General features: G+C 42.7%; 2 protein-coding genes and 1 pseudogene across 3 annotated transcripts; all 3 read right to left on the reverse strand.

Moving 5' to 3' along the window:
- Positions 1-10796: 10796 nt before the first annotated feature.
- On the reverse strand, positions 10797-13398 carry PHLDA1 (pleckstrin homology like domain family A member 1). Its single transcript, XM_060244562.1, has 2 exons — positions 12703-13398; positions 10797-11590 (listed from the first exon to the last, which is right to left on the reverse strand). The coding sequence occupies exon 1, from the start codon at positions 13191-13193 to the stop codon at positions 12720-12722; it is 474 nt and encodes a 157-aa protein (XP_060100545.1). The 5' UTR covers positions 13194-13398; the 3' UTR covers positions 10797-11590; positions 12703-12719.
- Positions 13399-19038: 5640 nt separating this feature from the next.
- NAP1L1 (nucleosome assembly protein 1 like 1) lies at positions 19039-59130 on the reverse strand. 2 transcript variants are annotated; one of them, XM_060245107.1, is made up of 15 exons: positions 58865-59130; positions 44961-44999; positions 42763-42848; positions 33721-33823; positions 29951-30092; positions 29655-29735; positions 29048-29173; positions 28341-28412; positions 27312-27451; positions 26906-27051; positions 26800-26819; positions 25638-25760; positions 22030-22062; positions 20823-20873; positions 19039-20707 (listed from the first exon to the last, which is right to left on the reverse strand). In XM_060245107.1, the coding sequence occupies exons 2-15, from the start codon at positions 44975-44977 to the stop codon at positions 20672-20674; spliced, it is 1176 nt and encodes a 391-aa protein (XP_060101090.1). In that variant the 5' UTR covers positions 44978-44999; positions 58865-59130; the 3' UTR covers positions 19039-20671. The 2 variants fall into 2 exon arrangements, with proteins under 2 accessions (XP_060101090.1, XP_060101089.1); XM_060245106.1 differs by having other exon boundaries at positions 29048-29176; positions 58865-59121.
- Positions 35743-35884, reverse strand: LOC132576716 (U2 spliceosomal RNA; annotated as a pseudogene).
- Positions 59131-72089: the final 12959 nt, after the last annotated feature.

A 72089-nucleotide genomic window follows, 5' to 3' on the forward strand; every position in this document is an offset into this window, starting at 1 on the left:
CTTCCTTATTATCCAAGTGTCGTATTCATTTGGTCTACATTTGGATTGCAAGTGGGAGATGACATTTTAATGTCTCCCACTGTAAGATCTCCCTGAAATATTATTTAAAAATCAACAGCAAGAGAGAGGAGCCTGGTTTCTGCTGTGCAAATTTTCTTTTCGGAGGCAGGGTGGTTGTCGTTTTGCATAGAGAAGATTAAAAAAACATTACTCCAGCCAGGCTTTTTTTTTCTGCTGCAGCCCACAGGAGCAGAGCTCCACCTGGGCTGGCCAGGGCTCTGGCTGGCCCAACCTGCCATGTGGCAACCACACATTCCCATGACAGGAAGTGAGACCTAATATGAAAATGAGCTCCTGCTGGGCTTTTTCTACACAAAAAAAAAAGCAATGACTCCACCCATTGTCTGAATTGGTACTATCCATAAGACTACTATCTCAGCCATCTCATTCCACTGCATACAGATTTATTCAGTGAGCACAAACATCAGAATATACTGTGATCAACATCTTGGGCAAGACCACTGATTATGGGTATGAAGGTAATGATGAAATGTGTCCTGTATTGCATAAAATGTATTGCTTTAACTGTCTTACTAGAGCTGTAAATCCGTGCATTTAATTTTAGATTGTTTAAAATCATTTTATGGTTTTATTATTTTCTTCTGAGTGATTGTTGTAGCATCTATATATACTGGCTGTATGCCATTAATAAAAATCTGATCTGATACTGCTACATGCCCCATTTCCCTGAGTGGTGAAAGTTTTCAGGAGCAGCATTTATCTAGTTTGGTTCTCTTTAGAAGTGTGGGCATTTAAGATCTGTGGCATTTTTGGAGTATCTACTTTTATTTAGAAATGGTCAGGTACAGTACAGGTGGAGGTACTTCTCCAGACCTATCTACTATCACTGTCATATCCTCAAAGAGACAGAGAGAGAGAGATCTTGCATCTCCAAGGTACTTAACCCACTCCAAGCAAAGTCTATCTGACTCTTGCTCTCTCTTGACCGGTATCAGAACTGTGCTTCCTTTTCACACTCCCACATATAGCTTCTGCCTCCCTCCAGCTAGCCATGAGGCTCTCTTCTTCCAGCCAGGATGGACTCTTGAACAAACTCATTTCCTGACACTTCAGCCACATGAAGGAGGAGGCATCAGTGGTAGCAGAATCTACTGATATTAAGCCACATTATCATTACTTTTGTTGTGGGCTCTGATTTCCCTCAAGTATGCCACTTTAGGCCAAGCCAATAGAACAGACCCATGACAAATTACCAGTTTGTTACACTAGGGAACTAGCTAAGCAATCATAGCTCACATGAATGGCAGACCTTTCAGTAATTGCTTTCTGTCAAGCTATCTTGGCATGATTTCCCTTTTGTTCCAGTTGCTCAAGGCCATTGCTACTTAAAGCACACACACACACATGAACTCAAGAATATGACAGCTGTGAATGCAAACCAGATTACACCTTAATTAATACCATTCGGGAAGCAATGCTTGCAACTGTGAAAGGAGCTGACTAATCCAGACTCTCTTCATTCCTCTAACTGCTTTTAAGAGCTATCGAAAGGATGTCATTCCTCAAGACCATGTAGCATATTTGTCATTGAAAGACAAAGGTCCAATGTCATTTTCTGCACAATTTTTTATTATTCTTTTTTAAACAACAACAAAACCCCTGAAGCTATATATGGTATTATTTTCCTTGGAGGAGCTGCAAACAGACAATTCAAAATCCACCTCTTCCCATCCACACGCAAAATAATGCTCAACACATTTCATTTATAAATTGTAATACAGGAGTTTAGGACAGAAACACAAACTTTAATGGTATTGTCAATTCATTTCCAAAGTTAAGCCTAATTCTGTCTGTTCATTTACTCAAGCTGTCCCTTCTAATTTTGCTATACTCCTTTACAAATCTAGCACCAAACACTGTGGTTCAGAGACCTTGCATGCAGATGTAGCAGTTAACACACCAGTATTAAAAAAGGGATGAGGGCATGTCTGATGTTTTCTATAACTATGCACAGAAAAACATAATTAAAAGAGAACAGTCATTCTTCTTGTGCTCCATTCTTCCAGACAACACAGAGGAAGCATGATGTAAAATAATTGCAGGCTAGAATGTACTACATTCACTGCAGAGATATTATTGAAAGGACTGGAAACTGATCCACTGTTGTTCATCATAGTAGGGTTGATAATACTGCCTCAGCAAATGCTGTAAGATTTTGAGGATGGTACCAGGGGATGGTGGGATTTGGGGAAGATGTTATATCAATTTTGGGGAATGCTTTAGGAATTTCCCCTAATCTTTATGGTAAAGCCTATAGAGACATTGTGACTATCACTATGGAGGTCATTTTTCACCCATTTCCTCAAGGACGGGGGATTGAGACCAAGGTTGGGCATATACGCATTACAGTCAGGCAAATAGCAAGCCCACCTCTCAGTCATAATCAGTGTTCCCTCTAAGATGAGTTAGTGTGAGCTAGCTCGCAGTTTTTTAGCCTCTGGCTCACACATTTTTGTCTTAGCTCAGGAAAAATGACCCCAGAGCAAACTAATTTATGCAGTAGCTCACAACTTTAATGCCAGTAGCTCACAAAGTAGAATTTTTGCTCACAAGGCTCCGCAGCTTAGAGGGAGTATTGGTCATAATTCATAGCTATACCATAGCTATACCATAGTTTGGTGCACGGCTGCCAGACTAGGGTTGCCAGGTCTGACTCATGAAATATCTGGAGACTTGCCTGCAGCAAACCCAGATGCCAGCTTTCCAGGCCAGCCCCAAACAACATTGTAATAGTCATAGGCACCCAATTTTATGAATGCTACTGTTGGTTTTGTTCTGTTTTTGATGCAAAAGTTTTATGTGATTCGATTGTACAAGCTGGTCACTGACTGTAACAATAAACTTGACTTGACACTTGTGTGAAAAATGCCTGAAGAAACAAGTAATGATATCAAAGTAAACACTAGACAATTAGTTGAAGCAAATAAGTGTGGAGTAAATCATTAGTAAACATTCATCAAATCTCTGAATATCTGTACTGGAAGCGAGTTTATTTGTGATTTGGGAGTACTGCACAATTACTGAGCTTTAAAGTGCCTGTGATTAGTTTTCATTGAAAGGACTGCTTCTGCTTACGCTTGACTTCCCCCCCTAAAATTATTACAAGTGGAGCATTATCTTCCTGGCTATTGTTACTGAGGCATATAATGATAACTGGGAAATGGCAATCAAATAGCTCCATGAGTGCTTCACGAGTTACATTTGGCAGAAATGACCTCACTGCCTTCAAGTTTGCTATGAGATTCTGTCGGTCTGACTCACAGTCATGCCAGTTCTATTGACTATGGGAAATGCAAAATTAGGGTAATCTTATTAGGTGAAATCACTTAGCCCTCTACCTTAGAGCTACCGTATGAAATGGCTATATAGGGTATGATAAAAAAATAAATCACAACTTTTCTTAAAAAATGGGAATGGCTGTACTTTAAATACAAATGTGCTATGGTTTATTGAAAAGAAATGTAGTAAGATACTGAGCTTATTAGCACCCACCATATAAATCCAAACAGCCATGCTATGGAGATTCAATTGCTCTCCCATTTTAAATCGTAATATCTTTATGATACACCAAACTTGGTCTATAACTTTTAGATGTAACAATTCAAGCAACCCTCTATCAATCAACTACGTTCAATTAATACAGGTGTATGTGCTGAAACTTATCTTCTACAATGTTTTCTTTGCATCTTAGGGAACCAAGCTGGTTTCAAAACAAACTTAGCAGCCAATTTTTTGGGGCGATCCACAGATGACCCCAGTTTTGTGTCAAACAGCAGAGACCCAAGCTACAGCAATTTCCCTAACTGCTGTAAAACTAACAAAGGGGTTTAGAATGACCCCAAACAGGAAGGGTGTTTTTTCAACACAACTTTGCAAGTAAGAAGACGTATTTGAAGCTTCACACCATGCTAGGATTGTTACTCATGATATGGCTACAGCTAGAGTATCTACTTGCATGTAAAGTATCCAAGGTTCAGTTCTGGAATTTCCAGGTACAAGGATCATCAACAAGTGCAGTGAAAAACCTCCACCTGAGACCTTGGAGAGTAGTTGCTAGTCAGAATAGACATCATGGACCAATGATGTCACTAGGTAAACAGTATCTTCGTGTGCTATGTGTATGACCTAAATATTTTGTAAAAAAATTTTGATCCCCAATATACTTCTAAAATTGTACGTGTATTTAGAAAATGTCATGTTAAGACAAAATTCTGCAGTGTGTTTGGGGGTTTGTTCTGGCTTCCCATATTTTCATTCATTTCAATGTGTTAGTTATACCCCAACAGTATTTTTATTTCATTTTTCTAAAAACAAAACTTGTGGCACCCCATTATTCTTAAAAAGTGCATAAAATATGAAGTGGCACCGAGTTGCTATAAAAAAAATATTTCTCTGAACATTGTCCTGGGCACCATGCAACCTTATTAGGGGAAGAGTAAGCTAAGTGAAAAATTGCTCTTAAAGCCAGCAGGATGGCCCAAGAGAATTGGCAATCATCTTGTATGTGTTAGAATGTAGACTGAAGTCAGATCATTGTTTGTACTGGTCATACATCTGTGGTGAGCCACAAATATAATTTTTTAGTGATGTTAATCAGTGTTGATTTATTATTTATTTAGCATATTTCTATTACAACTCCAGAAACCCTGACGGAGGGGGCAAGAAGTCAATTGCTTTTGATCATGATTTAGGACATTTGTGTTTATGTACAGTATTTGTAATTCCATCTAGACATATCCAAATAATAAAGAAGGATGACATGAATAGGACACTACTGGCACATAAACTTTACATCAATATACCTTTGACACACTAAAACAGTTGTGTATATCTGCCCTTCTAATTCACTTCTCTGGTTTGTATATGTATTTCTACAATTTTCCCAGTAAACAGTTGGACAGGTTATGGGGCCTATAGCCAGCCATGTCCAGAAAACTGAAGGGCATTTCAGAGGGTGCAGTGATTGCTGCCTGCTTGCTCCTCCCACTGCGGACCTCCACTATGCTGTTCTTAATGGTCCACTAGCCCCTCCTAGGGCCAACATTTTGATGGTAGTAGGAATCGGCAGGAATTGGCGCTCTCTTGAGAAAAAAATCAGGGCATGTTTGGATTCAGCACATTAACTAAACTTTCACTGAGATGGATCCAAGCAGGCAACCGTGTTGGTCTGAAGCAGTAGAACAAAACAGGAGTCAAGTTGTACCTTTAAGATCAACAAATAAATTAATTAATTAAACTTTGTTGGTCTTACAGGTGAAACTTGACTCCTACTTTGTTCTTCCTCTGAAATGGTTCGTTTGAAAGTCATTTCTTGAAAACAATCACAATTTTCAGTATTTCTTCTAGTCTTAGAAACTGCTCTTGGAAATCACAGTATTTCACTAAGTTCCTTTAAAACTCAATGCCACTAACTCCTATGGCATGACCTCCATGTTGAGTGAAATCAAAAACAACAATCTTCCCTGGATGAGAATGAGACTTACAACAGTCTATTAAAGATTCCCAAGCCTACAAAAATGCTTTCAGAATGCCTCAAGGAATAATACTTTTACTCCATGTCAGCAAAACATTTCAATAGACACTTCTTTATTTGAAATGGAATGCATATTGAAAAATAAATCACATCTCTCAGAAATCATTTGAATCATATTTACACACATTTGTTTGATAACACTCATTTCAGCTCACAACCGAATTTGCCAAAAAACATTTGGTACAGCACTGCAGCTAATTTGCAAAACCCATTATTTGCATACCATAAACTACAGAACAGGGGCTCCTTCTACAATGTAACAGAAAAAAACACTGGGATGATTCCCCCTCCCTTCTGAATACTAAAGGCTTCTTTCTTACTTGCACTCTTGGGTTTCTTTCCTCCTCACAGAATAATCCTTACCATACAGAGGCAAAGTTACTTTTCACCAATACCCATTCATTTCTAGTGCCAATATAAAGCTGATCTTTCACTTGTGGCAAATCATGTAGGAACCTGTTGGAAAACAGCCAATGCTTCTTTTATGTTCCATTCTTCATCATGGTGAGCACCACAAAGGGTAAATGAATAATCCCTCCAATAATTAACAAGCCACCATAGTCTGAATTTTTTTGGTGAATTTTGGCCCTTCTTTATGAGCAGGTCTGTGTACATGGCACAAATTTTTCATGGTGATAGAGAATGTAATCTTGTAAACCAATTTGTTGACTACATCTTGTGCAATTAAGTATTTCCCTAATAGCCACAATCAAACAGGAGCTTTTCCTGGACAGCTGTAATTGTTATTTGATTTCCAAGATACCTTTCTCTGCCCTAAGTATTTTATGTCAGTATTCCCTTGTGAGGCTTTGGTTTCAAATCTCAAGTGGCATTTATAGTGTTAGACATATTTGCTTGGAAGTAAATCACCTGGGTTCCTAGTAAGTGGGAATGAGAGTTGGAAGCTAAATCTGTTACTCTATCAGTCCAGGACTGACCTCTGCTTTATTATCCAGAATGTACTTTGTTTAGCAGCAAAGGCTCAGCAACATATTCAGTTAATTCCACTGGGAACTGAGTTTAAATTCTATAGGCAAAATGAAACAAAGCCCAATGAAAACTCTGTAGAAAAGGAAAATAGCTACAGGCTATTTCACTCACACAAGACAAATATGACAGGAACAAAAATCATTTTAGATGGCAGGAAAGCTTGGCCTTTAGACAGCGACCAGCCAGAGACAACTCACAGAAAGGAGAGCCAGTTTGGTGTAGTGGTTAAGTGTGCGGACTCTTATCTGGGAGAACCGGGTTTGATTCCCCACTCCTCCACTTGCACCTGCTAGAATGGCCTTGGGTCAGCCATAGCTCTGGCAGAGGTTGTCCTTGAAAGGGCAGCTGCTGTGAGAGCCCTCTCCAGCCCCACCCACCTCACAGGGTGTCTGTTGTGGGGGAGGAAGGTAAAGGAGATTGTGAGCCGCTCTGAGACTCTTCGGAGTGGAGGGCGGGATATAAATCCAATATCTTCATCTTCATCTTCATCTTCAGAAAGGATGGTTATCCCAGAGGTCACAGCCAAAGCATGATTCCCTCATACAATCCACAATTTCCCTACATCTCATTCCAGGGTTGCCTGCATAAAGTCAGATCTTTCTCTGTAGGTGTTCCCTGTAACCAGTTATACACATATGCAAATAACTCTTCAACAGATAACATGGCTTGAATTTACAAGAAGATCTGAGCAGGCATCAAAAGTTCTCTTGAAACATGAAGGCAGCCAGTATGACTGCAGACTCTCCTTCCCCCTCCCTTAACATTTTTCATTACAGCATGTGTTGTAATACCAAGAAACTCAGAATAGATTTGAATATTTTGGTCCAAATCCCACTTTTGGAACAATACATTTCAGCACAGAGGTGGAGGTGCTAGTCGATTTGGGCAGAGAAATAAGTGAGAACAAAAATTATCATATAAAGATTATTTCCATCTCCACCTGTGTTTTGGGGCAATTATAAAAGAGAGCCAGTTTGGTGTAGTGGTTAAGTATGTGGACTCTTATCTGGTTTGATTCCCCACTCCTTCACTTGCACCTGCTGGAATGGCCTTGGGTCAGCCATAGCTTTCACAGAGCTTGTCCTTGAAAGGGCAGCCTCTGAGAGAGCCTCTCAGCCCCACCTACCTCACAGGATGTTTGTTGTGGGGGAGGAAGATAAAGGAGATTGTGAGCTGCTCTGAGACTCTGAGTGGAGTGCGGAATATAAATCCAATGTCTTCTTCTTCATTACATTATAGATAAAACCACATAAGGAAACATGGAACACTTACATTCTTCATCCATAGTCTATACTTGTGATCACTAAGAGCTACACCTGGAATCTTAAAAAGGTTATTAATCACCAGCCAGGATTAGGACTCAGAAGCCTGCATTCAAATACATAATATTTCAAGGTACACCAGGACTATCACTAATCTGAAGTTAATAGGGGCAAAACGAGTCTGCTTTTCACAGAATCAGACACGGAAAAAGAAAAGGGAAATCACATGGTATCCTTCAAAAGAGAACAGCTCAACCAGTGATCAAGTTTGCAAATCTTTTTTCCTCTTATTCGCTTAAAACCCATTAGAAACCTTGTATCTGAATCAACTCCTTGACATTTTTTTAAAGAAAAGGAGCTATTAGAAGCCATACTTGTTTAATATTAAGACTTAAAACAGTGCAGTTCTGTGCAAACTTACTCTAGTCTAAACTCACTGATATGAAAGAGCTTAGACTTAAGTAACTTTGCATAAAATTATACTGTAAACCAGTGCTTTTTTGTAGAAAAAACCCAGCAGGAGCTTATTTGCATATTAGGCCACACTGCCTAGCCTGGGAGCACAAGGTAGCTGCATGGTGGATTGGTTCAGCTGCATTGGTTCAGCTGCAGCCCTGACCAGCCTAGGCAGAGCTCCACTCCTGTGGGCTCCGGCAGAAAATAAGCCCTGCTGTAAACAACAACATAAAATATGCCATGCAATTATGTTTTGTGTTTTAAATAGTCATTTCCAATAGATTTTTTTTTATTTCAGTGGATTTAAAATGATTCACTCTGCTTAGGAAGGCACTACAATAAGGCTGTCAGCCCCACTCCAGCAGAGGTGGCAATACTCCATCAAAAGGCCCTACCTCCTGCGGATGATCAGCTAGCTAGTGGGGGGACTTACCAGGAGAAAAAGGAAGGCCCACATGACATCAATGGTGACATCACTTCTGGGGAACACAGGAAGTGATGCAATCACACTGATAACATCCAAGTGATGTTATGATATTTGGGCAAAAACTCTATGGTAGAAGCCATTTTTGCTATAGAGTTTTTGCCCAAATACCAGAGTATTTCTTTGATGGCACAGTGTGATGACATCACCTCCTATGTGTGTGCTGGAAGCAACATCACTGGTCATGTCACCTGGGCCTCCCTTTCCTCCAGATAAATCCCCCCATCCTGCACTGGTTTCCACAAGGGACCTGGCAACCCTACACTGCAAACCGTTTACCAAGTTAATGGTGACCTAAGCCAAATCAAATACAACAGGGGTGGCCAATGATAGCTCTCCAGATGTTTTTTGCCTACAACTCCCATCAGCCCCAGCCATTGGCCATGCTGGCTGGGGCTGATGGGAGTTGTAGGCAAAAAAAAATCTGGAAAGCTACTGTTGGCCACCCCGAAATACAGTGTTGGGAGCAAGCTTAAGCAGGTCCACTAAGAAGCATCTGCCAAACAGCAGCAACTTGAGGAGGAGGTCCACCTGTGCAAGGAGTATGAGCACTTGAGAGAAATGGTCCAAGTGCTGGAAAGAGGTGGCTCCCACTCAAGAAACCTCAGAGGGGACTGTGAGTCTCCCACCTACCCTGGGAGTTGCAGAACTGAAGGAACAGTTGGAGAGAGATTGAGAAACTGATGAACTGGTGCCTCAAGGTGGCTTTCCAGACCAAGATCCAGGAGTTCTGCAAAGCGTGTTACAACCTGAAGGGATACTGGTTTGACACAATAAGTGAGAATCAGTACCAGCTCACCCTTCTGTACACTGACTGCAGAAAAGACTGCTTGATCTTAAAGGCCATCAAGATCCTCCAGCTCCATGATGCAGCTGCTGGGAACAGGGTTTTCCCAGACTGTCCACAAGATTGATCTGTAGTGCAGATAGAGCATCCCAGTTTCCCTCAGCACCCTCTCCCTGAACCTCATCAGCCACCAGACCATGGTTTAGCCCAGTTTTGGCTGCCTTTGCCATCCTTCTGCCCAGGAATCACCAATGGACTGATTCACCTGGCCTGTCAAGGGAATGGGACCCATTTCTCAAGTCTGGTCACCTTTTTAAAGTGTCCAGATTCTGTGGCCATCCTTTGCATGAAGCTGTTGGGTTTGGACTGAAGAAGTAATCAAAGAAATATGGCATCAGAGTGAGCTGGTTTTGTTGGTTCTTGTGAGGTCCAGGCAGTTTTGCGCTGGCTGTATTCTTCAAACTCAGAATAGATTCAAACGTTAAAAATGAAAGAACTTCAGGTGTTTGTTAAACAATACCAAAACTTTCTATGACAAACAGAAGGGCTTTCCAGATGTTTGATGATAATTGGAATCCCAGTATCTTATAAGAGCAACTTGCAAAGAAAGAATTGGGAGGTTGCTAACCATCTTGAGCGAATGAAAATTTAAACTGGGTTATCGCAAGTCCACATGGTGGGTTCTTAGTTCTGGCCCAACTTGTTAGCAAAGAAAAAAAATTAAGTGGATTATATATCAGTCTTCAGGCCTTCCTTTTTCGATCTAGGCATTTCCTATTTATCTTTCCCTTTTCTACTGCTCAGCAGTCACCGTAGGGCTTTCTTCTTTTTGCCTATGGCTTCTCAGGAAATGGAGACTCTGTCTGAAACCCAAGGAACAAAGGTAGTGGTGATGTTTCTGCTGTTTGACTGGACTGGATTTTCTCTTGCTTTTTTGCCACTGATTGATTGGTTCTCTCTCTTTTTTTTAATTACTCTTCCTTACTTAGATGTTATAGGCTTTCTTCCAAAATTGTGTCCCATGTTTAAATCATTCAGGAGAGCCACCATATAAAGCACTGTTGCTGCTTTTTTTTTAAGGTTTACTAAGAAACAAGACGTTTTATTGAATGGGGCTTATCACCAAGGAAGTATTCTTAGGATTGTAACCTGTCAGAAACTTTGGAAGTAGGGTCTCAAATTTCAATAACAGTTCTGTTTCTGTACTATTAAAATGTATTTTTAATTCAAATCTAATCTCCTTGATAGCCAATTAAGCTGAATTTCTTTAGCATGTGCATGAAACAGGAACCCAAGTAAAGTGGCATACCCAAGTGTACTGACTATTAAATACAAAATATAATACTCTCCAGATGGATATGTAATAAAAATTAAAATAACCTAGAAATCAAGCTCCAAGTTATTGCTCTCCTTGGGAAAGAGACTCTCCTTCTGCATTATGATTGTGATAAAGATGCTTGATGTGCAGGAATATACTTCATACATTGATTTCATGAGTCTTTCACTTGTAGAAATTAAAACCAGGGTAGTGTATGTGAAAAATGAACTATGAAGTTCACCTTTGGGTAAATCTCTTCATTTCACCTGTATTCTGTCTTCAATATTCTGCTTCTAAGGGTAGCAATATATACAACCAATGCAGTTATGCTCTGTATCTGATTAATTTCTAGATGGCATACATTCAGAAATATTCTGCAAACAATTTTTTTTAAAAAAACTAATAAATAAACATAAAAAACAATACACATTAGAATAAAAATGACAGTGCAGTGTGCATCCTTTGGGGCCCAACAAGTCAAATAATCCTCGTGAGTAGCAGTAATACCCTAAAGGAGTTGAAATACTTTCCCAGAGCAGTGATGAACTGTACCAAAAATGGGAAGACTCCGCTGATTGAACTGATGCTCTCCCATGTCACTGTGCTCCTTTCATTTGTCAAGTCTGTGATCAACTGCTAAAAGGATCCATCTTGCTTGTAAGTGCCTTTTGAATTCAACCTGTAAGAACACAATACATTGACTTGAGTAACCTAACAGTTTTCTACTTCAACAAGAGATATCTTACTACTTGCACTTTTACACCCAACAGTGACAGCGCAAAGCGCATGGACTCTTGCAAAGTACCTTCACAAGTGGAAGCAACCTAAAAAAAGCTTCTTGCAACAAACGTCACAGTTGGTTTAGCTCCCTTTATCCAACACTACCCCAGGACTGATTTGCCCTTTTTCCTCCGGACTGTCCTTGGATACATGCTTGCAAGGACAATCATAACATAATAACCAGATGATCTCAGATACAACTAGAAACAATTTCTGAAATTACAGTCAGTGTTTTTCCAGTCCTTGTAAAAATGGGACTGCTACATATGTGCTGGTTTACCCATTCAGGTTCCCCTCCTGACAACACAGTTGGGAAGTATTCAGGATCACTGTGTGAGCCAGAATCTAGTCTGCGCTGCTGATTTATAAACTCTAAGACTGTTGGATGGAACTGGGAGGTTTGGAGGATAAAAATTAAAGGAAGACTGGAAGCGGCAAGCATTGAAAGATGCACAAGTGCTGAAAAGGCAGCAAAGTGGGTTAATGCTTGGAGTGCTCTGGAGACTTGGCAAGTTAGGACACTGAGTTCCTGAATTAAGAGAGTCAAACAGCTCACTGCCCAACCTGCCTATCTACCTACACAGAACACATCCCACATAAAAAGAGCAGACACTGTGCAGACAGCAAATAGTTCAATCTTATTTGTGCAATGTATAAGGAAAACTTCATGGTACAGCACAAAGGGTGGAAGAGATTCTTCATGGGTTACCCTTAGCGACGCAGAAACAGTTCCGTATTGGAAAAGCCATGAGTTCCCCAAGATCAAGTGTATCCATCACACACAGAGCTATGTACGCTTTGTGTGCACTGAAACACATGTGCAACGATCTCCACTTGCCTCTCAAGCCTTGCTCCTCTGAGCAAAAAGCATAGCTTAGTAGGAAAAATATAACCAGTGAAGTGCCCACGAAGTAGGTTGTGGAGCTGAAAGCCCGGCTTTCCCACGGCGGGCAACAGGGCTAGCGAAAGCACCTGGCCCGGACTGAGGGCTTGCGGGGGGGGGGGCAGTACCTGAGAGCGGGGCCCATCTAGGCGGAGTTGGAGGCGCTGCGGAGGCGGGGCCCGTGCTGCTGGACCAGGTGCTGCTGCTTCTGGCGGGTGGACTTGACGGCCAGGATGGCCTGGCGGTTCTTGTACTGCACCAGCTGCAGCGTGATCTCGGCGTTCCAGCCCTGCTCCTGCGAGCAGCGAAAGTCGATCTCCTTGCCCTCGGCCATCACCACCGTGAAGTAGACGTACTTGCCCTTCCGCTCCACGCAGTCCACCGTCTTCATGGTGGAGAAGGGCAGCTCCTTGATCTTGGCCGCCTCCACGCCCGCGGGAGCCGCCGCCGCCGCCGCCAGCACCACCGGGGGCGGCTCCTGCTGGGGCTGCTTGGGCGGGATGAGCAGCAGCCCCTGCTCGGTGAGGATGCAGCGCTTCTTCTTCCACAGCTGCAGCAAGCCGTCGCTACGCTTCTCCAGCACGCCTTCCTTCACCGGCGTGCAGCCGCCCTCCAGCATCGTCCCCCCCACCCCCAGCGCCGCTCTCCCGGCGGCAAAGTTCCCGCAAGAGCGGCGGCGTCGAGGCGGAGGAGGAAGGCGCCCGGCAAGCAGCAGCCCAAGGGCGCAGCGTTCGCGGAGTCTCCGCTTCGCCTGGGGCGGCAGGCAGGCAGCGCTCGCTCCGAGTCCTCCCGGCTGCCCCGCCGAGCTCCACTGAAAGACGCCGCTTCCCTCGCGCGACTTTTGAACGCGGCTTTCCCAGCCCAGAGGGGCGGGGGCGGAGAAGGCTGGCCTTGCTTGCTTCCTTCCTTCCCCAAAGAGGCTGTCCCAAGGAAGCCCCGCGCTCGCCTCTAGCCTCAGGCGGGGAGGGAGGGAGGGACAGGGGGCGGGGACTCGGAGCCTGCCCCGCCCCGGGTCATGTCGCGCAAACCGCAGGAGTAACAAAAGAACAAAGCGCTTCTCCAGCATTTCCCGCTTGCCAGCCAAAAGTCAAAGGGAACTTGCCCCTCCGCCGACGGCTTGGGACTCACTTTCTAAGCGGCAAGGGGGGGGGGATACTTGTTGCCCCCTCTGGGGTCCGCCACCCTCAGATATTCCCCAGAAAAGCAATGCTGTTCTTCCCACGCCTTGCCGCAGGTATGTGGAAGGAAGGAAGGGGACCTAGTATGCAAGAAGAAAAATGTCACCCACTCAGGCACTATACACAATGTGAATGTTGTCCAGGTGAGTTACACTCACGAATCAAGCCAATTTTTAATGTATTGTTTTGTTTCACTTTGTGAGTTACCTGAAGATCTCCAAGTGACAGTATGGATGTGCTGTAATTTTTTAAAAACCCTGTAGCTTTGGAAGCCTTCAAGGCGCTGAGAGCCCTCTGACAAAGATTACATTTACCACTTACCCATCATGTCCCTGATCCAACCAAATATAACAAAATGAACAAAGCACTTCACTTGCTGTTACCATGAATCTCTTGGAATAAAATTGGCCTGTTTACTTTCTTTATATCCCACCTTTTCCCCCAATGTGGATCCAGAACAACTTACATCATTCTCCTTACCATTTTATCCTCACAACCCTGTAAGGCAGGATAGGAGGAGAGTGTGTGACTGCCCTAAGGTCTTCCAGCAAGCTTCCATGGCAGAGTGGGGATCTGAACTTGGGTTTCCTACATGCTACCTAATAGGACACTTTAACTACTACACTGTATATTGGCAGGCATAACTCATCAGAAAATAAAGCTAAGAGACTCAAAATTGGCCACCAGCTTCAGGATGATTGTGGGAGTTCCAGGCCAAAAATGGGAGGCAAGACCATGACAGTGTTGTTTGCAGCTGAAACTTAAGGATCTCTGTGGCAGGCATCTCAGCAAAGAATGCTATGTATTTGAAAACTGGCCACTAACCTCAGAATGATGATGGAAGTTGCAGTGCCAAAAATGAAGGGAATTAGAACACCCTGAATCAGGTTATGACATCCTGGAAGAAGAGAGCTTTTAGGCAACCTGTCATGTGTCTCTTAATACTCAGATCCCCATCGCACCATAGAAGGTTGCTGGGCGATACACTCTCAGCCAGACCTACCTCACAAGGCTGTTGAGATAAAATGGAGGACAGAAAAACAATGTAGCTTTGGGTCTCCATTGAGGATAGGAATGTGAAGGTCTTGAGACAAAGAGGGCGAGACAAGGAAAAATAGGTGGAAAGCATAAAACAGGAGAAAATTAAGGAAGAGGGGATCGTTTTATACCACTGAAACACTTAACTACCACTTTGCAAGATCTGGCTGCAAGAAAAGGGAGAAAGGCTAGACCATTATATAAAATGATCTTGAGAGGCCAACAGTTAGTGTAGCAGCCATCAGCTGGCACTGCTTGCCTTGCTCCATTGCTGGATTAGTTTACGTGTTTACCATTATTTGTTAGCTGTTTGTTTAGTCTCGGGAGAAAAGGAAATCTAGCGGATAGTAGAATGCCTTTTACTGTGCTCAGACTTCTGTGGCCCTAGTGACTGTAGCCAGAACTGCATTAAAAATAAATGAAGACAGGATGAAGCATGAGACTGGCTTCAAGAGCCCTCCAGCTGACTTGGGCCCCTGATTTTCGTCCCTACAGTCCCTGCCTGTCAGCAGCCCTGGAAGCATTTTCCTAATAAAACTCTGCAAATGAAAAACTAGAGCAGCACGTAGGAAGGTTCTATTCATTTTTGCTGTGCTTTTTTTTTTTTGAGGGGGGGGGGTCAATACACAGGGGAGCATTCCAAATTGTGATAGTCTATTCTGACAGGTCATTCTCCTATATGCTAACCAGGCCATCAGGATCTGCTACAAAGCTCATTGTTCAAAGGATCTGAACTATGTTCACCCACCTTTGCTTGGAGTGCTAAGAGTTGGCAAGAAATAGTTTCTGCTTCCTCTCCATCAACAGCTGGTTTGGATTGTAGAGGACTGGACTGTCCTTACTCTTACTTCATCACTCCTGTTTATACCACATCAATTAGCACTTACTGTAGGTAGGTTATTAAAAAGGCACTTTAAACCAACATATCCCTGTGTTCAAAAGCTGATGCCTCTGCAGGAGCTGTCACCCAAGGCTTCCTTCTACTACTCGAACATAAAACCAGTATTTACAGAAACATGAAAAGCCCAGTCATTACAGAAACTGGTATACAAGATACACCCATTCTGGTTACCACATACCTCCAGTTTGTGAAGTGATTCAGCAAAGAAACCAGTGATTAGGACATCTTTGCACTATGAGGAAAAATAGTCCTAGTGATACATTAGTCCTTTTGAAAAACATAGGTATCGGAAGCCAACTATGTGGAGGTGGTGTGGATCACCATTCCAGCACCCAGCTAACCATTTTTATCCTCCTCTTGCTCCATAAAGCTCAACAGAAGCTAATTAGAAGGCAGCAAGGTTAAAGAAGCAAATCATACACTTTGATAGAATTCGTTGGAGGAAAGGTGGGATGTACATGTGAAAGACAATACGAAAGCTCCATTAATGGGTTGTTTTAAAACTAAGTTCCAATACTTGCATGTGACTGTTTTTCACAGTATCACATCTAGTATCTTTAGATAGGTCCAGTCCAAGCCTTAGGAGTTTACAATCTGAAATTCAACAAGGGAGAGGGATGAGGAAAACTGCAAGGGTAAGGGGAAGAAAAAGCATTCAGCTCACTTACATGCACTTAAGCCAAGGGATAAACATACATATAAAACAAGATAGATCAATTAATGGTCTCCCAAGGGGGTAGCCATCCCGGTCTGCAGAGGAGCAAGATTCAAGCCCAGTGGTTCCTTAGAGATGAAGAGTATCTGAGAAAGAGAATTCTGACTCTCAAAAACTTATACCTTGGAAATCTTGTTGGTCTTTAAAGATGCTGCTGGTCTTATATATTTGCTGGGGGAGGAGTCACTAACAAGTTTGATTGTAGTCTGACTGATTTAACCCATTTTGTAATCACACTTCAAAGGAAAACAAGGAAAGGATTTAAGACCTACTACCATAGTGCTATGGGTGCAATTTAATTTGTATGAGCTCACCCCCCACCCCTTCCAGTACAAATCATAGATCCCCATCATGGGTAGTCCATACCTTCACTGCAGTAAAGGGTAGTGCAGAAGTATGGAAGCATTCTGGGATTACTTCAGGAGTTAAGGGGCTGGGCGAAGCAGCATGGCTTGATGGCCCACAACCTCAAAAAATCACTTCATGCTGTACCTGCAAATTCAAACTAGGAGGAATGATACCAGCATTTCATCCCAAACCCTACTTCTGATGGATTTGTGAGGGCCTTGGATCATCAAACAGAGATAGGGGAAGAGTGCCAAACACTCTGCCTTGGGAACTTGGCCAGAGTTGCAGTGGACCTAGTTGCTTCAAGTTGTATAGGAATAATGTGTTTCCTTCTTGTAGTTCCTTGACCAAGTAGAAAAGTGGAATATAAATGTTTTAATTGTTGTAGATGCTCTTGCACCCCAAAAAAGTTAATCGACTTTTGAAGCACTCCTAGAGGTGCCCAAATCCTGAGCAAGTCTTACTAACACAACTACATGAAGCTTTGTTGTAATGAGAGGTGCAGAGCAATCTTGCATTCACAACAGTCTCTTATGCCACTTAAATGTGTGTACCCAAGATGCAGCATACAATGAATCAGCTCTGTATATTCCCTTAATATGTGAAAGAATGGACTTATCGAAAGACTAGTTATACAGTTAACAAATTCATTTCTGTGTAAACATCTACACCCTGCAGTAGATCCTTCTGACACAATTAGGTTTGTTCTTTTGCAACATCTGAGTAGTGCAGAAAACTAGTTTTAGTAATTCTAGCTGCACCTTTAAAGTCACATGTGGACACACCATGCAGTTAAATTTGCTACTAGAAACTGTGGCACATGGATGCCCTCTAGTGTCAAGCCTAAGCTCCAGCTCCGTTTGTGCTTTGCATAATAATGTAGCACACTACTCTCACACACACACACACTGCTTGGTCATTTGGCCTCACAAACACTTCCCCCAACTCCTCTCCCCTCTATTTTAGTATATACACATGTAGATAAATATTTCATAATCTGATAAACTGCAGTATAGCCCACAAAAACTTGTGTCAGAAGCAAATTTGTTAAGAGGAAAAATCTAACAAAAGACCAAAGAATGTTAAATTTTTTTTAAATAAAGCTCTACATAGGAAAGAGATGGAATGGGAAAATGAAAGGTGTCCATATATACTGCATTTATAGTGCAAGAAAATTTCACAGCACCTTTAGTAATAGGACATGTCTTCATGCATACGTAGTTATGAATCAAGGAGTCTGCATTCACACAATGGAGAATCTATTGCACTTCCTGCTTCCTCTACTTGTCATGCATCCTCCCCCCATGTAGCTAATATGTAAAACACATTTTAAAAAGTCCACAAGTTACATGGTTGTTATAGTATTTATTGTACAGTAATCACATTTAAAGGTTTGAGAATTCATATTAACCTGACATATGAAACACATTGGAATTGTCCTGGTTCAAACAGAATTCAGAGTGGATAAAATTACCAAACTAGAAGTTAAGAAATGCTGATGAACCTGAATGAAATTCCAATTTGTAATAGTTTGAGTTCCTGCTTTGTTCATCTTTATCTACATCTTGCCCAGGCTCTTCCTGAAAAAAGGTTATAAAGACTGTGCTACTTGTTCACATTAGTTGGAATACAGTATTTACTGACCTCAGGCAAAGTCACAAGGAATGTGTTTTTGCATGTAGGAAATCTTGAAGAAACAACCTAATTGCTGCTTTAGGGAGGAATTATTGGTGAGCTAGAAGGAGCTTGTACCTAGAATGGTACCTTAATTTCTTGCTTACCTCACCTCTTCTCTCTAAAACCATTAAAACCTTTCCAACTAGTCTGTCTGGTTCAACTGAAACAGTTTCTGCACCCACTTCTTCTCTTTTATGTCATTAATTCTGGAAGCTTTGCTCTTGCTGTACATAGTTCAGATAATAGCCCTGAGTACATCCACAAACATGGAAAATTCCAGGAGGAAAGATTCTTGGTCACAGCAAGATCCAAAAACCTAAAGACCACTTCCTGAATGTTTACAAAGACTATTTATTTAAAGACAAGACAAATTACCTGCTAAAATTATGTTTGCTGCTGCTTTAGTGCTTTCAGTATAAAAACATTTGCCTCAATGTTCAAGAAAGAATGACAATTCTAGAGGCTGTGTAAAAACAGCCAGGGCCTAAAGACTCCACTGCACACGCCCAAACAACTGTGTACAACTTCCTGGGACTTCTATGAGGCTTCTCTACATGCCTTTGGCTCATAACCAACATACTTTAAAAAGAATTCTCTGAAGAAGCAGTTGATTGTTGTATTTATTTCAACAAAACTATATAACAAAAAATCATTTTCCATGGCATTAAAATGGGTAAATCTCCAGTCATTACAATAAGTTAAACTCATTTTGAAACTGTGGCCATATTTTTTAAAAAGTAGTACGTCTAATTTTGAATATATCAATGCCTCTTCCACATCTGCCTAGATTAGTGAGCCCAAGGTAACTAGGACACTTCTGAAGTTGTCCAGCACCAAAATGGATATTCTAATAAAGGTGCGTCAAGCACATCAGCTACATTTTTTTCTTGTTGCATCGTCTAAAGCTGAACAGTTCTAAAAAAGTTCAAAACTCACCATGCCAAAATTGGAAGATAAAAATAAGTTCTGTTTTTGCCTGTATTTGTCACTTTATTGCTGGCTGAGGCACTTCTGGGGAGTTGGCTGAAATGGCCCTTAAGCGTTATACACACAACACCTCTGTGTAAAGTAAAAAGACTACTAGCAACTTCTTTTAAGGAGTTACTCTAGATCCTTACCATCTGTTCAACATGACAGAGAGCAGAACCCTGCCCGTATTAAGTCTCATTATAGTAACAAAACTAGAGACTCTGAAAAAGACAAGTAATGAACTTCAAAGAAAACTTGTTTGATAAGTTTCTCAGCAGCACATAGCTGTGTTTCTATAAGGTTATAAAGATGTCAAGAATTATTTTAATCAAACTATAAGAGGCTGACAATGAACTTAAAAACCAGGAGCAGAGAAGAAAAATTGAAGGCAGCAACACAAGAATAATTTATGCAAGGCTTACAAATATCAACATGAATGGTACAAGGACCAGTCACTGCAGCCATTTCCATTGTACTCTTGGGTGCCTGTTTAGCAAATGCTTCCCACAGTTCTTAAACTTGTTTTTGCTGCTGTTGTTAAAACCAGAAAAATACATTCACCCAGGGACACAACTAATTTCTGAAAATACTAGGTTTATTCACACCCCAGTGATAAACAACCTTATTTATGATGTCTCTATTGTGTTTTGTTTTTCATTTTTTTGTTTTTGTTTTGTAGGTCACTGTCACAAAATACAAAAACCTAGAGCATAAACAAGCAGACAGTTATAAATGTTCATTGTGGTCTTGATGGAAATTAACAGATTATATGGATATAATCAAATTCAAAAAAATGCATCCATCTCCTAATTAGTACAAGTCACTGCCATTACTATAACAAAGTAATGAAGGCACAGCTAGTGCAAGCAGACTTACACCCATGTCATCTATTGGGTTGAAAAATACTTTGGTTGGTTCTTCAGGAAAGGATCTTCTCTAAACAAATATTGGTCTCCGTCAACAGTTCTGGTATCTTCACAGCTGCAGTCTAATAGCTACATGACAACAGACTTCACAAGAACCAAACTATATATAGCAATGAATTAACTATTCATGCTTTAGGGATTTACTGCATTCTACATATTGGCAGAAAAATACTATTAAAATGCTAGGTACAAGGAACCTACATTTTAAACTGGTTCTGTCAGTTTGTTTTAACAAAATGTTCACTTAATTCTACCAAGATACAAAACATAAGGCTGTTAAGTAACTAATAGTTGTGTTTAGGCTATTACAGTGCAGATAATCCTCAAGGCCACATACACACTGTTTCACTGCTGCTTGCATTCTGCTGGGTTTTGATCCTTCTGTTGGAAGAAAAAGTACATATCAGTGTCAACACAGCAGGTGTGCTAACAGCAGCCTCTATATTTCAAAGTTTCTGAATGCTACTGTCAAGGCATGTACTCAGTGATCACTTACTTTAGGGTCATAATCGGGATCGTTTTCTTCATCTGCTTCCTCTTCTCCTTCCTGAAAAATAGAAGTGATATATGCAGCAACAGGACTTTTACTTGAGCTTTGTGGTATGGAGGAAGTTTAGAGGATACTCCCATTATTAATGAGCGTATTTGTGCCTCATTTGGCCAAGAAGCATATGAATGCTATACTTAAACTAACTAACAACAAATTGAAATTCAAGTGTTTACAATTAGTCATGACTACCTGGCTTGGAATATGGATTTGTCCAACTCATAATGCTTGAAAGGATGCCTTTGAAAATTTCTGAACTGACTCAAAATGTAGCATTAACATGCTGCATGTGCACAGAACAGTTAGGTGAAGTTTACTTTTGTCTCAGACACCAGTTACAGCTCAAACAGTACTAAACATCCCCCCCCCCCAAAAAAAAACCCCAAAGGTTTTTTTCAAGGCTCCAAACTGCCTAGCCAAGGGAATTCTGCAGCCTTAAAGTAAAAAAATATGCAATCCTTGACCTGGTCTGATAAAGAATTTTGAATAAATTATTTTCATCATTGCATTTATTGAACTTTAAATTTATTTATTTAGTTTATACCCCACCCTCCCCACCGAAGCAGGCTCAGGGCAGTTTACAAGGCTAACTGTAGAATACATTAATAACTAGCTAACAACAATAAACAATGCAGTGTTATTCATACATTAATAATGGCACATACAATATGGTTAACAAATAAGTGGTTCCTGGAAGTCTTAAGTGCAAATGCATTTCATGCTGGCCTTTGGGAACATTTTATTTCTTAGATAAAATAATGGGGGGTTAGATTGAAAATCTTTGCTCTAGTCATTGGCTATTAAGATCAAGAAGTTTTCTAGGTTAATCCTCAGGGATCACATATCTTCTCTTCTTCCATCCCAAAGTTTGCCCATTTGTGGAGCTTTAAAAATCATTACTTTAGGAGCTTTTGCTTAGCTGCATGAACTGCAACCATCATAGATTAGGTCAAAAACAGGCTGACACACTCTGGATTTCTGCAGAATAATATTTTACATTGCACCGTAGCCTTCAGAATTCTTGATATAAAGGACTTTAAAAATATTTAGCAATGTAAATGTAACTGGCAAGTCAATTGCAATTAAAGATTGGGGGCACAGAGAGAAAAGTTTATGTTCATTGCTAATGTTTAAATTTGACAAGTTTGCAACTTACCTCATCATCAGCCTCCTCACCTTCTTCATCATACTGGGAAAGTGGAAAAGAGGGGGGGGGTCAGTAGTGGAACAGCATACAAGAAGTCACTGGATAATCAGGACTGCAACTATTTCTGCTTGTAATGCTGTTCTTCACACAATTAACATTTGGTAAGAATACTGGAAGTTTCTACATGTTTGAAACATAACCCTGACTACTTTACAGATGCATATTCTCTTTTTCATCAGGACTACAAACCTAGTTCAAATTTGGACAGAAAACTGGATCTCTAGTAAACAAAAAAATCCACATCAGACAAGATTACAGGAGGGGTGGAAAGAACTGAAGAGTTGAACAGCTGTTACAAGATACTTAAGCATTTCTGTGTAAATGACAGACTTCTGGGCCTAAGCCAGCTCATGTGACATCTTGCCAATTCACTCAGAATTGGCACCATATTTCTCAAGGGAAGATTTCATCAGCGAAAGAGCAGTCTGTCTCAAATGAAGGATTAAACCTTCCTGTTATAGAAATAAATACCAAAATGCAGTGAATTACACTCAATTCAGTTTTATGCAATCACAATACAAATACATAATAAACAGATTCCGAGACGGAAGTCTTTATTATTGGATTTTTAACTATTGTAGTATGTTTTCTTTTGTTGCAATGCGCCCTAAATCTACTAAAATAAAATAAAAATAAACAAATACAGTTTACATAAATATATCACCAGATGGATGTATGATCAATATTGGTTTGTGCTAAATATAACACTGGAAAATGTAACACTACATATTTTAGTCTGAAAAAGTTAAAATATTAAGGACTGATAAACTTATATACCCTAAGAGATTTCAAACTGCTACTTGGTCAACAAGTATGCTAACGCATTCAGCCATCTGAGTTAAACTGTAGCCCAAGTGGTTACAGTCTCTTTCTTTTACTAAACATCATTCACAGTATCTGCTTCTCTCGCTCTCTCTTTTTTATCCATATCTACATTCAAAGGTGGCTTCTTGTGAAGATTTCCACTGGTGCTTACACCAGAGGACAAAACACACATAACAAAGAACATCTGAAGAATAAATGCATCAACAGGGAATCATCTTCCTATTTACACACACAGCATCCTTCCATGTGCTCCAGCACTTGCACCAACTGCAAAGTCTCTCACATATCCAGCCTGTTGCTGAACTCTCAAAATACCTAAGACCAAGGAACAGTAAGGTTTTCCTTTTTGTGCAAGAAGAAAATAAAAACCTTTGGCTCAACTGTATTCATAAAGTTCAGCTAAAAAGGTAAAGGTAGTCCCCTGTGCAAGCACTAGTTATTTCCGACTAAGGGGTGATGTTGCTTTCACAACGTTTCATGGCAGACTTTTTTACGGGGTGGTTTGCCATTGCCTTCCCCAGTCAGCGAAAGTTCAGCTACCCAAGTATTATTACAATCGCCTGTTCAATGAGAGAGAACACAGGAAGGTAGTGTTTTAACTAAAAACAAGATAAAAATTTGATTTATATATTCGGGAAGTCTCTTTATTTGATTACCTGTGCCACTAAAAGAAGATTCAGAAGTTAATTTTCAGTTTGAAGTAGCAGCATCTTTAACTGGTTCAGATGACTGGATTTGTGGCTGGATGGTTCCAAAAGAACCAGCTGAAACTGAACCCTTTGCAGACGGAAGTCCTGTGCCTAGGTTACAGGAGGTTGGGATCAGAGATCAGGCTCCCATCCTTTGACGGGGCTCCATTGGTGCCCACATTGGGGGTGAAGAGTTTGGGGATACTCCTGGATGCCTGTTTGACCATGGAGGTCCAAGGTTACCACCACTGCCAGACCTGCCTTTTTCCATCTGAAGCGGGTTAGGCAGTCCCATATCTCACCCCCTGTGACCTGGCCACAGTGACCCATGCATCAGTCACTTCCAAGTTGGATTATTGTAACTCTCTCTACATGTGGCTGCCCTTGGCCCTGCTCTGGAAACTCCAGCTGGTGCAGAACACTGCTGCATGGATGTTGACATTGTCACCTGTATGGGCACAGATCCATCTCATGTTGCGTGAATTGCACTGGTTACCTTTAGAGTACCGGATGTGGTTCAAGGTGCTGGTACTTACCTTTAAAGCCCTATGTGGCCAGTGGCCAGCATACCTTCTGGACCGTTTCTCCCTATATGAGCCCCATAGGTCTTTACAATCAGCAACTTAACACCTTTTGGTGGTACCTGGCCCCAAAGACGTCAATTTGCCTTGACTAGGGCCAGGGACAACGAGATTCCCTTGGAGATCCAGGCTCTGCGGGACCTACTCCAATTCTGCAAGGCCTGTAAAAAGAGCTCTTTCTCCAGGCCTTCAGTTGAGTCAGCGGATGTCACCTGTTATCAGCCTTCTCTCTTCCATTCAATCTTAATGCTATAGTACCTGCTGGAGTTGGACCGGCAGGCCATGCCTGTGATGCTAAATTTGTCGTTTTTAGCTTTCAATGCTTAGTTCCGTAATTTTAGATTTTATATAATTTTAATCTGGTTTCTGTTTGTTTGTCTGTTTCTATTATGTAACCTGCCCTGAGAGCCTGTTTTACAGGAAGGGTGGGCTAGAATAAAATAAAGTTTAAAAAAAAGTTGACATCTTACTGGCACTGACTTGCTCTAGTATAGGAAATCAGAGCCAGTTTGGTGTAGTGGTTAAGTGTGCAGACTCTTATCTGGGAGAACCAGGTTTGATTCCTCACTCCTCCACTTGCACCTGCTGGAATGGCCTTGGGTCAGCCATAGTTATCACAGAACTTGTCCCTGAAAGGGCAGATTCTGGGAAAGCTCTCTCAGCCCCACCCACCTCACAGGGTGTTTGTTGTGGGGAAGGGAGATAAAGGAGATTGTGAGCCGCTCTGAGACTCTTGAGTGGAGGGCGGAATATAAATCCAATGCAGCTGTTGTCTTCTTCATCATTTCAGTGCATTTACTTTGTTGTTCTCATAATCCTAATAAATAACTGGAATAATGGCAAAAACTTGTAGCTACTGGTTTCCTATTAAAATTAGTCTCCCCATTCTCCAAACAACACTGGTAGCCTGGAATTGAAGAGAGAATGCTTAGAATGCTAGAGAATGCCTTTAACAGTTTAATTCCTTCTTTTACCATTCAAAATGCTTAAACTGCAATACTTAAACTGGCCTGCAGAATCTGAGTAGACACACATTTCTGAGGAACCCTGAGTTTTACAAACTGAGCACAGGGGTAAACTTTAGAGGTAATTATCTGTATGTCGGTGACAGAAGCATGAGTGTGTGTGTGTCAGAGCCTAAACCTGTCCCCAAATTCTGGAGATGTTTTATATCTAGTAATTGTTTCTACTAGTTACCAAATTGAAAAGAAGCCTCTATATTTCCCTGTTCTTATTTCATACATGCTAGAAAGAAGCTCTAGCAGTGGAGACACATTGAAGTTTAGCTCAGGATTGAATTCAACATTGGACGCAAGATGCAGAATCCAGTGCTTTCTCATGTCTCATAAATTATAACAAAACAAAAATACAAGTTAACTAGATGCTGAACTGTGGTTTAGTTTAGAGGCTAACACTAGCAGTCAAGGTAATTTTCAAAAAGCTAAGAATAAGCATGACTTACATCATCGTCATCATCTTCAATGGCTTCTCCTGTGAAATATAATACTGATCGTGGAACTATGCGCTCACGTAGAAAGTGACCAATTTCAAAATCAGCTGCAAGAATTGCTTCAGCATCATCATCCTACACAAGTATATGAATTTCTAGTTCACAAATTTGTCTTTAGCAAAAATATTATTTTTAAACACAATCCAGTTTCCCATTTAATGCACAACTAATTCATTGTCTGAAGCCTTCAGAATTCATTTGGAAGCTCAATAGCTCGATTTTAGTCTGAAGCGGAACTCTAAATTAATATAATACAAACCCACAGCTGAAAACTGCATACTTCTAGGAAAGTTTACCTGCCATGTGATTCAATGCAATTCTCCACCACCTTAAGGGGATGTGTCCAGGAATGTCTTCCACTCTGTAGTTCTGGCCACCAGCTACCATTTCTTGCCCACTACCTATCATTTCTTTACCCACCATATCATTCTACATTAAATAAAAACTTAAACTATCAAATAATATGCAGCTTTTCAATTTTTCATTCCTATTGTACAGGCTAATTATTCTAAATTTGTGCATGTAAAGTACCATCAAGTCACAGCCGATCTATGGCAAGCCCATACAATTTTCAAGACAAGACATGTTCAGACATGTTTTACCACTGTCTGGATTTCCCAGACTTTCACCCTGAACTTCCACAGTGGTGTCCCATTAAAGTACTAATCAGGACCAATCCCGCTTAGCTAGCCTAAGATGATGAATTTACTGACATACAAATTATATGAATCTACATATGGAACCTGAGGATTTCATTCATTTTTATTCACCCAAGAGACCTCAGCCATCCACGTATGCTCTCCTAAAGGGCAAATATGATCACATTATTCCTCAGGAATTACTTCTTTGGGACGTGTGTTACCATGAATGCCCAAAAGAGAGCTACAGCAACTTACATGAACCATCTTGATCAATCCCTCTACTTGTTTCGGTAACATCAGTGAATCTGCGATCTATGATGCACAACATTTAATGTCCCTCATTTTACCACTGAATTTTGCTGCATCTCAAGGTAAGCCAAAATAAATTACTTGCTACTGCATTTATTGATTCCTACCCCCCGCCAAAAAAAAATTTTTTTTTTTAAGAGTAAAATATACTAAAGGGAACTTACCAAGTCTCCACTTTCTGGAACTGTAAGAATACAAATAAAGTGTAGGATTAGTGTTTTGTTTTTTTAAAGTGACATCACACTACAATTAAAACAAAGCACTATTTACCTTCTGGAGGAGAGAAAAAGTTGAAGAAAGAGTCATTGGAAACCGTTTTTGTCACTGTTCTAACTGTTCCACGTCCCTTGTGCTTCTGTTTCTTTTTGATGGTTTTCAAAGTAACATTCTTCCCCTTTTTCCAATCTATTTGGCACCTAAGAGAAAATTCCATTACCAAACTGCATACACACACGTGCACACGCTTACATGATCATCTTAGGTAGTCTACTACATACTAAGTAACATCTGAATGAAAAGATACAATGTTTTATTAACAGGGCTTGAGCAGCTTCTCTTCACCTAAAATTCTAAACCCAGGTGCAATCAAACCAAGGTTCTGGGTGACCTAAATAACAACCTTTTCAAAGACACTAACAGAGATTATCCAATTTTTACTTATGATAACAGTACTTACCCTGTACAACCCATAATTTCTGGTCCATCGAAGGAGAAAGGATCAGAATCATCTGGTTCAGATCTCATTCTGTATGTTTTTGTCAGCACTTCATTTGTGAAATATTCATTAGGTTCAAAGTGGAATTCTAATGTAAATGTCTTTAAAAAAAATTAGAATGGCAGTGTCAGAAACAACTGAATGATGCAATGTTAGTCTCAACTGCAGTCCAGAAAGCCAGGATGTACTCTAACAGTTTCATGTGCTTTTAAAGATATTTATAGTATTTATTAATCATCTTGAACAAAACGGATTTGTTAATCTATGTAAAACCATAGATAGATGCTGCCAGCTTGTCTGCTAGTATTAGAGGGAGGAGAGGAGATCTCACTGTAACTTCATGATTCCCAGTATTGCCTTTTTGCCAAGTTCTAGATTAGTAATTTTCTATATTAGATCAACTCACTAATCTCAAGACTCTCCACCCTTCCTTCTTAAAAGAACTTACACTCCTCCAACATCAGTATAGCTCAATCAGTATGGCAGTGCCCAATTTAACAAAGCAGCTCTCTACTCAAAAACAAGACCAGATTATATATTATGATTTGGGAAAAGGTGCCCGGATTACATAAAAAGCGCCCTGCTGGATCAGACCAGAGGACTACCTAATCCAGTATACTGTTTCACACGGCATTCAACCAGGCAGGGAGCACAAACAGGGATTGCATAGCCTGAAGCAGGTTAAGAACCTTGTTTAAGTAAGGAACCTAGTTAGCCTTGATAAAGTTAATGCATGTGCCAACTGAGGATCTTAGTAGTCAGTCATATACAGACTTTAAAGTAACACCTCAAATGATGCTTTTCAGTGGGGGCAGTTCATATACTGAGTTTTCATGGGAAAATGAACTGCAACTTAAAGTTTAGGAACATAGCAAGCATAGAACAGACTACATAATTTAGATGTGTTCCACAATTACAGCAACCAAATGATACACAAAGAGCATGTGGCTGTGCCTAAATTTAAAAATGTATTCTAACCAAAAAGCTTACCATTGGCTGCCCAGCCTCTGAAAACTTCACTTTGATATCTTTCAAGTGTTTCAGAATAGGTTCATCATGTTCCTTTAAAATAAAATTGAATGTAATGTTTTTTGAGAGTTTATTTAAAGCCGTTACAAAATCAGAAATACAAAGCGACAGAAAAAGAATACAAATAAATCTGGAATGAGCATTTCAAATTAAGTTAATATATTCTTATTGGTAGTTTACCAGGTAGTGGCAACAGTCACATTTATTGGGTAATAATTCTCATAACAAATCATGAACATAGCTCTGTGTAAAAAGAAAAGCAGATGACATTTTAATCTCATGCTACATACTAATCTGTGTGTTCCAATACACCATGCAAATACAGGATGTAGTACTGGGTGTGGATGCTGCTTCCTGAAAATGTCAATTCTCTTTTTTTACACTGCATATCCAAATGAGCAGAGTTCTGATATTCTTATGATATAAAATTTTGATTATATTGGTCTTAACAAAATGATACACGATGCAATATTCATGCCCAGAAAGAGACAAATAATCCATTCTTTCTAGATGCATTCCATGAAGTCACTACTGATGAATTATTCTAGAAATTAAAAGTGAATTATAGATTTAAAAAACCCTCAGTAATGACCACTTGCCCAAAACTTTAAAAAGTTCAAACCAGTAAACCAGACCCATTTCGCAATGTTAATTATTTCTCCCCTCACCTGAACCATATCACTGAGCAAATCAACATTCTTGAATACAGTCAACCAAAATTCAGGAATTCCTTTAGGATCATCTTTTTCTTCATCTTTCTTCTCTTCTTCAAGCTTCGCCTTCTCTTTCATTTCCTCCTTGTTAAAATTAAGAAGTTAACTCTTTCTAATATTGGAGAGTTGCACATCAATCAATATACAGTTTCATTCCAGCACCCATCATGGACAGGAAAACCTTCAGTTATGTTGTATTAGGTTAACTGCTCAACAGTTCTAGTATTCAGACAGGCACCTTAAAACTGAAGACTGTTAAGAATCCTTTTTAAAGCCCAAAGAGGGAACTAAAGTATTTTACCCACCTAAGGTTGTCTGGCTAAATTGTTCTCCTGGTCTTCAAAATGGGCAAACCACTAACAAAACTATATTGCATATCTCTCACCATCCTTCTGTTAGGGCAGCCTATGTAATATTCCCACAAAGTCCCCCACCAGGGCACTGACCACATATAGAACTAGTTGACTGCAACAGCATAATGTGCCTTCTAACCACTCCCCTGCTTCTGACCATTAAGGTGTAACTTTTGCAAAAAAAAAAATGTTCATGTTCAGGTACTCACTGAAATCTCTTCTTCCACATCTGTTTTCCATTCACATTCTTCCTCAGTAGGTTCATAAACTGCATTGATGATTTCACTCCTCTGGAAGATAAATGTTTTAGTCTTTCAGGTCAAAATGATTTTAAGTTTTACCGGAAACATGCAAAACCCATCACAGGACAAAACACTACCAAATTATGTTTTTTGCAAATAAAAGCTGCAGAAGTACTGACCCAATAAGAATTCTATCTCATGTGCCACTTCCATGTACCTAATATTTAAAATTAAGTTTTCAATAGAAGCAGTATAGTCCATACCTTGTCAAACAAGGGCTGATAAAGAGCAGCATATTTTCTTTCCAATTCATGAACTTCTTCATAGAACTTTGCTTCTATCTGTGCACATTTCACTTGAAGATTCTTGAGTGCATTCACACGTCTCTTTACTACTTTAGGCAAGCTGGGGGAGAAAGTTATGCAGCATGTTTATACCAGCAGTGATATGTCATGTCCTATTCAGAATAAGTTTACTTTAAGTAAAATGGGTCAAGCTGTTTGCTATTACTTTTTAATCTCCAAATTAATACCACAGCCTAGGCTGACACATTCTTCCTGTCAAGACACAACTATTCTTCCAATTTTTTAAAATGCATTTTTAGCATTTAAGCAAAATTTTTAGCAGTCTGCACTTTCTTGTTACTTAAGGGTCTATAAAGCAACAATGGTTTATGATTTTCATGCAGTTAATATAAGTGTACTCCACCCTGATCAACAGTTAACAGCTGATACCCTCTCAATCAATTTAATGGAAGATGACAGCTTAAAATACATTATTTAACTCCCTCCCAAGCAATCTGTGAACTAAGCAAGCATCAAACTATTGCCAGTTTAAGTGTTCTCCCACAACTAAAACCTTTGTTTTCTTACTTGTAATACGTCCCAAAGTGAGAGTGCATTCTGGCGACAATGAGGTTTGGAATGGTATTTCAATGAGGAAAACAAGAATGGCTATTAAACATAGCTAACAATATGTTGGGGCACCCTGGATAGAGTCCAGTCTGGGTCACCTTTATCCTTTTTACTATGTAGTCTGGCATTATAGACAGCTGTGAAACAACGGCAGATGTGCTCTCTGTATTTCCACCAGGATGAAATGCAGTTGCTAGTGGAACCACACCATGCACAGGAAACAAGTGGGGGGTGGGAGGAATTCCTGCAATCAGCTCCGTAGCTACTACAACATACTACAACACTATTGCCCTATCAACTACAGTGTCTCCTACAACAACTACAGCATTCCTGTTTAGGACAAGGTTTTCCATTTCTCCAATGGATGTGATTACCTGACTGAAACACATGGAGCACATTACTCAAAAATATAAAAAAATAAAAATAAAATTAATGTACACATACACACAGTGGTATACCGGTAAAACAACATTCTCACACTAACATTTTACACTAAATCCAGCTTTACTTCTTTGCTACTTCTTATTTGGATATTTAACCTAGGATAAGTAAAAAAACAAAAAAAATGTTCACAATTTCATCTGGTATTTATTTATACGCACAATTGTTAGACATCCTGAACTGAGAAAGGAAGTGATCATTCTACAGCTCACATACAGAAACTACAGACTATCCATTGTCCCCAAGAGCACAGTGATAGCAATGCTCTTTTAAAAATCACAATTACTTAAAAACTGGCATACCAGCATAAAGGTGCCTTGAAATGCAAACTACAATGGTGATAGGTGACAAAAGCTGTAATACTGCTACTGTGCAAATGTAAGGGTCAGATAGGAGGGAATTTTAAAAAACTGGACCACTACTAAGTTATTAAGACATCAGTAAAACTGAATACTGTTTTCATTTTATACTTACACGTTTGAAAGCAGATTACACAGTTTTTAGAGAACATTCACACTAAACTTTGTTTCAACAATAGGATACAAATTTGTTGAAGCTTGACTAAACCATGGGGTTTAGTACTGAAGTATTATTAAAAGCCACAAGTCAGGAATTGTCTGAAAGTTAAAATGCTTTTTTTTATTATGAAGACTATTTAGGACTGGCGTAAGCAATATCTGATGGCCAATCTAGTTGAAAAATTGTGTATAAACCAAGATAATTCAAATACCTATCATTTTTTGCTCTTAAAGCACCATGGAATAACCTAATGAGCAGTATCTTACAACAAGAGGAAAAGAAAAGTCAGGCCAATTAAAACAAAGCACCAAACTGTGTAGAAATGTTACTCCTAAAATACAATGACCATTTTAATACAGGAGAACCATGAAACTCAGTTAAGGACTTACTGATTTTGATCAAGGACCTTCCAGATTAGCAGAGGTTACTTAAATATGCTGTGAGAGAAGAAAAACTATCTAAAGTCAACTGTGGCCAATAATCAGACAGAGGGGCAAGCTACACATTACATACAAATACATATGTTTTATTCTGAAAAGCAGCTTCTGGACAATGTGATTTTTTTGTAAGTGACAATGTGATCAGGAGTGCTTAACACTTCCCTTGCATGACATTTCTGCTCCAAATCACACTGCTTTCCTTGCTACTCTCAGGTTCGTCCTGGCTGCAACAGGCAAACATGCCACCTCCAACCTATGGGTTGCCAGCTGCCCTAAAGGCTGTTCTAGCTCCCCAAAGGCTGCCATCAACCAATTAATGTACAGCACCATCACTCCAACAAGTGGCCCCTTAAAGAGCCAATGCCAGCACTGTGGTCAAACTAAGCCATCATGCAAAAGAGGGACAGATGCATGGAGGTTGGGACAAGATGTTTGGCTTTTGCATGATTAAACATGTCCCATATATAGGGCAAAATGGCAGCCCAAGGAAGAGGTTCTAGGTTCTCTCCAGGCTATGGAGGAAAGGCTTGGGAATTGAAGAGTAACAAGGTGGACTGAAACCCCTTCTTTCTCAGCATCGGAGGCCTTTTGCAAGGCCAAGAAGCTCAGCTGGGACTGTGGACATGGACCCAAGGGAATTACAACCTCTTGGATTCCTGCAGCATGAAGTTTTGTATATATTTTGGGACACTCACTACAGCTAGCACTTTGGATCAAAGGACAGGATATCTTAAGCACTGCCAAAATAACGACACTTTTTCTAACCATGGAAAGCTACCCTAGTATTAGCCCATTGAATTCTATGGGATTACAGTGGGGTATCTCTGCATACAATTGCACCAAAAATGCCTAACTTTCAGTTGAAGCTAGTATTGTAGAAATGTATTCATAAACAGCTCAGGCCATGTTTTATTGACAAAGGGGAGCAGCTAGCATAGCAGTGATAAGTACTATGAAGCTACAGTTCAGGATCCACATCAGGTACCATTGCAATGGCCTGAACTCAGGGCTTTCCACTGAGATACTAGATGACCCTCTTCCAGAATATGGCTGCACTGGCAATACTTTTAGAAAGTGATATACTACACAGGATGTACACTTCCAGAAAAATGCCCAATCAGGGTGACTTTTTTTAAAAAAAAAAAAGATTCCAAAGTTAGCTTATTTTCTTGATGTAAATTTTCTCCCCCACTTTTTCTTATGAAACGCCTAGTTTCAAAAGAATGCAGCTGCCTGTAAAAAAATTCATAGTTAAGCAAGAGAGTTACCAAGGCGGAATAACAGGTATGCTCTGTAAAGCTCTCAGCAAGAAGGAAAGAAGTATGGGGTGAAATTATATGCTTCATACATGGAACCAAAAATCTACCTGGAAACCTAAACCAATACTAGGCAACCACACTGTGATTTTATAGTCTATTTTTCCCATCAACACTAACAGATCAATCCTAAGAAAGTCTACTCAGAATCCTACTTGGTCTATTCAGTGGCAATCCTAGGAAAGTGTTCTTGGGATTACACTCTATATAACCTTAGTTTTCTGAAATATCAGCCATTAATTCTCAAAAGCCCATTGCTTTTCTCTTGATACAGTTCACCATCTTATTATTCTATTTATTTTTTAATACTAAAGATAACAAACAATTTTTTGTTGCAAACTATTTTTTCTACAAAGAGGAAAAGACAGCAAGAACACAGATACAGACTGGAGTAACACTTTACCTTTCTATATATCCTGTAGGTGTTCCAACCAGACCATCAAGTCTTTCCTGAAGAGCTGCAAGAATCTGTGGATTCTGCATCATTTGTACAGTCAGCTGACGAGCTAAATAAATCCAAAAGGAAATTTTAAAAATGTCATACCAATGCAGTATGTTTAATCTACTCATACACCAGCAGAATGGTTTTTTTTGTTAATAGACACAAAACATTAACATGTGTTTATGTAGAAATCAAACTATCCAAACAAATCTAATTGTCAAGTCTATACAGAATCAGGTATTAAACATTTTAAGTAGACTGGACAGCTCAGTATAAGGATATACAAGATCCAAAAACTTACAATTCAGTCACAAACTATTTCCAACTAATCAACAAAATTACAGCTAGCTTTTCTGGAAGAAACTTAAGTAATATAGGCAATATAACAAAAACTGGCTGCAAGATCAGATTAGTAATTAATGTGGAGAATATAATATTTACGCTGTAAGAAGAACCCTGCTGGAACAAGCAAGTGGTCCATCTAGTCCAGCTCCCTGTTTTTCACAGCAACTAATGAGTTACTCTGGACAGCCAATAAACGGCATAGAGCCCAAGGCCTTCCTTCCTCTCATGTTGCCTCCTGGCACTGATTTTCAGACGCTTGTTGTCTCAGAATATCATTCTAGTGACCATAACCAGCAGTCATTAAAGGATCTATCCTTCATGAATCTGTCTAACCCCTTTTAAAGCTATCCATGCTTGTTGCCATCACTACATCAACTAACAGTAACTTCCACAATTTAATAGCTCATTAAGTAATATTTCTTTTGTCTTGAATTTATTGTTCATAAACGTTATTGTGTGCCAAGTTCTAATATTTTGGGAGATGGAGGAAAAGCTCTGTCTACTCCTCTCTATCTTGTGCATTATTTTATAAACAGCATTTCCCTCTCTTTTGCAAACTGAGAAGTCCCAGACTCTTCAGCCTTTCCCCATAGGAAAGGCGCTCCGAACTCTTAATCATCCTGATTGCCCTCTTTTGCACAACTCTGCAGCACCCTTGTTGAGATATGGCAGTAGATAATGCTCCAGATGATGTCACACCATACAAGAGCTATTTTATTTTTCTGCTTCTTTCCTGATACTTCCCAGTACAGCGTTTGCCTTTTTCACCACTGCTGTGCGCTGAATCCAGTACTGCATGAAAGGACAGGCAGGCAGTCTGCATGCAGATTGCACACAGTCATACTGGCCCCAAACAAAACCCAAATCAAAGGCATGTAACTATTCTGCCATGAAAGCTTGCTGGCTCTCTACGTGGGGCTTCCCTTGATCCTGCTCTAGAAACTCCAGCGGGTGCAGAACACAGCAGCCCAGTTGTTGGCATTGAGGCCTACATGGGCACAGATGCATCCAGTGCAGCGCAAACTGCACTGGCTACCTCTTGAGTACCAGATCTGGTTCAAGGTCCTTACCTTTAAGGCCCTTTATGGCCAGGGGTCTGCATATCTTTGGGACCGCCTGTCTCCATATGAACCCCCCCCCCCCCCCCACAGGCTCTGAGGTCTGCTGCTCAACATCTTCTCATAGTCCCTGGTCCTAAGGAAGCCTGGGTGGCTTCAACGAGGGCCAGAGCCTTTTCAGTCCAGGCCCCTACCTGGTGGAATAAGTTCCCGCTGGGGATCTGGGCCCTGCGAGACTTATCAAGGTTTCACAGGGCATGTCAGATGGAGCTCTTCCGCCAGGCTTTTAATTAATCCAGCGGGTGCCCTTGAAAGTCATCACTTCCCCCAGCATTTCACCCTTATGGTGTTCTGTTATGCTGTTAATCATCAACCACATGCTGTTTACTGCCACAGATTGTTTCCTGTGCTGTTCCTGTTTTGTAATGTCTGTTTTTATGATATTATTTTAACTGTTGTTTTATTGTTGTAAGCCGCCCTGAGCCCGCTTGTGGGTAGGGCAAGATATAAATCTAAAAATCAAATTAAATTAAGCTTAACCCACCTCACAGGGTTGTTGTGAGGATAAAACGGAGGACAGGAGAATTATATAAGCCACTCTGTATTTCCATAGGAGAGAAATTAATTAACAAGCAAATGTAATATCCTTCACTTAAACCTATTTAAGGGTCAAACTACTCATTACACTACACTTGATCTTAGCCAAAAGGCCGAGAAGCGATACTCATTACCGTTTTTAAAGAATTCCCTGGACAGCCACACAGCAGCTGTGAAGAATAACTTGAAAGATGAAGATAAAGAAAGGAGAGTCCAAATGGGTTCAGAACAGTGTTATCTAGAGGCTCCCTGCAAGCTGTTTTCCTGTGCAAAAACTGCATTGGGGGAGGTATTTCCATTTTTGCTGCTTCATGTGCACAGCTACTCCTTGTGGAACAGAAGAATCAGGGAAATAACTCCACCCCCAAATGGTTTTCACACAGGAAAACGACCATTGGTACACACCGTGAGGGGTCATTCTCCTCTGAGTACAGGAGGACACCTTGGGTGCTTTCCACCATCTTGTCAGGAAGAAAGAAAATAGAATTATTCTTCCTCTTCCCATGACCCTGGAACACCCATCTCCTCAGTTGGGATACTCCGAGAAGCAGTTCCTAGACTATCAACCTTACTCAAAAAATCAAACCGCAATAACGAGTTAAGATGCAACAAGCATAAACAAAAAGAACTGTAAAGCAGCAAAAAAAAGGAACAGACATGGCAGAACAGGCCCTAGTATGAGCGATATAGCGAGGAGGGCAAGATGTCCTCCTGTACTCAGAGGAGAATGACCCCTCACGGCAAGTACCAATGGTCGTTTTCCTGTGTGAAAACCATTTGGGGGTGGAGTTATTTCCCTGATTCTTCTGTTCCACAAGGAGTAGCTGTGCACATGAAGCAGCAAAAATGGAAATACCTCCCCCAATGCAGAGTCATAGGCCATCTTGGGTTCTCCTATAGCAGTAGATTAATGACTGGATGGGGCATCACTCTCTTCCAGGAACACATGTTGTAAAACGTGTCTGCCAAATGCTGCTTCTGCTGAGCTGTAAGTGTTTAGTTTGTAGTAACGAACGAATGTTCAAATAGAAGACCATGTTGCGGCCCTGCATACTTCGTCTATCGAAGCATATTTGTTAAATGCCGCATTAGTTGCCGCACTTCTGGCTGAATGTGCTGTGATTCCCCTGGGTACATCTAATTTCACTGCTTTATAGGTTTCCGTGATGCATTGCTTAATACCATAGCTGATGGCTGAGGTTGACATTTTTTGGCCGACCTTTGGTGGTGCAATATTGATAAACATGGCATCCGTCTTCCGGATTGGTTCAGACCTAACTAAATATGCCTTCAAGCAACGTCTAACATCTAAGTTATGCCACATTCGTTCCCTGAGATGTTTAGGATCTGGGCAGAATGATGGCAAATGAAGTTCCTGAGACTTGTGAAATTTAGACACAACCTTGGGTTGAAAAGTGGGATCCGTACGAAGGACACTTGTCGTGAAAAATGCAGAGTTCTCTCTTCACAGACAGTGCATTAATTTCTGAAACACTTCTCACTGATGTGATTGCTATCAGGAAGATGGTCTTCAAGTGTAACCATCTTAAAGAAATGTCCTGTATAGGTTCAAAGGGTGGTTTCGTGAGTGCAGACAAAACAGTATGTAAACGCCACATTGGAAATGTGAGCCTGTGGAGGACACTTGAGTGTGGCCTCCCTCAGGAATATCTGTATGTGTGCGTGTCTGGAAACGTCCCTTCCCTGTATCAGTCCCAAAACTGAACTTAATACTGCTACTTGTCTATGTAAGGTGGCTGGTTTCAGTCCAGATTGGAGACCATCTTGTAGAAACTCCAATATGGATTGAATTGATGGATTTAGGGGATCCTTTGCCTTTCTGCGACACCACCGATGAAATGCCTTCCAAGTAGTATTGTAGATCCTGGTGGTAGGTCCTTCCTGGAGGCCAATAATGTGTTAATGATCTCTGAAGAATAACGTAACTTCAGGAATGCAGACTGTTCAATTTCCACACGGTCAATTGCAGCCATTCTGGGTGTGGATGCCAAATTGGCCCCTGAGTCAACGTCTGGGGAAATCTTTAGCCAGAGAGGTGGAGTTGTCGATAGCTTTTGGATAGTAGAAAACCACAGGCGCCGTGGCCACCACGGAGCTACTAAGATAACCCGCGCCTTCTGGTGCTGTACCTGGCGAAGAAATCTCGATAACACCGGAATCGGAGGGAAGGCATACAGCAGCCCCTGAGGCCAAAAAAACTGTCAGGGCATCCACTGCTGCTGCTGCTAGATGAAAAAATCTGGTGCAAAAGCTGGGTATCTGATAATTGTTGTGAGAAGCAAACAGATCCATGATTGGTCGTCCAAACTGTTCGACTATCTGTTGGAATACCGACGTCTTTAGCCTCCATTCCCCTGGTTGTATGGTCGTTCAGCTGAACCAATTCGCTTGAATGTTGGTAATGCCCTTGATGTGTTCTGCCCTGATGTACAGAAGGTGATGTTCTGCCCAGGTGAATGTCTTTGCTTCTCTGGACAGAGCCGAGGATCTCGAACCCCCCTGATGGTTCAGGTAAGTCTTTGCAGCCACATTTTCTGTTCATACTAGTACGTGTCGCTTCTGTACTTGTTCGGTGAAGAATAATAGGGCTAGACGGATTGCTCGCAACAATAATACGTTGACCGGAAGTTGAGCCTCTGACGGTGACCAGCGACCCTGTGTTGGGATGTTGTCGAGCGTTGCTCTGCATCCTGACAGACTGGCATCTGTGAACAGCTGTATCTCCCTGGGAAGGTAGTAAATTGGCGAAGGTTGGAATCCCTGGACCTCCACTTCAGAGATTGCTTGACCGCTAAGGTGACCTTGATCTATGGGTTCTATTTTTCCATGATCTGGTATTGGTGGGGGTGGAGCAAGCTTTGTAAAGGTCTTGTATGTAGTCTGCCCCACTGAACTGCATCTATGTATGAGATGAGTAAACCCATCAATTTGGCTAAAGTCAATAACAGAGTGTAAACACTCCGGATGACCAGATTCACGAGCTGCTTGGTTCTCTGGATCTTGTCGTTTGGGAGAAAAAGTGAGTTCTTTCATGTGTCTATGACCATCCCCAGGTGCTCCAACCACTGTGTTGGTTCTAGAGAGCTCTTGGATAGATTTATGAGAAAACCGTGTTCCTGTAAACAACGGATAGTTGTTTGGACATCTGACAGAGCTTTCTGTTTGGACGATGATCTGATCAAAAGATTCTCTAGATATGGATGGACATGAGCCCCTTGTCTGAGATGAGCCCAATGTTCACCATCACCTTTGTAAAGACTCTGGGGGCTGTGGCTAAGTCGAAGGGGAGTGCCCTGAATTGGAAATGTCCCACACAGAATCGAAGGAAACGCCGATGAGATAAAAGGATCGGGATATGCAGATAAGCTTCCATGAGATCCAATGACATGAGGAATTCCCCTGGTTGTAGAGCCTCTGTGATTGTCTTTATAGAGTCTCCATACAAAAGTGTCGGAGATGAATGAATCTGTTGAGAAACTTTAGGTCGAGTATTGCTCTCCAATCTCCATTCTTCTTGAGGACAGTGAAGAATATTGAGTACACGCCCTGACCCATCTGTTCTGTTGGTACGGGTTCTATGGCATTGATTTCGAGAAGATGTGATATGGCGTTTTTCGTGACTGATCTTTTTGTAGAATTCTTTCGAATCGAGGACACTAGGAAACGTTCCGGTGGGGTGTTTTTGAATTCTATAGCATAACCGCATGATATTATCTCTAATGTCCAGCAGTCTGTCTGGGAAGCCTCCCAGGCGTCTTGAAAATTATGTAGTCTTCTCCCTACCGGAACTGAAGTCCAGTCACACCTTGTTGAACTTTGGTTCCCGGTCCTGCTTGTCTCTACGGTCTGAGTTCTGTTTGGAGAATCTAGGATTATTGAATTCTTTTCTGAAGGGCTGCCTTGGTTGCTTCCAGGACAATCTTTTGTTATCCGAGTAAGGTCTAGATCTGGCCAAGATGTGTGAGGAATGAAAGGGCTGAGAATAAAAACCTCTTCTGAGGTGGAGAGCCAGTTTGGTGTAGTGGTTAAGTGTGTGGACTCTTATCTGGGAGAACCGGGTTTGATTCCCCACTCCTCCACTTGCACCTGCTGGAATCGCCTTGGGTCAGCCATAGCTCTGGCAGAAGTGGTCCTTGAAAGGGCAGCTGCTGTGAAAGCCCTCTCCAGTCCCACCCACCTCACAGGGTGTTTGTTGTGGGGGAGGAAGGTAAAGGAGATTGTGAGCCGCTCTGAGACTCTTCGGAGTGGAGGGCGGGATATAGATCCAATATCTTCTTCTTCTTCTATCAGGTCTCCAAATGTTCCTTGGCATGGCTTTCTTTTTGTCCTTAGTTTCCACTAGAATCTTGTCTAAGGCACAACCAAAAAGCTTTTCTCCTTGAAACAGATAAGAAATCACGATATGTTTGGAGTGATTGTCTGTGGGCCATGCTCTCAGCCAGATGCCTCTTCTGGCTACTGCCTCTGAAGCCAAACCTCTGGAGCAAAAGGTGAGCGTGTCTAGAGATGCATCGGCCGTGAACTCTGCTGCTTTAAGCAGCCTAGTGGTTTCCTCAATTAACTTGTTATTTTCTGGTAACAGTTGCGTGAGTCTCCTAGCCCAGACTATAGCTGTTCTAGATACAATAGAGGATGCTGTACATGCCTTTATTGCCATGGTTACCGCCTCGTGTGACCTCTTTAATGCCAGATCAATTTTCTTGTGCCAATTGTCCCGGATGGAACCATGACTGTCTTCTGACACCAAACCCGGGTTCTGAAGTGCCATCACTGGGGCATCCACTACCAGAACCTGTAACATCTCATTTGCAAAAACAGATAAATCATATAGCTTTTTCACAAACCCAGGAAACTGACGATTGGAGTTAGGTTTTCCCCATTCGGCTTTGAGTTGTCTCTCAAAGAATTGTGGAAATGGGAAACCTTAGCAGTTGTGTGTGAACCTGGAAAGAACTCCCTATCCCCAGTAGTTTTGTTTCTGAGATTGGGATCAATACTGGTATTCTCTTCCTCAGAGGAAGAATCCTGGAGCATCAGTGCTGCCATTAATCTGGTTAACAAATATTGGTAATCATCAGCTTTAAAGCAACGAACTGACTGTTCAGGAACACAGACATCCTCCACCTCCTCATCTAAGATAAAGCTCTCTTGATCTTTGGGTTGTGACTCCACATCTGAATGAATCTCCTCTGAGTCTTCCTCTAGTATTCTAGAGTCAGAAATCTGCTTTCTGGCTACCTTAGCTGGCCAATTGCTATTTCTGGGCAGACTTTGTTCTGGGCGACGTGGAGGGGGAGGAGGAGGGGAAGGAGATCTGGACCCTACTGACCCCATGCCCTAACTCCCGATTGGCAAGCATTGGATATTTCAGCCCTAATAGTTTGCTGGAGCATAACCATAAACACGTTAGAGAAGGGTCCCTGGGGGTTGGGTACATTACCACACCGTTGTTTCAGGGCTGGGTCTGCAGCAGAGGCTTGATCCGACAGGGGCTGGCCTCCTGTAGTGGCTCCCGACTGGAGATTGGCAACCAGCACATGAGGCAAAGTAGATAACTCATGGCGCCGATCGGGTGATATTCGCACCAAAAAAACGCCATCAAAATGGCTGCAGCCAGTCGCAAGCTTCTGGTAGGGGGGAGCTTCGAATGCGTCCGCTGCTGCCCCTGGAGACTGGAGTCACTAGAGCGGAGAACGTTGCCGGGAACCACAGCAAGCTGAGAAGACATGCCGGTTACGCATTCCTTTCCCAAGGCATCGGATTGAGGGCCGGGGAAAGATGTGTCTTCTAAGAACTTGTCCCTGAAGCCTTCCATCTGCTGCTTCTTGCAGCGCGCAGCAAAAAACCCCAGCTGCTTTGAAGTAGCCACGGCAGCATCGTTCCTTCACTGATTGTAAGGGTATGAGCGAAAATAGAAGGTAATGAAAAAGACAGTAATAGAAAACTAAAGCTCAGGAAAGTTGTTAAAAGGAGTAAGGTTGGAAGAGTGAAGAATTAAATAAGAAATAAGGGTAAGTTGATTCACTATCTTTTGGAGCTAAACCAACTGGTTGCTCTCCCTTTAGAGGCAGGAAAGAAACTGAGGAGATGGGTGTTCCAGGGTCATGGGAAGAGGAAGAATAATTCTATTTCCTGCCTTCCTGACAAGATGGTGGAAAGCACCCAAGATGGCCTCTGACTCAGAGAGAGAATAGCTGGGGGGGCAGAATCCATTCCAAGCCTATTTGAGTCCTCTCCCCCCCCCCCAAGCTGTTCCCCACAGCTGCTGTATGGGCTGCAGGGAACATAAGCTGGGTCCAGGCTCCCCAGCTCTTTAAGGACATGTAACATGTAGTTTGGCCCCCAAAGAACCATATGTAAGCTTCTGAGCGCTTTAGAGTTTCTTGACTCAGCTGCTAGATAATATTACCTATTTTGACTTTCACTGAAGTGGAATTCCACCTAGTTCATCATTTACGTGAATGATCAGTTTTGTTGCCATAATGACTATTACGTTTTTCTTCCGCTTTCTGCCTTTCAAGTGATCCACATGTCCCATCTGATACAAGGGACACATTTGATTGGCTGCTGGCTTTTATATTTTTCAGTTAGAGGATATCACTCTTCCTTCTTCCTAGAACGCTAAAGTTGCAAATTGATACTATCCCACTTAATATATTCTGGTCTGCAGGGCATTCTAAACAGGATGTCAACAAAGAGGCTTAAAATCAAAATCCAGAACATTTTCTCTCTCTTTTAAAAATACACATCCAGACTGATGAAGAATTCTAGAAAACTTAGAAGCCAGAAAACTGTATTGTTTTATTTTGGCAGGTCCTAATAAAAGGTAATAACAGAACCATCAATTGTTGTCTTTCCTTTGCAAGAACAGGTGAAGGTGAACATTTTACCAACTGGTTTCATATTAAACTGAGAAAGCATCTCTTGAATAATCAACACAATACAGCTAAATACATTCAACCTCAGCTTTTTTTGCCATTACCTTTGCTGTTGGCATCCTCTCCAGTTTCTTCTTCTTCTACTTCTTCAACATCTTCATCTTGCTGGTCAAGTTCAGCCTGCTCTTTGCTATTAAAATCCAAGTCAAACCAGAAGGTTAAATTTCTTCAAAGGATTTGAGCATTTGGGTTTCCTTAATTACATCCTGAGAAGATAAAAATCTTTGAAACTGCTGCTGAAATAATACGCAGCCCTTGGGTGAACTTTCCTTGTAGCATTGTTATGAATACTTATACTGGCAAAAAGTCACCACAACTAAGGACAAATGCTCTCATACTTCTATCCACGGAGCAAGAATAGCACTATAGATTACAGGTATAACTCTACAGATTCATTCTTCATCCCTTGTAACTCCCTCTCCTTCCCATTTTTGCTTAAACATTAAGTAACATAGTTTGATATCAAATATAAATCTCTTCCAGTGTTGTGTTTCAACTGTAAATGTGTAGATTTAAAGCCCTATACTGCCTGTGCAAGCAGCAGTTGTTTCTGACTCTGGGGTGAAGTTGCTTTCACAACGTTTTCATGGCAGACTTTTTTTTACAGGGTGGTTTGCCATTGTCTTCCCCAGTCATTTACACTTTACCCCCAGCAAGCTGGGTACTCATTGTACCAGCCTCGAAAGGATGGAAGGCTGAGTGAACCTTGAGTTTGCTACCTGAACCCAGCTTCCGCTGGCATCAAATTCAGGTCGTGAGCAGAGCTTGGACTGCAGTACTGCAGTTTAACATTCTGCGTCATGGGGCTCTTAAACTACACACACACAAAATACTAATACTTCTGCAGTTCATCATAAAAGTTCTACGGACACACTCCAAGAATGCTAATGAAGAAGAAGATATTGGATTTATATCCTACCCTCCACTCCGAATCTCAGAGCGGCTCACAATCTCCTATATCTTCCTCCCCCACAGATAACAGTCTGTACATTTAACCACTACACCAAACTGGCTCTCTTGATATTGATACCAGATTTCTGCAAGTTGACAGTTTGATTTTTATTTTCTTAATGTATAAATAAACTACGAACAATAAGTATAGAATCTGCAATCCAAACTCTACTTGGCTACTTGTGGTGGAAAGTTCCGACAAGTCACAGCTGATTTATGGCAACGCCCTCGAGCTTTCAAGGCAAGAGACATTCAGAGGTGGTTTGCCATTGCCTGCCTCCACATCATGCCCTTGTATTCCTTGGAGGTCTCCCATCCAAACGGCCAACCCTACTTAACTTCAGAGATCTGACAAGTTTAGGCTAGCTTAGGCCATCCAGGTCAGGATACTTGGCTATTTGCAAAACTGAATACTGATTGAGGAACTTTTCATTTTCCATTTTTCCAAATCATACTACCTTATATTCAGCACCAAAAGCAATTGCGATTGACATTGTGAGGAAGAGGTAAGACAACACTGTCTCTCTGATTTAACATGGCTCACCAAGATGAAAAGGAAAGAGACAGGTACAAACATAACACTAGTGATTTTAGACACATTTAACAATACCTCAAACATACACTAGAACTAGAGTGAGGCACGTCCTGTAATCACTGTGACAGGACTTAAGGGCATGCAATGTTCTCCATTTTGCAACTTGTAGGCAAGGGGGAAAATGTGCCTTCATATGACATCTATGTTTTCCCATACCCATATGTGGCCAATATTTTCTACCTCCTGTGGAACCCATTCTTATTATAAGCCATTTAAGAGATAATATTAAACACAAACACTTACAATGAAGTCAGCTACCTCTAACCCTCAGGACAGGATGGGACAGAAATCTAAATACAGTGTGTGCATAGCACTTGTACAGTACACAATGTAATAGTTTTTCTACTTAAAATTCAGTGTTATAAAAAAAATCTACTATTCTTAAAGCCAAACATCTAAAATAAAGCTCCATATACTCAATAAATTAACCAAAATTAAGCAGATTCACATATACTTATTTAGCAAATTTTATTTTGCATTTGCTAGTCCTAGATACTTACAGGGCTGGACAACAAAGTCATGCCCTGACCATTAGAAATCCTGCTTAGTCATTATACTTCAACCCATTTCAAAGGCGCACTTCCAACAATACTGCAACTCTTATTATGGGGCAGCATAAAGATTTCCTAAATGAATAAACATAGCACTTTGAAAAAGTACAGTTGTGATTTACCCCAAATTATAGACTGTACTTACTTGTCAATGTCTGCCATTTTTCTAGACCTGGGAAAAACTCTTGGTAGAGTGAGGAAAGGAGGGAGAGAGAAAAAAGTCAGTATACATTTAAATGAAGAAATACTCTTTAGCAATTCATTGGAGACAGACAAGTTTCTGCATATTTAAAAAAGAAACTTTACTCCTTCACTTTGATGTAGCTGTACTGTGTATTCCCTCAAAATAACAGATGCCCAAGACAAACACACTCTCGCTACCATAACCTGTCTGTGAAGTGGCAAGTATTCAGGGTTGATTTTTCCATGATAGTCAATACCCAAGAGACTACTTGCAAAGCTCCTGCGGCGAGTCACTACACACAATGACATTAAGTTGTCTGACATTACCACCTGGATCATCCATGTTGTTGTGTGAAAAGTATCCAGGCTGCCAGCACTTCCCCACAACATCTCAATAACATGGGATATTTGACTTCTTCACCATCCCCAAGTCTACTGCTTTGGCATCTCTTTGCTTTCCTCCCCAATCACAATCAACCAATATCATAATGCCCTTGTATAAATCAAAGGTGCGATCTCATTTGGAATACTGCGTACAATTCTGGTCACCGCACCTCAAAAAGGATATTATAGCATTGGGGAAAGTGCAGAAAAGGGCAACTAGAATGATTAAAGGTTTGGAACACTTTCCCTATGAAGAAAGGTTAAAACTCTTGGGGCTCTTTAGCTTGGAGAAACGTCAATTGCGGGGTGACATGATAGAGGTTTACAAGATTATGCATGGGGTATTTCTCACAATACAAGAACTCGTGGGCATTCAATGAAATTGCTGAGCAGTCAGGTTAAAACAGATAAAAGGAAGTACTTCTTCACCCAAAGGGTGATTAACATGTGGAATTCACTGTCACAGGAGGTGGCAGCGGCTACAAGCAATATATATATATAGGCCACTGTGTGATACAGAGTGTTGGACTGGATGGGCCATTGGCCTAATCCAACATGGCTTCTCTTATGTTCTTATGTACTTAGAAAGATTCAACACTTGCTGTTTACATCTCTAGGAGAGTTAATATTTATTACCACTACTGGTTAACCCATTTTGCACCCAGCTGCAGAGAGAGAGAGACTAAAAATGCTAAGAAAAAAAATCAATCCCTAACTAGTGAGTAAATATAGGACACTATATTGGAGAAACATTCTGACCCTTTCACACAGCGTGTCGAGTCCACATTAAGCTGACCCGGTTCTGTTCCGAATATTTTTGTTCCGGATATTATAGATCAGACTGCCATACTGCAATTCAAATCACTCCACAGTGAAACCGTCTTCTGCTGTTCACATGACGGCACCATGCAGTTTTTTTTTGTTTCCTCCACTATGACGCACATTATGTGCACATACGCATGCACATGTTATGTGCATATCGCTAAGTAGTTAAAAAAATGGCGACCGTAAACCGGATGTCTGAGGCTCCTTTTGCTCTGGGACAGCCTTCAGACATCCGGAAGTTGGTTAATAACATAGCAGAACTATCCAGACGGAGAAAACTACAAGATGAAACCGGACAACTCAAAAAACACCACAAAGGAGCAGGTAACAAAGTAATCTGGTTTGGAGAAGGCTTGGAGGGGGGCAACAACAATTTATTACCGTAAAGCAGATGCAGCTGTCTGATTGGCCACTTTTAATCCGGTAGGAAACAGCAGCGACAACTGATTAAACTGTGCGTCTGAACAGGCCCTCTACTTTATTTTTAAGTACTCCTAGAACTGTTTATTGGAGTAGTTTTATGAACACATACAGAGAAATGCAATTGTGATCCAGAGGGATTCAGCTACAGCTTATTCCTGGGATCATGAACATTGCTCTACTTTATGGAAGTTACTAATGGCAATTTCATATACAAGAAAAGTTTTGTTAGCTGGCACATGATTATTCAGAATGCTCAGACAGCATTATCAAGTGGGAAAAGTTCCACCTTCACAGTCACTATAGCCCTGCATTGTCAGGTACAATCTGTGCCCCACTCTTGCCTCCCCTAGCTAGCTAGTTGGATTCTTCCAGTTCCTGCTGGACTTTTGAAAGCTAGCACTGCCAGCTAACAGTTGTTTAGTACCTCCTTTTCCTCAGTCAGGCTTGAGGCATTCAAAGCCATCTGTACTGGATGGACAAGCTGGTCCACTTGTCTGCCTGCTGCACAGGATGGCAGTGTGGCTTCGGGAGAAGGTTCTTCCAGGAATGAGTGGTACTGCCATAGTGTTCTCAATAGGGTGTACTTTGGTTGCTGGAGATTCCTTAGTAGGGCGCAGGGCAGAGCAATAAGCTTGAGTATCCACCAGCATATTCGATTAACTAGGAACGGTGTTGCATAACAAAGCTCTTCATGTACTACCTTACTCACAATGACCAGTTAGGACCATTAAAGTGTCAAGATATTTTGTACCCAACTAAACTGGGGTGAGGAGACCAAAATTTTTTCTTAAAATCAAAGTACAGAGGGAAAGTATTGTCCTATTACAGGGTACCAATGGTCATGAGCCATAAAAGGGTGGAATCTCAGAGATGAGAAAGGAGACATACAAAGTAAGTAGTTAAAAGGGCAGAAGGCTGGGTTCTAAATCAGGATTGCCTGAATATTACTAAAAAGATGCACTCTACAGATAATCAATTGTACCTGAACAACAATTGTACATTCACAAGGGCTGTTTTATTAGCTGATGCAACTCATACCCTCACCTTTAAATAATCTGATACAGTAGACAAATGCTCCAAAAACTCCAAATACAGCAACCAACACCACATTTCAAGAGCTAGTTCCTCTGTCTCATCCTTTCTACCCTTCTGCACTGCAGAGCAAGTAATTTAATCTCACTGGAATTCTCTATCAAGCATTTTCATCTGAACACTAGGACACTAAAAGTAATGGCATTCAAGAGACCTTCAACTGAGATTTTAGAAATCTTTCTGCCAGTATTGTTGGCACCAAGAAATAAAAAATGCTGACATTGGTAGGGGTCACTTTTAAGTATCTTTTGGTAGCACTGTTAGGCTTCACACAAATGCTCATGCCAAACACTGATTTTTTTTTAAGTTAAGCAAAACGTTACCCTCTTCAGTCATAACAGTCTAAATTAAAAATGGCTATGGAATCTAAGCTCTAATCATCCTACAATGGAGATAACATTACCTATGTTCACTGAACACCGTTCAACATTCAGAAGAGACAAACTGTAAATTTTAAATAGTGATTGTTCTGAAGCCCCTTTATAACTTCAGGAATAAGTACAGGAAAGGAAAGGAAAGGTCCCCAGTACAAGAACCAGTTGTTTCAGACTCTGGGATGACGTTGTTTTCACGACGTTTTCATGGCAAACTTTTTACGGGGTGGTTTGCCACTGCCTTCCCCAGTTATCTGCACTTCCCCCCCAACAAGCTGGGTACTCATTTTACCGACTTCAGAAGGATGGAAGGCTAAGTCAACCTCGAGCCAGCTACCTGAAAACCCAGCTTCCGCCGGGGACTGAACTCAGGTCGTGAGCAGAGCTTAGGACTGCAGCTTTAACCTCTGCGCCATGGGGCTCCTAGGAATAAGTGCAGGGGTGGCCAAATTTGCTTAACATAAGAGCCACACAGAATAAACATCAAATGTTTGAGAGCTACAAGACATGAGCATTAGATGTTGGGAAAAAGGAAATAGATGGGGAGAGAGAAAGGTGGAAAGAAAGCAACTTTAAATGCATTATCCAAGCTGCCAGGTGGCTTGGCTTAGATAAGTGATTTAAAGAGACAAATGCCTTCTCCAAGCTAGCCAACGAGGCAGTGGGGGCTTCAAGAGCCATACAATATGTGCAAAAGAGCCACGTGTTTGCCACCTCTGATATAGAGAAAGGCACTTGCCATTGATGAGAATGTTTTCATTATGGTGAGTCCCTTTCAAGGTAAACAAACTTAGTGTGCTTTTGAGATTTGCAGCAAATTTTTATTTTCATTTTCAGCTGCCTCTTTTGAACCTCTTCTTTTAATGATGCAAACTGTGTTCTTTCTGTTTCCATTTCTCTCCCAATATGTCCTCAGCAATAAAAGAAGAGAGACTGCTGTAAAAAGCACCATATTTTGCCCCTGCTTTTGGCAGGTAAGAATTCTTTTTAAAACCAGAAGAAGCTGCTACCTTCTTTCTACTAAAAAGCTTTTCCAAACCCAACAAAGATTTTCTGGGATGTTCAGTGTAATCATACACACACACACACATATACATACATACACTCAAAAATCAAGTTCCACTGAGTTTATTTATTAGATTACAAAGTGAGCCCACTCGTTTATACAGTACAGCACTATCAGATCTTACAATAAGTGGGTCTAAGCAGTCTGGAGATGCTCGTCTCTGAACCTGGGGACTCCTGCATTCAAACTATCTCCTCAGGAGTATGCATTGGTGCCTCCCTCTAGAAAAAAACTGGACTGGCTAAATGTTCCCTATGAACTGTTGCCACCCAAAAATATTTAAGGTACTGCAGAATTGCTTGTTCTTAGAAAAATGTCAGATGTCTTTACTTTTTAAATCTCTTTTGACAGGAACTTAAAATGACCAGTGCAATGTATTATTTAGTATAAAGTACATAAAATAAGTACAAATTCTAACATGTTCTTTTGTGTTACAAATAAAACCCCAGAATAACTGGATCAAATTTTCTCATGCTTTGTGAAGTTTTCTTTACTAAAAATGTGTATGTTGTACATCATTTAAGTTTGTTCTAAAACTTACGTATTAACTTTTTAAAAAATCTAACATTTTAAAAGGTCACAGGTTAGAAGTAAAAACATTTAATATGTCCATTCATTGAAATAATTAGAGGAAGCTAATTCGATTACTTAAGTTTATCATTGGCCTTTCATATAGTTAGTATAGGGTCTAATTCCCTGTAATAAGAGCCATAATACAGCTGTTATCCAGACTAATGTTGTGATTAATTGGACTTGAAAGCTGGCTAGTTAAAAATAACAATTTGGTTACCTAGTCCAACTGCAGTCTGTGCACCCCTAGTGAAGACAGACACAGGCTCACGGCAGGACTTCCTGCGTAACTTTTTTCCTGGCTTCTCTACCAACAGATATGAATATTGGCTAATTGAAGATGCCTTGTTCTCCCATCCTGAACAACATGAAGGCTCATTCACAGCATCTTCAATGTTCTATAAAAATTATGTTTCATTCAGCTCAACTATTGGCATATCTCACTCAATCAAACCAAAAGAGTGAGCCCATAAGGGACTTGTGGGAGTAGAATCCCTCAGTTTTTCCCTTCTTGCTCTGCTAAGTGCCAGGTTTATCCTTACCCCACCCCAATATTTCCATGTGCATCTTATGTTAGTTTTACTCCTCCAGTGCCTGCATATAAGCAGACATCAGAACTGCTGCTGGGGGAGGGACAGATTCATTTTTCTTATGTTTTCATATTTTTCTGTAAACCTGTGGATTAGTCCAGGTTTATAGAAATGTATCGTAGCCCTAAGTGGAGAAAAATTTTTGAAGCCATGGGGAAAAACTGTTTTTTGAGGGGATGGGAGTTTTAGGGGAAACTGAAATATATGGCACTAGGAATAAGGCCCATTGTAGAGAAAAATATACTGGCTCAAGAAAGAAGCAATGGGCGAGTGCCCCCCCCCTGACCCTTGCTGTCTTCCCACACAACCATGTGAAGAGGAGCTGACCTCTGCCATCTGTAGAGCAGTTGTAATTCTGAGTGATCTCCAGCCCTCACCTGGAGATTGGCAACAGTGATTCTCCAGGAGGAAATAGTTTGTTTGGAAGGTGGAGTCTATGGCATTGTTCCTGAGGTCCCACCCCTTCTTAAACCCACCCTCTTCAGGCTCCACCCCTCAAATCTTCAGGAATTTGCCAACGTGGAGTTGGCAACTGCTAAGTCACACTGGCTGTCATAGGGGGGCTGCTGTTGGACAGGAGCAAGCAGCCAGGCCTAGTTAAGTCATGCCAGTCAGGTGGAAAAAAGACACCCAGAGGGTGTTGCTAGCCCTAGAGTAGCTACATAGAGATCTTCTAGGTTAGGTAGAGATCTTCAGGCTCCACCTGGAGATCTCCTGGGATCACAACTGAACTCCAGACAACATCTCTGTCTCCCCCTGGAGAAAATAACTGTTTTCGAGGGTGGACTCTATGGCATTATATTCGCTGAGGGCTCTCCCTTTACCACCTAGCAACAGCCTCTGGCTAGCGCTCCCCAGTGGCCCAGACCTCATCTGCCCTGGGGTGAAGCTGAGGGGAGGAGGGAGGGAGGGACAAGAAAGAGGCAGCCACCATGGCCTCTGAGGAATGCTTTGTGAGGCCACAGTATAGAGGCAGCCCTTTCTGAGGCTGTTGATAGAAGGGACACAGAGAAGCATTGGAGATGTGTCCGTCTCTGAGGTAACATTGGCGGTTTGTTCAGTTTTCCTAGGCCTGCGGTACCCAGAAGTGTGACTGACGCATGAAGGGCCAATGGTGTATGGAGAGCAGGCATCAACCAATGGGAGAGCTCCATTTGGCCAATACCACTACTTTATTATAAAGGATACTTAATTTCTCTATAAAACCTAAACGTCTTTTACTGATTTAACAACATAAAATGGGCCTGTAACTCAGTTAGCATGCAGAACTACTTGGTCAGCATATAAAATGCTTTTTGATATAGTTATATAATCCAGAAATACGGATTATTCTCAAATGTCCCTATCTGTAGATATTTAAATCTGGAGACTGCAACCAGGACAGACTTAAGAGATCTTTTTACAAACCTGAAAAACACCCTATTTTTGCAAAAAAATGTGAAATCTAAAAATACATGAAGACATTAAACCCCTCCAATGATAAAAAGGAGAACCTGTAGCTTTAAGAAATTGCCCTCAGTGGTTGCTGCTAGGCAATCCAACTGTACTGCCAACAATCCAGCCTTGGCTTCTATCAGGAAAGGGGAGGGGAGAGGCCCTTTTGAGGCTTTTGAGAGTGGCCTCAATGAGGCTTGGCCCCAAAACACCCATCAGTCCTACTTGCTTCCACGCAACTTGTGTGACTGACCCAAGCCCAGCTGCTTGCTACTGTTCAACAGCACCACACAAAAGACAGCATACTGTCATTTCAGACCAGCATCTAGGAAACCTAGGTTTGAATAACTCTACAATGGAAGCTTACTGGGTGACTTTGGACCAGTCAAACGCTGTCAGCCTAATTTACCTCACAGAGTTGCATGAGGATAAAATGTTGCTTCAGGATCACATTGCACAGAAAAGTGGAATACACATGACATAAACAAATAATAAAACTGGAGATAGGAGGTACAGATAAAAGGTTGGTGGGTAGGAAGGAGAGAAGGAAGGAGGGAAAGATGAGGATGTGGGGCTGCCAGGAGAAAGGAAAGATACAGTGTGGGAAAGTGATACAGGAAAAAGAAAGGTACTCTGTAAATCATTGCAGGCTTTCAACTTGCTCAAGGATGGCTGAAAAGATGCGTCTGTTTTCACCTTTTTAGCCATCCCTAGGAGTTAAAGAGTGCCACCTGGGATAGTAACGAGAGACTATTCTCACCAATCCCAGAGATAATCCCAGAGGATCTGCTACCATTCTGTAGGGCTTGTGATTGTGAGGCAGAGATGTTCTGCCAGGCATTTGGTTGAGGACAGTGATGGCATGGCACTCTCACATCCTGCCCCCCCACCCCCGCCACCTTACAACTTTTTTACTCTGGGGACCAGAAGGTACTGAAAATGTGTTCCATCTTGGACACTATGCTGTTTTCTTCTGGTTTTACATATTTTAATATTGTTTTAACCCTGCATTATTGTATATTCACTGATGAAACTACCCTGAGTCCAGCAAATAAAAAATGATAGATAATAACTCCTCAGGGAGTTACAGCATGCCCACTGAGACTACCCCAACAGATAATGGTTCCTCCCCCCTCTTTTCCCCTACCCTGTCATCATCATCAACACCACTGTCTTTCCCCAGCTCTTCTTCTGCCATGGCCGTGTTCTCCTGCTGCCCTTAGCCAATTGTTTTTAAATTCCCGGTTGTAATGCAAGCCATCACCCTGTGGAATTGCTATGTCATGCAAACACTGTTTCTCTAGTCTTCTCTAGTCTTCGTTTTCCTTTTTCTAAACTCAGGTTTTGGAACTTTACTGATTTTCCTGTTAACCTGGGTTTCCCCTAGCTTTGCATAAAAATCCCTTCTCTAGAAGACAGTGCTTTATCAACAAGCATCTTTAACTGCTCTAAGTAAGGATCAGAGTTTGACGGAAGAAGGATCATTTTGAAGACTATAGCCAAGAAAGCACCATTGCTATAGTACAAAATGACCAATACTACAAATTATTCTGGAGTTCTAAAACACAGTCTGAACGCTCTTCAAGAATTCTGACCTGCAACACTGTCTAAGAGCCACTTCTGTTGAGCCTATATATTAAAAGAAATTATCAGTCTAGGTAAGAGAAGAGATGTTGGGTAAGTTTGTACTCCTGCAATCTGTCTAACATCTTTGATGCTAGACAAGATTGTAGGAGCACAAACTTTCCCAGCATCTTTGATGCTAGACAAGCTTATCAGCTGCTGAACCATTCTTTGGCAGAAATTGTAGCAAATATATTTACCTCTCTCCCTTGACACTACCTGACAAGTGTCTGCCAAATGGAGAGTAACAGCCTCAACATAAGCTAAGAGAAAACCCCTTTGCAGCATCTCTTCTGTTCTCTTCCTACCCCCAAATGCAATGGGTAGCACCTAGCGACTAGGACAAGAGCTGAGGACAGAAGGAATGGAGGAATCCTGCAAGATTTTCCGTTTCTTCGACAGCTTGCCATCACTCTCCACAGCCATCAGAGGGTTTTGGTGGGGAAGATTTTGGGAGGGAAATCTAGGATTCTATAGCACTCCTGATAGCATAAGATGTGTTATGGCAGGGGTTTTGAACTCATTTGTTATGTTTAAAAACTAGCTTGTTGTCTCTTCAGCAACATCAACAGCAGTGTTCCCTCTGAGTTAGTGTGATGTAGCTCACTGTTTTTCAGCCTCCAGCTCACACATTTCTGTGTTAGCACAGGAAGGATGGCCCCAGAGCAAAATAATTTATGCAGAAGCCAAATTGCTCACTCACAATTTTAATGCCAGTAGCTCACTAAGTAGAATTTTTGCTCACAAGACTCCACAGCTTAGAGCAGGGTTGTCAAACTCATTTGTTATGAGGGCTGGATCTGACATAAATGAGACCTTGTTGGGCCTGGCCATGTCAGGTTGGGCTGGGCCATATGTGTACCTATTTAAGATTAGGTAGCAGATATATAAATTGTATAAAGCACACAAACATATATATATATAAATTAAAACATGCTCACTGTAAGGAAGATACTTTCCATTTCTAAAAACTGCACTAGCAGCTTAAGTCACTCCATGACCAATTCAAAGTGTAAATTGTGCCATCCCTGCAGTGCACACCTGCTACTGACAGCAGTGTAGATTGCATGAGAAACATGCTATCACCATAACATTCAACTCTTGCTTCCTGGACACCTAAATCTATATACTCCTCAACCAGTCTCCACCTGCTATAGAACAAAATTTACCTCAGGTACATGTGTTCTATTAAATCATCTTCCTGTTCACTTATCACTACTTGACATACTTCATAGTCAAAAGAAATAAAAATCATGTTATAAGCAAAATTAAGACAGCACTATTACTGGTAAGCAAGATCATAGAATCACAGAGTTGGAAGGAGTCATACAGGTCATCTAGTCCAACTCCCTACTCAATGCAGAATCAGCCTAGACTAGAGCATCCCTGAAAAGTGTTTGTCCAGCTGATGCTTAAAGACTGCCAGTGAGAGGGAGTTCACCACCTCCCTAGGTCAGATTCCATTACTGAACTGTAAAAAAGTTCTCACGGTAAAAAAGTTTTTCCTCATATCCAGTTGGTATCTTCCCATCCTTAATTTTAAACCCATTACTGCAAGACCTCTCCTCTGCTGCCAACAGGAACAGCCCTCCTCTAAAGTGACAACTATTCAAATACTTCACATCCCCCCTCAACCTCCTCTTCTCCAGACTGGATGTGCCCAGCCTTTCCTCATAGGGCTTGGTCTCCAGGCCTCTGATCATCCTCATCACTCTCCTCTGCACCAATTTCATTCTGTCCACATCCTTTTTGAAGTGAGGCCTCCAGAACTGCACACAGTACTCCAGGTGCAGCTGGACCAATGCAGTGTACAGCGGGACTATGACATCTTGTGATTTGGATGTTATGCCTCTGTTGATACAACCCAACACGGCATTAGCCTTTTTTGTTGCTGCATCACACTGGCTACTCATATTTAACTTGCAGTCCATTGGACAGGCCACAGCTGAGATCCCAGACAAAATGCAATCCACTGGAGAAGGAAATGACAACCCATTCCAGTATCCTTGCCAAGAAAACCCCATGGACAGTAACAAAAGGCTAAAAGATATGGCACTGGAAGATGAGCCCCTCAGGTCAGAAGGTGTCCAATACAGGAGTGCCTGGCATGACTTGGTCCAAGAGGTCACAAAGAGTCGGACTTGACTGTGCGACTCAACAACAAAAACCATCCATACCCCAAGATCTTGTTCATACACACTGCTACCCAGAAGCATATCCCCCATCTAGAATGTGTGTTGCTTATTTTTGTTACTCAGATGTAGAACTCTGCACTTATCCTTTTTAAATTGCATCTTGTTCGCATCTGTCCACCTTTCCAGTGTGTTCAGATCTGGTTGAATTCTATCTCTACCTTTTGGTGTGTTTGCTTCTCCCAATTTGGTGCCATCTGCAAATTTAATGAATAGCTCCTTCACACCCTCATCCTGATCATTTATAAAAATACTAAAAAGTATTGCGCTCAGAACCAAGGCCTTTGGCACTCCACTGGACTCCTCCCTCCATTCAGATGATTGCCATTGACAACTATTATTTGAGTGTGGTTCTCTAACCAGTTCCCTATTTACCTAACTATCCTAGAGTCCAGTCCACAATCCTGTAGTTTAGCCATTAGAACATCATGGAGAATCCCATATCCTTTGGTAGTTAAGTCTGAAGATACAAGCAGCACCCTAAATACCAGCCTTAATATTCTTTCGCTTATTACAGAGAAGTTGCAAATAACATCAAATCCTTGCAGGTTTAAATCATGGAAGATGTACAAAGTAAACCTGTACAGACCCACTCAGTTTAATGAAGCACAAGTAAAATTGTGCAGGATCAGGCTGTAACGCAAAAATCTGTATTGACTAAATTGTTTACCCATGTTAATTACAGCAGTAAGTAGTGCTATATCTAAGTTTCTGTTCTGTCTCTTATACAGAACTTGACTAGGCATAATGATACATGCATCCTCAATCACTTTAATATTACTCTCATTATGCATAAAAGTAACCAAAGATGAAAACAATATGCAATTCTTTTTTGTAGGATCAATTCACACATTAGTGAGCAAACTTTTGCATTCTCGAGAAATCTTCATTCTGAATGGTGAACATAAAAAAAAAGTCAGAGAGGATTAAGTCCTACTACCTTCTACCATCTAACGATGGAGCTTTACTTATGCAGCAATCACATAATGCTACCCAATTGCTGTTCTATACTTTGCATACCACCTAAACTTAATCTCCAGCATTACTAAGGTACAAAATGTCCTCTATTCTCCGCTTTTCAAGGGAGAGGTGTCTCCCCAAGTACTAGACAGAAATCCAAATTACTTGAGGCCTTTATATTTTCAAAATGAGTTATCAACAGTTTAACGTAACTATCTAGAGGACTTATCACCAATAACAGTTACTGTGAATGGTCACTGTATTTATCTTGAATACCTCGGAGTTTGCAAAACTCACATTCTGTACCTCTTGAATCTCACAGCTGTTTGGTTACATTTTTACAAAAATCATCTATCTCACTTCATGATAAATTGAACTCCAGCCCAAGAAATCTTATGCTTCAATAAATCCACTGAGCCTTAACTGTCTAACTAGACTGTGGCATTTTTCTATACTTAGCAAGGCTTCACTTCTGTACTTCCTCTGAACACTGTTGCAATCCAGAGTAGTTCTTCAATCATGACCAATTATATCTTGCTTGCTACAACTCCCTTTTCATTTTGCTTTATTGAATGTTCAATCAGATGAAGGGTATCTTGAAAACTTGCTTACCAACTTGTGACATTGTTGATTCCAAGTAGTAGTATTTATCTGAACTACTGTTGTTTGTAGTAGTTCAATGTTGTAACTTGCAATATTTGAAGCTGAAAGTGACACCCCTGGCTTAGGGAAACAGAATGTACAACATCAATGTACTTTTGTAGACATTGCAGTAGTTGAGTTTGAGGCCTAAATATTTTAGGCTTGACACAGTCTGGCATACAGATCACTTGTATTTTTGAAATATTTTCCTATCATTACATTTGTAAAGGATCTCTGAACAAATGAGTCATTAAAAGACTCAGTATTTTGAGATCCATTGCTGAGAATGGTAAGCAAGTTCTTACAAAATTACTTGCAACTGATAGTTACAGGGAGGGGGGGGGAAACCAGAATGATACTCATTCCACCTAGTTTGGGTAGCAGTCTTGGATCCTCTAACCACTGTTTTCTGACCATGCGCATCCTTGTTGGATATAAGTAACACGCAGAAAGCAACCATGATGACTTGAAGAGTTTAATTCCTCGATTAGAGCTTTCTCTTATCAGACTATTACAAAAGTCAATAATGCACTTTTTTGATCCGGACACGATTCACCTTTAATCAAACCTGTTTCCACAAACATGATGAAAAACAGTAGCTTCAGTCATTGGTCCGACTCAACCCAGTAGTGCAGATAACTGTACTCCAACACATATGTAGAGTAGACTTTGCCTTAACTGCTTGCTTCAAAAGTCTCTGGCCAATATCAAGTGTGCTCCCATATTAAAAGTGCAGAGGTAACCTAGTCAGAAGTCCATTTGCAATTACCAAACGAGACCACAAGCTGTAGAGATTTGTTACACTTAGTTAATTTTGAGGGGGAAAGATTGAAACACTAGGTTCTCTCCTCCTTTTAATGGCGATTCACCGGTTCTCTTTAAATCCGGGAGGAAACACATGGTCGAGGAAAGAAATGGAAGGCAAGGAGGACTCATTACCTGTCGAAGGCGCTCAACGCTGTAGCACAAGGGCGGAGGGAGATGGTGGTCATTAAGAAGCTCGAAGTCCTCTCGGAGCCGACTAAGTGGGTCTTGCTGCTTAAGCAGCGACCCTGGAGGGGCATATACTGCGAGCAAGAAGTCTGGGAGCAATACAAATGTTCCCGCCACAATACAGGCCCTCCGGGCCCTTCCCAGATACGCTGCCATTCTGGGCACAAGCGCGGTCGGCTCCCCTCCCCCTTTCGAGGGCTCCCATTACTCGCCCCTACACGCGAACCGCGGCAGAAGTAATTTATGGTTTACTTCAGTCGCTTCGTGCCTCGAGGTATTTCCTGAATACCTCCAACGCGGGGAGAGGGAGGCGAGGAGGCCGCCCAGCCCCATGCCCACGTGCTTGCTTGTGCTCCGGCCAGCCAGACTAGGCCAAGCCAGGATGAGCCGCCTGCCCGCTGCCCCAAATTAGGGTGACCCAAGAAACCCCACCCGAGATTCCCTGCCTTCCCCTCACACGGCGACCGCGCCAACATGGGGCGCGCTTTCCACCGGCGGCGGAACCGGGAAGGGCACCGCCTCTGCTCGCCTGCCTCTTCCCTTGGTCCTCCCCCGATCATGACCCAACACGGGGTTTTCCAACGGCGGCGCAGGGCCGAAGCCTCGTTCCAAGCATCCCCACCGTCCTCGCCCCCACTTTTCCCGCTGTCTGCACAGCTCCCCCCATCCCGCCCCGTGCAAGTCGCGCGCCAGGGTACCTGTGCGAGGCCGGGTCTCGCAGTGACTCAGGAGCGAGGAAGAAGTGCCGCGCGGCTGGCGGTAAAAAGACCCAAGCTCCCGCCGCTCGCGCTCATATAGAATTAACGTCACCACGTAACACTTTCCCCCCTCCTTCGCCTCCTCCCCCTCCTCTACGCGCGCCCCGGTCTCCAGGCAACACCGTGAGCGCGCGCGCCGTGCAAAGGCGAGCTTGCTGCCTAGTGACAGGCAACGGTCTTTCCTCGCGCCTGCCCGCCCGTCAATCATCCCACCAACCAAGCTCTGGCCCATCCTCGACCCAGACAGGCAGGCCAGGAGCACCACGGGAACCCGGATGCTGCGGCTGGGAGGCAGCCTCGCAAGGCTGGAAAGAAAGGAAATTGACCAGAACAAGCAAAGAGACGGTTCCCCGCCCGAGCCTCGTGAGTGGCGGCGCTTGAGTGTTGCAACCGAGTGACGGCGGCGCTAGCTGTTCCTCCATCCAGACGAAGCCTCGGCGCATACTGGCGAGTAGCGAGACTTCATCAAGTAGACCCTAAGGTTGTTTAACCTCCAGATGGGGCCTGGAGATCTCCCGGAATCACTGTTTATCTTCAGTCCACAGAGATCATTTTCCGTGAAGTATGACTTTATTCCGTCTTGAGGCACCCCGAACCCACAGCAATACTCCCTTTAAGCTGTGGAGTCTTGTGAGCAAAAAATCTACTTAGTGAGCTACTGCCATTAAAGTTGTGAGCTACTTCATAAATTAGTTTGCTCTGGGAGCCATCCTTCCTTATGTGAGCCAGAGGCTAAAAAAAACTGTGAGCTAGCTCACTCTGACTCAGCTTAAAGGGAACATTGTTCCCCAGTCACCACCACCACCACCCAAAAAAATCTGGGGAGGTTGGCAACCCTTATCAGTGTGATGCAACATAAACAGAGCCTCTGGTTATTTTGCACTGTTGCTGGCAAGCCTTTGGAAATGCTCCCATTTGTGACTTGTCTTGTTCCCTGTGTTGTATGAATAAAATGTAATATTTTCTGCTTGTAATTGACTAGTCATCCCATAACCACTCTTCTGATCCTCAAGGTGGTCTGGAGTGCATGAATTAGTATTAAAGTTCAGATTTCAATCTGCTGTAGAGGCATTGTTAAAGTAAAAGCTATACACTTTTTAATGTCTTAGAGTGGATGCCTCTGAGCATAGAGTGACTTCTCCCCATTACACCCGGGTAGCAGGCAGAATGACTGAATATCGTTTCAGCATCACTAGCTGTTAAGTGCTGTAAGTGCTCTGTGCTGTCATTTTAGGGAGGACTTCCCAAAGGTCAACACACTAGAAACTGTCATATCACTTTTCAACACATTTTTTCCCTTGGTTTGGGCAGCCTTGAGCAACAGACAGAAAGGGGAGGGACTTTTGATACCTTTATCCTTTGTAGGCTTCTCAAAGGTGGGAAACAGCATTGCTAGTCTAGAAGAATCCAAAATTGAGAAAATGAAGCAGACATTGCAGGGTCCTTAATAAGTGGCGCTTCCAGTGGAATGGTGTTGGTTTGTGACATGTACACACGCACTCCCTAGAACAGGGGTGGCCAAACTTGCTTAACATAAGAGCCACAAAGAATAAACATCAGATGTTTGAGAGCTGCAAGATATGAACAAAAATATCACACATATTTTTTATTTATTAAGAGTTTTTTATTAAAACTCTTAATACTTTATTTGTCAGCAACATATGGAAAGGGCCAACAGACAGACCATGATTTTGCCACACCTCCCTGATATCACCCTGCCCACCCCCCAAAAAACACACCACCCCCCACTGCAGGGATTTATTTATTATTTATTTTATTACTTTACATTTCTTTCCTGCCCTTTCCACCCCCCACTGCAGGGATTTATTTATTATTTATTTTATTACTTTACATTTCTTTCCTGCCCTTCCCAAAACAGATTACTGTGGCATGCCCTATAGGAGCCTTGTAACACATTTCTGTGAGTTCTGCAGAAAAGAGTTCACATCTGCCTCTGCAAACATGTTTCTTTTTTGACAGTGAAGAACCCATACCATGCAGAAATTGCTGCAGCTCAGTTAGGAAAGAGATAGAATGCCCCAAGAAGCAGAAACACTGGGCTAGCAACAAGAAGATACAAAACTGCACATTCACAGAAGGCATTCCTGTCAGTCCCCTCAACAGCTCACTTGGTAGAAGTACTCCTGTAGGAAACAGGAATTAAAATCCCACCGAGGGGAAGATGGGAAAAGGCGAAGCTCACTGTTTGGCTAGTAAAAAGCCAATCAGAAGCCAGAGGAGTATGAGGCAGGACTAGAACCCACATATCACACACTGAAGAACATTCCTCTAACCACACAGCCAAGAAGGAATACTGGAAAGGGTCACATAATGAAGCAATTGGCCCTCTAATGGCCTTGGTGTGCAGGGCCAGCCCTAGACCCTGGAGGTCCCTTCCAACTTTATGATTCTGTAATTCTATTCTGTCTGGCACCCTAGGCAAGGCTAACTTCTGCCCTCCCACACTGATGGCCTCACGAAGTCACATGGGGGTGCCCAATTTATGACCCGCAGAAAGTCTGCGCCCTAGGCAATTGCCTAGTTTGCCTAATGGCAGGGGCAGCCCTGCTGGTGTGTGAGGGGGAATTAAGCAGATGGCCCTCCTCTATCTGTGCAGGGTGCATTTCACTTGACTGCACCCTGCACAGATCGAGGAGGGCCACTTTTCCTCACTGGAAAAGTGGGCAGGTCCAGACTGGTGTTTGTGTCCTGAGATGCTGCATCTGTACACATTCTGTGCATATCAGTGTTAGCAGTATTTTGAAACAGTGTTCTCTTCTTTGGCTGTATGTGTAAAGTGAGCAAACCACCCTTTCTTTAAGATTCCTGTCACCAAATACCCTCCTTGGGTGTGTTTTAAACATGTCTGACCTAAGGCCAAAGAGATGTAGCCCCACGCTTTGTACCCTATCATTTGATATTGGTGTCCCAGCTCCTAACTAATTGTCCCGCCCATTCCTGACCAGGACTGCCTCCGGCGCTGCCAACATCTCCCCCCCGAACCAGCATGCCCCCAACCCGGGAAACAATGGGTCCCAACCAACCACGTTTACTCGGGAGGTGGTGGAGCTGGCACCTGCTGCATCTGCTGTGGAAGTGGCCATCCAAAGGAAAGGGGAGGCAAGCCCCCACAAAGACCTTGATGCTGGGAGCCGCCCAGCAGGAAGGAGGGCCCGGCCCCAAACGTGGGCAAAGCACCACCTGGCCCCCACCTGGGCTTCACAAGCTGATGGGGCTGCAGAGCACTTCATGGGGCTGGAGAAGGAGCGCGGCTTGAGCCACGGGGCTGAGGGCAAGGCATCTCAAGCCATAGCAGGCCCACAGGACCTGTCGCACAGCCCCCTGGGACAGCAGCAGGAAGCAGTGAGCCCAGCTAACCCCAGGGACTGCTGGGTGTCTGCCTAAATAGGGGGGAGAGGCTTGGGAAAGCAGCCAGTGGGGGAAGACAAGGGAGTGGGGATGGGAATAAAAGAGGGAAAGGGTGGCCAGGAAGGTCGGTGAAGAGCCGGAGCCGGGAGCAGACCAGAGAAAGAGAACCCAGTGACAAGGGACCGGCCAGGACAAACCAGCCAAAGGGGTGGAGGGTGACAGAACCCAGCCCACCACCCAATCTGAGACCTCCCAGCCACCCCAGGGTAGGACCCTTTATTTCATTTGATTTATATCCCGCCCTACCCCGCCCTGAGGTCGGTGAGGCGACAGCCGTGCCAGGGGCGGGACCTCACTACAAGGCGGGATGTGACACTAATTTATATAGTGTTATATATTATATAGCGTTAGCTGTGATTTATTGCAGATTTAATAGGTATCCATATTAGAAGATGGGCAAAAGGACTTTTTTTACCCCCATTTTGTTCAGTTTATACTGGTGCCAGTGTTTCTCCCAGTGTAACATTATACCAGGGACCTTGGCTAAGGGAGCATGGAATGCTATCTGAGTCTTGCTTCTTCCTGGTACACTTCCGGCACTGCCCATTTCTGACCCATTGCGGTGTCATCTTTACCAAGATTATACCAGTATGGCATTGGAAAGCACTGAGTAATGCAGACTGAATTTTAATCACGTTCTTGTAAGCATTATATCTCTTTTTTACCTTCTGTATGTAACATGTATGCTCTTTGTACTTGTGCATATTTATTCATAATGTGAAGTCCCTTATGCTAGACAGTGAACTTCAATATGTAGCCTAAGCACTTGTGAACAGGTTAATGTGCAGGGTAGCGTTACCAGCTCTGGGGTAGGGAAATGTTTGGATATTCAGGAGAGGAGCCTGAGGAGGGCAGAATTTGGGGATTGCCAGCCCTGCTTCAGATGCCTCTAGGTGACCTTGCATTTTCCTGGCGAGGGTGCTGGGAGGAAATGGTGTAATGTAGCTTTTTCACATTCTTTTTAGACCTTGTGTGTGTGACAGAACCAGCCTGATTCGGCCTTCAGACCCAGTCCCGTCAACTCCCTTTTGGGTTGCCAACTCCTGGAGGGAGCTAATCTTCTTCCTGCCACTTGGGCGTGCTGCCACCACCTGCTCAATTTAGGAGTTCCTGACTGATAGGAACAGGACTCCCAATCCCCCTTTCCATTTCTAAGATCTGACCTCAAGGTCCTCTGCCAACCCAGCATCTGGTTATCAGAGTCCTTCTTTGGGAGACCTCTGGAAGATTGGTTCCCTTGCCAACTGCATGCCTTCCCCCTTCCCTGGACTCCCCTGGATCAGCAGCATGGTCTAAGGTGGTTGGGGAAACTACCTATGTGGTACAGAGGGACTTCTTTAAACAAACATAACATTTATTTACAACATACAATTATTTACAGGCATTTTAAAAAAGTGAACAGAAGCAACAAATCATAGTAGGAAGAAAAAAACGCTCTTTCTCTCCCTATCATACTACTTGCCCTGACCATACCTTCCAGAACAGGCATATTCACCAACCTAACTGAACTCACTGAACTCAAACTGAAGTTTTCCTGCCCCAAATCTTCAATATAAAACCCAGTTCCTGCCCAGGAACTGGTCTACGCTCCTGCAGCCTTTTGGGAGACCAGCTTGAAAGACTTCCTGTCTCTCTAGGAGGTCTCCTCAGAATTGCTGCTTCCAGACAGAAGGGGGGGGAGGAGGAAGAGACTAGGTCAGGGGCGGCCAACTTGCTTAATGCAAGAGCCAAATAGAATAAATGTCAGATCTTTGTGAGCTGCAAGATATGAACACTAGATGTTTGACAGCAGAAAGGCAGGCAAGCAGGCAAATGGAGAGAGAGAGATTGTCAGAAAGCAACTTTAAATGCATTCTCCAAGCCTGCTGTTGGTTTGGCTTTGAGAAGTGATTTAAAGAGACAAATGCCTTCTCCAGGATTTTTTTTTTTTTTTTGAGGAGGAAGGCACAGGAACACAGTTCCGGCTGGCTTGGCATCAGGGGGTGTTGCCTAATATACAAATGAGTTCCTGCTGGGCTTTTTCTAGAAAAAAAAAGCCCTGGCCAATAGGCCAATGGAGCCTTCAAGAGCTACACAATATGTGTGAAAGAGCCACACCTTCTTTGAGTTTGACATCCTCTTCCTGCCAACTCACAGATAACCCAAGCCTAAAATGGCATTTCTCCGCAGGGGGTTTGAAGGAATTATGCTCCATTCCCTCTTCTTTTCAAGGATAGGCCTATGGTGAGTGAAGAGAATCTGAGCTAATGGCCTCCCTAGCCAGGCCCTCCCTTCCCCTCCCCATCCTTGCCCTCCCATGAAGTTTTAAGAGACTGCCCTGCCTTCCTACACAGGCCCTGCGGCTGTGGCCTATTCGCAGGTGCAGTCTGCTGCCCAACCCCATCTCCCTTCTGGGTCTGCCAGGCTCTAAGTCCACTGTTGGCACTGTTGCTGCTTTCTTCACAGCCCCTGGTCAGGCTGCCTGCTTCGTGGTGCCTTTGCAAAGCTATCCCCCTCTGAAGTCCTTTCTACAGCAGGTGAGTGTGGAACCCCGCCCCCCCCGAACAGTGATTTGCATGAGAACTGACAGCACTTTAAATTTTTACATATAATTTGCTTGCCTCATCTTGTAATTTAAAGTTGTGTTGTTTTTGCAGTGTTGACACGATGTCCAAGGAATCGTATACATTTAACTAAGCACTGGTATTCCAACTGCCCTCTGATCAGTGACCACCTCCCCCCCAAACTAAAACGCTTTCAGCAGGAAATATAGAAGTTTGGCTGTGCAAAATGAACAGAGCAAATCCACCAATGTAAAAGGAAAATAATTAAAGCGGAATGGTGGCAGGCGATTTTAAGACTCTAAAACTCTGTATCAAACTGAATATAAAAACACCCAAGGAATAGGGGTCCCAACCCTCCCGCCCTGGCGGGGGACCCCAGGAATTCCAGCCTCTTCCCCCGCTCCCCCAAAAAACAGAAGCGGGGGAGGGGGGGAAACGGCGCCAAGGAGCGTGGCTGCCTTGTCTCGCCGCTTTCGGGATCTGTTTCTCGGGCTGCTTTGGGGGACTCTGCGGGGAAAGGTGCACTTTGGAGAGCTGGCGGTCCTAGACACCTTCCTGGCCCCTCGCCCTCCCCGCCCGCCTGGCCTTTCTTCAGCTCGGAGCTCTCAGAGTTCCCCGGCGCACTGATGAAGCGCCGCGGCCCCGACGGCAAAGCAAGAGGCGCCTCCGGCCACACAACTCCCCTGCTGCTGCCGCCGCCGCTTTCCCCAACAGCCGCCCCTTCGCCCTGGAAGGCAGCGAGGGATGCCGACGGAGCCATCTTCAGGAGCCCCCGAGGGAAGGAAGCAGCGCCCGCCGACGCAGCCAAGAGCGAGCCCTTGCAGTTCCCTGCGCAGACTACACGCCCCCGCCGTCCAAAAGCGCAGGAAGTGGCGGGGGGAACCACGAGGCCTCCTCCTCCTCCTCTTCGCTGGAGTCCGTCCTCTACAAAGCAGTGGTCGTGGCAGCCGCAGCGGTCGCCGGTACTGCGGCTGCCTCTTACAGCCCAGCGCCTTGCAAAGCCTCCGCCAGCTTCATCGTGGCCAGGGACAGCCTCAGCCTGCCCTCAACCTCCAGCACGGCGCCTCCGGCCTTGTACCAGCCCCTGGCCTTCCACGGGCCGCTGCAGCTGGCCTTGCCGCCCACCGGCCTCAAAGACAGCTTCCCGCAACTCTACCCGCCTTATCTGAGCTATATAAGGTAGGAGGGGTGATCTCCCCCGGAAAGGTTTGGCATTCTCCCCCCACCCCCGCAAATGCCACACCACTTTTAAGCACCACAGCATATTGTTGGAACTCTCTCTCTGGGGCAGTGATGCTCTGTATTCTTGGTGCTTGGGGGGGGCACAGTGGGAGGGCTTCTAGCTCCACTGGTGGACCTCCTGATGGCACTTAGGTTTTTTGGCCAGTGTGTGACACAGAGTGTTGGACTGGAGGGGCCACTGGTCTGATCCAACAGGGCTTCTCTTATGTTCTTATGTGTGACACAGAGTGTTGGACTGGATGGGCCATTGGCCTGATCCAACATGGCTTCTCTTATGTTCTTATGAGCCTCCCCATCTCGGAGTGCGCGACGCTGCTGCGCAGCTGCCGCCTCTTTTCCGCTTCACCGTGGCTGCTCCTCCGAGATGGGCTCAGGCTGGGCCCATCTTGGAGGAGCAGCTGGGATGGGGCGGGGAGGGGGCGGCGGCGGCGCAGCGTCATCACCTGCTCCTCTCCGTCTCTGAGGTGGAGTCAGAGGGGGGGGGCTGGCCAGGAGCGTGGCGGGCCGCGAGTCTGGGTCCTTCTAGGACCCGGACTCGTGGCTCGCCGCGTCCTGACCTGCCTCCACCCTCCCATTCTCTGGTTTCGCCTCGGAGGTGGAGCAGGGCGGACCACGCTGCTGCCGCTTCACCGTGGCTGCTCCTTCGAGATGGGCTCAGGCTGGGCCCATCTCGGAGGAGCGGCTGCGGTTGGGTGGGGAAGAGGCGGCAGCAGCGCGGTGGCGTCGCCCGCTCCGCCTCTGGGGTGGAATCGGAGAAGGGGAGGGTGGAGGGAAGGAAGGCATTTAAAAAGTTGTGAGGTCCCTTTAATTTTGATGGACAGAACTCTCTTTGGAGTTCAATTGTGCTTGTCACACCCTTGCTCCTAGCTCCACCCCAGTGTCTCCTGGCTCCACCCCCAAAGTCTCCAGATATTTCTGGAATGGACTTGGCAACCCTACCAAAGAAACAGAGGGACAGGCAGAGCCTGGATATTGCTCCTCAGCAATTATTTTAAAGACTGCTGCAATGCATTAATTTATGCCTATCATGAAAATGGTCTTGCAAGACTTTGACTTGAATTTGACTTGAATATGACTTTCCGTTCTAGATGACAAAATATTGACTAAAAGAAAACTGCTGCACACATTTGTTTTCACAGTGACTGGAACATTTTCCAGCCTGACATAAAATGGGCTCAACTAAGTCACATACTGTGAGGAATAATGTTTACACTGTAGCAGGATCAATAACTATATCATCTTAGCACATTCCAATTGACTGCAGCTGGAACTGCTGATATTATACCACTATTAAACTGGAAACAATCAAAATATCATGTCTGTACTGGTGAAGTAGCCATAATACACTAACTGGGACAGAATGAGTTCCTATGTATAATTTCGGATAGCAAAAAAGTGACAGGGATGTCAGCTCACATCTTACCATCAAGTACTGGAAACTGTCTCTTTTGAGAAGAGGAAGGGAGGAAGTAATAAGCAAACTACAACAACCGTTTCACATATTAAATGTTAGGTTATTTGCAGTGCCTCCCCAAATCCTTCTAAGTCAGTTGAAGAGTATAACTTAAATGTGGATGGTGCTGCATTTAGTTGCAGTTCCACAAAAAAGGTAAAATAACAGCCCTGTTCATGTTACAGTGAATGTACGTACAATTCGTGTCTACTATATTTGGGGTAGTTTTTTGCATACACATTGAGAAAGTTTCATATTACAGTCAATACATATACAGCTGAATGTATATGCTGAATGTGTGATACAAACCCCATATTTATCCACATAGTCTCTGGTTTTCTTCATATACAGAACATGTGTGGAGGTTTGTTTGCTTTTTTTACAAACAGATATATGCACATACAAGTGGGATGTACATGAGGATTAATATGTGAACACATCAAGGTTTTCACAGATATGACCAGACTTTTACTCCACTGTGGAGGTGAGTTGCAATATTCTTCTCAGTAAAATTCATTTTAATGGCATGCAACCACAGTTTGTAGGTTATGAAGCATAGACAGCTTCAAGAGGGGATTGGATAAACATATGGAGCAGAGGTCCATCAGTGGCTATTAGCCACAGTGTATTGTTGGAATTCTCTGTCTGATGCTCTGTATTCTTGGTGCTTGGGGGGGGCACAGTGGGAGGGCTTCTAGTGTCCTGGCCCCACTGATGGACCTCCTGATGGCGCCTGGGGTTTTTTTGGCCATTGTGTGACAAAGAGCGTTGGACTTGATAGGCCATTGGCCTGATCCAACATGGCTTCTCTTATGTTCTTATGAAAGCAAACTGATATGCAGTTTAATTAGAAAAGAAAGCTTGCTGAAGACTACCATGTCTGTCATAAAATGTAATGCCAAGTACTAAAGATACAAACTTTCCAAACGACACAGGCAACCCCAGTTAACAATACCATTTTTTTACTCTGAATACAAATAAAAGCAATTGATGCCTAGGAGTGAAAGCAATTTTTTTACTGGGGAATCCACAAAAGCCCTATAAAGATATTTAATCATATGCAAGATTAGTTTTTTTTCCAAAGGATTCCATACCTGCCCCCTAGCAATTTCCTTTCATTTCTTGACAGCTTCACCCACACATGCCTCACCAGGGCTTTATTTGTAGAACAAGTCCAGCAGGAACTCATTTGCATATTAGGCCACACACTCTGATATCACCATTGTTTACATAGGGCTTTTAGTACAAAAAACCCTGCAGGGACTAATTTGCATATTAAGCCACACCCCCTGACACCAAGCCAGCCGGAACTCCATTCCTGTGAGTTCCTGCTCAAAAAAAGCCCTGTGCCTCACTGTGTGTGCCCATGTGCCCCCCAAGCATCCTCCTGCTTTCCCTCTCGCACTAGTCACTCATGAGAAAGATAACAGCTCAAGCAGGCTGGTTTCATCCCCCAGACCGTATGTTTGACACCCCCAGTTTAGAAGTTATATCCAGAGGGCTTATTGATTGATAGTTACTAGGATCCTGCTTGTTTCCCTTTTTAAAAAAATGGGGGAAACTAAGCTTTGGTTCCAACCCACTGAGAAGGCTGAAAAATTCCTGGAGATTTGAGGGTAAAGCCTGGTGTTATGGATCTTTTTCGTCTCACCAAGAAAACGACAAGACACGGAGGTCAGCAGCAAGCAAGTTTTATTTGGAATACATGTCTGTAGGCATGGAGAGAAGGCACCCAGGGTGCGGTCTCTGAAGTCTATGTCGCAACACAGCTCAATTTAAGACTTGCGACGCTACGCCCCTCTCTGTCCCTCTGGCTTATCCTGGCCAACGCGGAAGGCTCACATTCTACCTATCACCGACGCCGATTGTTCACCATATCCTTATATGGGCATACCTCACATTCTACCTATCACTGACGCTGATTGTTCACCATATCCTTATATCGGCATACCATGACCCTGTCTTTGCGCATGGCTAATAATCGCGGAAGAAGGAAATAAACTATATACAGCTTATCATGGTGCTTTTATGGCCAGGTATTTTCCCTTGGGTGTGTTGCACAAAAGACCTAACTGTTCCCACAACAATCCCCCCCCCCTTTTTCCCCCTTCATCTCTTTTGGTCATCACTTATTTATTCTCTATCTCTACTATTATTGTCCCATACTCTCTTCCATTGGGTTTCACTCCCTCTTCCTTTCCCAAGAGGGAATATTGATGGTTCTGTCTTATGGCTAGTAAATGTAAAAGTCTAGCGGGATCTTGCTTGCCAATAGCAGCTTCTACAGCATTGGATACTATGGATCGAATTAGTGGGACTAAACATGGTAACATGATTAATCCTCCCAAAATCAATAAACCCATCAATAGAGCCTGTTTCCAGTTTCTGAATAGGCCGCCTAGCCAGTATCCAGGGCCCCTGTCCAGGTTTGGATGGGCACGTGGGCCAGACTTCTGATCCTATCGGTAATTTGCTCTATTGCTTTTCCATTATCATCTATTTGCAGACAACAGTTGGTTAAGTTAAACTTCCCACATACTCCTCCTTCTGCTGCTAATAGAAAATCCAAGGCCAGTCTATTTTGATATGGCGGTACACAGCTGAGTGTTAGTTTTGGCCAACAAGGCTAGGGCTAGAGATGTTTCATTGGTGATTATTTCCAACACAGCCTGAAGGCAGATTATTTGATTTAGCATATAAATGGGGGTCCTATATCCCCAAGACCCATCTGCTGCCCATGTGGCCGGTCCATATGCTTGGGCGGTGCGTTCCCGGGGCCACTCATTATCTTCTCAATGTCCGATGCTCATTGATCGCTTGGTTCTGCCCAATTCGTCATATATGGGGACCCCTAAACGTTCCCCTATCCCGATTGGGAGGAGGAAAAAGCTGGTTCGAATAGTTCCCAGGATGCATGCCCCTGTCCAATTGTTAGGGAGGGTGCTATATGCTGTTGCCCCACAAATCCAATAGAGGCTATCAGGAGCTTTCCACCCTATGGAACAGTCGCAAGGGGGCCCCCAATAGTGCAAAAGAGGGGCTTCCATTATGTTAAAAGCAACTCGGCTCGTGTTAGTGAAATCCCTCCAACTTCCCTGGGTGATGTTACACCACCAGGTAGTTTCACAATCTAGACTTCCTACCGGATCCACAAATTGCCCCCCTTTTTCTTGAATAAAGCAGGTTCGTCCTACCAAAGGATGTTTCAGCACCCATCTATTGGGCCTTTCACTTTCATGGTAGGTGATGTTAAGGGCCTGTGTAAGATTCACCCAAGGCACTTCCTGTGCTTCCCATGGCCATTGTTCTCCCATATGGGTGCCCCTGCACACATAACAATTTTTCACCTGTAATTTACCCGCCACCCGCTCAGCTAAATCAATAAACATATTTTTTGTTACCAGGGGGATTTCTATAATTTTTCCCATTTCCTCCCAGAAAGTGAGATGGACTGTATGGTCTGTTTCTTGGGGGGGCAGTGGTCACTATCTCGATCCAAACTTCTGCATATGGGTCCTTACCAGGCCCATCAACACCTATTCCTCAAAGATTTGTAATGGTCCCAGCTAGGTTATTATTTTTTTAATGACTAACACATTGGGGTACAATGCCCTTCAGAACAATCTACGGTACTGGTGCTGAGAGTTATATTATTTATTTATTTATTTATTTATTTGGGATTTATATCCCGCCCTTCCCACGGATGGCTCAGGGCGGCTTCCAACAATTAATCAACATAAAATTTAAACAATTTCAGGTATAAAAACAATTAAATATTTAAACAGTTAAAACTTTAAAACAGAATATTTCAATTTCAATATTAAATAGACCTCGGGGACCTGGGGACCACTTATCCTCCTTAGCATAAAAATAACGGTATGCATTTAACCCCCCTAGGGCATCATATATGTTTTCCCAAACATACTTTCGATTCTTTCTATAGTATCTTTCCCAAGAAAGACCTCCACATGACACTGCCGTCCAATAATCCCCTTTGCTTATAGCTTGGCAAACATCGAAGCAGACTTGGAGGGGCTCCCAGGGCTGGGTGGTGACATTGGAAGCTACCAGGAGCCTAGCTCCGTGGTTTCTGGTATATATATTTACCCTTGCTCAGACTGTATTCTGGTGAGGATTGAAACAAATAGTCACAGCCTTATCATGGCATATGTTATCGATGGCATTATGAAATTGGCACTGGGTAACGTTATTAGTGCGGCAATCATAATTGGACATATATCAAAGTCTGGGAAATCTTCCATTCCCTGTAAGTCTTTGTTATACAGGGGGTCCAATCGTCATTTCCGTGTACATTCATTAGGACCCATAGGGTGCCTAAGGTGCCTAAAATGCCCAAAATTCTGAAGAATCGTCTGTATCCCCGTGCAGTGGATTATTCAGGCTCTGGCACTTTACACAATAAATTTGATGGAAATAGTGGGGAGAGTTAAGGTCCTTTAGGACACAAGAGCCTGACTCCGTTAATCCCCCACGATGA

Source organism: Heteronotia binoei, chromosome 8, assembly GCF_032191835.1.
Source record: "Heteronotia binoei isolate CCM8104 ecotype False Entrance Well chromosome 8, APGP_CSIRO_Hbin_v1, whole genome shotgun sequence".
Classification (NCBI taxonomy): Eukaryota; Metazoa; Chordata; class Lepidosauria; order Squamata; family Gekkonidae; genus Heteronotia; species Heteronotia binoei.

Coding starts and splice junctions, on each gene's coding strand:
- PHLDA1 (XM_060244562.1), bottom strand. CDS start 13,193: ATGCTGGAGGGCGGCTGCACGCCGGTGAAGGAAGGCGTGCTGGAGAAG.
- NAP1L1 (XM_060245106.1), bottom strand. Junction 29,177..29,654: donor ATGTGGAAGAAGAGATTTCA/GTGAGTACCTGA, acceptor AATTTTAACAAG/GAGGAAATGAAAGAGAAGGC. Junction 20,874..22,029: donor GTGAGGAGGCTGATGATGAG/GTAAGTTGCAAA, acceptor TCTATTTTTCAG/GAAGGAGAAGAGGAAGCAGA.